This window comes from Schistocerca cancellata, chromosome 10 (genome assembly GCF_023864275.1).
Source record: "Schistocerca cancellata isolate TAMUIC-IGC-003103 chromosome 10, iqSchCanc2.1, whole genome shotgun sequence".
Taxonomy (NCBI): Eukaryota; Metazoa; Arthropoda; class Insecta; order Orthoptera; family Acrididae; genus Schistocerca; species Schistocerca cancellata.
The window spans coordinates 219,942,420-220,014,508 of record NC_064635.1 but is presented as its reverse complement, the minus strand read 5'-3'; positions in this window follow the sequence as shown (position 1 = coordinate 220,014,508).

Genomic DNA, 72,089 nt, shown 5'->3' with positions numbered 1-72,089 from the left:
CTTTCTCCTTTATTTATGGGGAACAGTTATAGAATTGTTACGCTGTAGCGCGCGATACATGCCAACGAGTTTCTTCAAATGCTACAGGATGCGATTAACAGAGCCAGAAATGATGGAACACAGTTAGTCGCCGAAATGAGAATTATTCGAGGAAGTAAATGATTTAGACAACTCTTGTTCTAGACGAGTTTAAGGATAGTCAATCTGTAATACTTTGTCTAAGCTAACAGTTGTTGTACAAAGGGCGTTCAAAAAGGTTTGCACAGTAGTCTCTAATTTTTTTTATTATTTGCAGGAGGAGAAAGAAATTTTTTGTGAACATACTTGGAATATTATGCTATAAGCTGGTGTATAAAAGTATTTTCTTTTATTTACAGCCAGCCCGAGTGGCCGTGCGGTTCTAGGCGCTTCAGTTTGGAACCACGTGGCCGCTACGGCCGCAGGTTCGAATCCTGCCTCGGGCATGGATGTGTGTGTTGTCCTTAGGTTCGTTAGGTTTAAGCAGCTCTACGTTCTAGGGGACTGATGACCTCAGAAGTTAAGTCCCATAGTGCTCAGAGCCATTTTAACATTTTTTTTTTATTTACAGGTGTGCCATAATGGACTATGAAGTAGATGTCAGGTTGCGACAATGGTTGGAGTTCCTCTTCAAAACCGGCGATGACTCTGCCGCATCGTTTCACAGGAAGTTGCTCCCTGTTCATGAGGAGGACACAGTCGATCACAGCAGTATCCAGCGGTGGTCACAGAGGTTTAAAGAGGGTGATTTGTCTCTACTGGACAATCCACAATGCGGTAGGCCATCGACAGCAGTGAGTGATGTGAATAAGGAGACCATTGATCAAATCGTCCAAAATGACAGACGTGTGACGACACAACAGCTTGCTGAAATGACTCGTTTGTCATTGGGTAGTGTGGTATCACTGGTACAGTCACTAGGGTACAGAAAAATCTGTGCACGTTGGGTGGCTAGATTGTTGACAAGAGAAATGAAAACGACGAGGAAGAATGTGTGCGAGGGTCTCCTGAAGACCTTTACTGAAGAGTGGAAACAGTGTTTCGACGGCGTCATTATCCGGGATGAAACACGGTTGTTTTTGTCCGGACATGAGAGCAAAACCCAATCCATAGAGTGGCGTCATCCGGGATCCCCTCGGAAGAAGAAACCAAGACTTTCGCGAACAGCAGGCCGAAAGGTGATGGCCTGCTTCTTGTGGGATCAGTGCGGTGTCATTTTCATTGAATGTTTGGACACTGGCTCCGCAATTAACCGGGATTGTAACTGTTTGTCATTGGACAAGCTGCGACTTGCCATCAAGACCGACAGACCACAGCTTCAGGATCAGCTCATCAGACTACACCATGACAATGCCAAACCCCATACAGCCCTTATGATGCAGGAGAAAATCAGGAGAATGGGCTGCAAAATTGTTCCTCATCCTCCCCTCAGTCCAGACTCGGCTCCGTCTGATTTTTACCTCTTTGGTCGTATGAAGGCCCACCTGCACGGTAAAACATTTTATAGTGAGAAAGACCTTACTTCCTGTGTCAGGCGATGGTATTAAAGTCAATCCCCATAATTTTACCAAAGTGCATTTACATCATGGAAAGAACGTTGGGCTAGATGCGTCGCAGCTGACGGAGGCTACATTGGGTAGGCTCAATGTGTAGCTAAATATTCCAAGTATGTTCGCAAAAAATTTCATTCTCCTCCTGCAAATAATTAAAAAATTATGGACGACTGTACAAAACTTTTTGAACGCCCTTTGTACGACGGTAACTGATTAGCGAAATTTAACTCCGTACGATCTACTTACCTTGGAAAATATGAGGGATGTTCATATGTACCGTAACACGCTAATTTCAATTGAGCTGAATTTGTTGACGGACATGGTGGAATATTTCCGCTTCAGCCCTCATACCTTCATGAAGTTGCGGCAGGTGACAGCGCTACAGGTAGCCTTCAAAGTGACGTTTGAAACGAAGGTGCGCCCCAGGCGGGGTTGCGATACTCGTGAGGAGACGCGGCTGAACAGGTAGTGGGCGGTCTACAGGGACACCGAACAGGTAGCGCACCGCAGTTCAGCACTGCTACGGACACCAAACAGGTAGCTCACCGCAGTTCAGTACTTGTGTTGTAAACACGTGGCAAACGCCAAAAAAGGCGTCAAAAGAAACGGACGCTTCAATTTCTTCTGTTTACACGGCAGAAGTAGGGCCGCTGTTCAATCAAGGATACGACATCGTCACATCACTGCCGTCACACAGGAGTGTAAAACGATCGCTGCAACGCATCAGGCAAAAAAGCATGTGATCTGCACAAGATCCGACCTTTGCTGCAGCAATATTTCTGCAAGAACATCATTTGCTAATGAATGATTGGAGCAAATTTTTTCTTGCAAGTGACTAAGAGGACCATATGATAGGATATTGGTGTTCGCCAGCGAAAGGGGAAAATTCTGTTTAACAGACTGCAGTTCGTTCTTTGTCGATGGAACGTTCAAAAGCTCCAGTAAGCAGTTTGGACAGTTATTTATTGTTCGGGCCGATATTTCTAGTTCTGAGAAGGAAACAATCAGACTTCCAACCGTGTACGCCTTCCTACCCAATAAAAAGCGAGAAACGTACGATCGCTTTTTCACAGCTGTTAAGAGCAACGTAGCTCCTGGATGGAATCCTACAGCTGTGATGATGGATTTTGAAGCTGCAATCATCCAATCAGTCACACATTTGTTTCCTGATGCAAGGATTAATGGCTGCAACTACCATTTCAATCAGTGGTTGTGGAGGCTAGTGCAGAATTGCGGGAATGTTGTTGCCTACAGGAAAACGAAGAAATTGGTTTTCACATAAGATTGTGTTCCGCTCTGGCTCACATTCCCCTGGTCATGTTAGATGATGGGTGGCTGGCTATGCATTCAGGAGAGCACGCCAGATAATGAAAAACGGCAGGATTTTTACGACTATTTTGTTGAACAATGGCTGGATAATGAAGACATGCCAAGGGATATATGGAACTGCGCAGGAAGGCGTCACCGCACCAACAATGTTTCAGAAGGATGGAATCGGAGGATTAATATATTAATTTCGAAGGTTCATCCAAATTTTCACTCCTTAGTAAAAATTCTTAGAGAAGACGCAGAATGTCATGGGCACCAATTTGTGCGTCTAGTTTTAAATGTACGTGGGAAAAGAAGAAAGAAGTCTGCAATTAAGACAGATGAGATAGTTTCTAAGGCCCTTACAAGACTCCAAGTTGACGGCAATATAAAATCATTTCTTACTTAATTGGCCTATGCATAGAAATTACAATGAAAAGGAAATGGCTGAAGCTACAGCAACACTTGTAAATATTGAAAAAGGGTTCAGTTCACGCCGATCGCCCTATTGTAAAAAATTTAAATAAATGTTCATCCTGTAAATATTGTAAATAAATATAATGGGGGACGAAGAGAGACTACCTGCACGTGGTGTTCCCTGGAAACGACACAAAGTCGGCTAAATGTCTCTTGCAAATTGTAGAAGATTCACTAATTAAGTCTGAAAAGTCATAGCTTTTCTAACAATCACAATCAGCATTTTTGTGTAGAGAATGTTAGAGTGGACGATGAATGCACCTTGTTTTAATACATAAATTGCGTTCTTTAACGCTAATTGCTGGCAGGACTCACATTAGACCTCAGTACACTTCCCTGCTTGGTATGGGAAAACTGAGGTTTATTTCGAAATAATTAAAGAAAAAAGTTTCTACCGAGAACCAAATTCTTTAGTTGGCTCCTCTTAATATATGATAAAAGGTTGCCACTTCTATCATATCAGATTTTGGGCGAGGGGTTGAAAGATGGAAAACATTTTCGGTTTCTATAGTTTCTGTAAAATACATCGTTAAGCATGAGGCTGAGCGAAAATTATGCCCCATGTAAGATTAATCAGAACAAAAATTCCAATGAAAAAGGTCTTAAGCATAACTGTGCTGCAACTAATGGTTGACATATCGTAGGGGGGCAGAATCAGCTCCGAAATCTAATTTGACTTAGGCCACTCTTCCTCGCCCAAAAAAATTCTGGAATAATGTAACCTGGCTGCACTGGAGGAGTGTGAGTGTCGCCCGGCAGCTGCCCGGGCCGGCACAAGCCGAGCGGTCAGTCACACCGAGCGGCAGCAGGCAGTGGCCGAGCAGGTAGTGGCGCAGCGTTTGCGACACACCCTGTGCCAGTCCCTCAGCATCCCGGATTTCTCACAAGTGTCGCCACATTCCAGTTTCTCACAAGTGTCGCTCCCCACAACTCGCTCCAGGCAGAGCGCTGCCTCGGTCTCTTTTGGCGGGAAACTCGCGTGCCGACCGGCCGCGCACAGCCGCGGCGCTTGGCAGAGTTGGAGCGTGCGGACACTCTCACTCGAGGCAGTGCGACACCTCGCCGCCCAAGCGGACGCCTCGTCCACCAGCTGGGGCACTCGGAGGTGTGTGCGAGCGCCTGCCACCTAACAGCAGACCACAAAGAGCGGCGGAGCACCGTCTGTGCCGAATTGCTCGCGCGTTACGGGGCTCCTCCAGAGAGTGTTTTATCGAACATCGCCACAGGCGATGAAACATTGGTTCGTCACTTCGAACCGTAAACAAATAAACAATGCACAGAGTGTCGCCACATCACGTCTCCTACTAAGAAAGGCGCACTCTCAGCAAATAAAGACACGACGGCGTCTTCTGGGACTCTGAAGGGGTTATTCTGCCCGAGGTCCCCCCTCATGTAGCAACGATCGATTCTAAAATGGATTGTGCTGCCCTCACGAAACTGAAGAAACGTCTTCAGCGTGTTCGTCGCCGCAGAAATATAGAAAAGGACTTGTCCTTCAGCATGACAACGCGAGATCCCACACAAGTCTGCGCCACCGAGAGGAGCCCACAAAACTTCGCTGGACTGCTCTGCCTCATCCAACCTACAGTCCGGATCTCGTACCTTCCGATTCCATCTCTTTAGTCCAATGAAGGGTGTATTCCGCGCAAAGCAGTACGACGACGGTGCGGAGGTCGTCGATGCAGCAAGAAGTTGGCTACAACGTCGACCAGTAGAGTGGTACCGTGCGAACGCGCAGGACCCCCCAGACAGGTGGCGTAAGGCCGTCGCTTTGGAGAGAGATTATGTTGTAAAATAGGATGTTGTAGCCAAAAGCGTGGGGAATAGTGTGGTGTATTCTAATCGTAATTGCTACACCAAGAAGAAATGCAGATGATAAACGGGTATTCATTGGACAAATATATTATACTAGAACTGACATGTGATTACATTTTCACGAAATTCGGGTGCATAGATCCTGAGAAATCAGTACCCAGAACAACCACCTCTGGCCGCAATAACGGCCTTGATACGCCTGGGCATTGAGTCAAGTAGAGCTTGGATGGTGTGTACAAGTACAGCTGCCCTTGCAGCTTCAACACGATACCACAGTTCGACAAGAGTAGTGGCTGGCACTGTGTGACGAGCCAGTTGCTCGGCCACCATTGACCAGACGTTTTCAGTTGGTGAGAGATCTGGAGAATGTGCTGGCCAGGGCAGCAGTCGAAGATTTTCTGTATCCAGAAACGCCCGTACAGCACCTGCAGCATGCGGTCGTGCATTACCCTGCTGAAATGTAGGGTTTCGTACGAGTCGAATGAAGAGTAGAGCCACGGGTCGTAACACATCTGAAATGTAACGTCCACTATTCAAAGTGCCGTCAATGCGAACAAGAGGTGACCGGCACTTGTAACCAATGGCACCCCATACCATCACACCGGGTGACACGCCAGTATGGCGATGACGAATACACGCTTCCAATGTGCGTTCACCGCGATGTCGCCAAACACAGATGCGACCCTCATGATGCTTTAAACAGAACCTGGATTCATCCGAAAGAATGATGATTTGCAATTCGTGCACCTAGGTTCGTCGTTGAGAACACCATCGCAGGCGCTCCTGTCTGTGATGCAGCTTCAAGGGTAACCGCAGCCACGGTCTCCGAGCTGATAGTCCATGCTGCTGCAATCTTCGTCGAACTGTACGTGCAGGTGGTTGTTGTCTTCCAAACGTCCCCATCTGTTGACTCAGGGATCGAGACGTGGCTGCACGATCCGTTACAGTCATGCGGATAAGATGCCTGTCATCTCGACTGCTAGTGATGCGAGGCCGTTGAGATCCAGCACGGCGTTCCGTATTACCCTCCTGAACCCTCCGATTCCATTTTCCGCTAGCAGACATTGGATCTCGAGCAACGTGAGCAGCAATGTCGCGATACCATAAACCGCAATCGCGATAAGCAACAATCCGACCTTTATCAAAGTCGGAAACTTGATGTTACGCAGTTCTCCTCCTTACGCGAGGCATCACAACGACGTTTCACCAGGCAACGCCGGTCAACTGCTGTTTGTGTATGAGAAATCGGTTGGAAACTTTCCTCTTGTCAGCACGTTTTAGGTGTCGCCAAAGGCGCCAACCTTGTGTGAATGGTCTGAAAAGCTAATCATTTGCATATCATAGCATCTTCTTCCTGTCGGTTAAATTTTGCATCTGTAGCACGTCATCTTCGTGGTGTAGCAATTTTAATGGCCAGTAGTGTATATGTTGCATTAATTATTGAACGCCTCTTGCGTATTGTATAAATTTCAAGATACGTTTCCCACTTTACATATTTAGTATTTGGCTACTTCGAAATTCTAAGGTCAGGGTAGCTTAGATGAGTAAACAGAACCTGCAATCTCATAACAGCCCTGTTTGGGAGACAATTTATTTTGTTGGAATTTTCACTTTTAATACTTGAGAGGTGGCATGCCTTTCCGATGTACACAGTGACCTGCCCCTCTCATAGTTACATCTTACTCTTAGTAATTGGATTTGGGGAAGTGTAGCAGAGAATGGTCATTACAACACTAGTATTGAGAACTCTGAAGATATGAATGTTTCACCTCTAATTGCATGTGGTGAAGAGTTTCTGTTTCTTCCCATGCTGCGTCTCTCGTCGCCTGTGTGGTCTGCAGTGTTCTGCTGGAGATGAAAGGGTTATGCCAGCTGGTGTGAGGGACTGGAGTGGAGGCTGCCCAGGTGCCGACGTTGTCAGAAGAGCGAGCCGACACGCCCACGGAGGGACTGAAGGAGCGCCTGGGGTGAGATGTACCGTTAGGTCGCACGAAAGTTGGTAAACACATCTTCTGGCGGGCTGCGAGCGAGGCGTGGGAACGACTTGAGCTCCCAGGCATTCTTGGCGGGCAAATTACCGCGTTTTCTGTAGAAGAATAACTACGATTGGCTTTCTAATGGAATAGCTCCGTAACGTAGCAAAATCGGCGCCAAGTATTTCCATTTGTGGAATAGTAGTGCTTCGGCGATAGAGTGGAATTCTTCAGCAGCGATCAAGTTGCCGACTGGCACGTTTAAGCACGGCCACTGTGGTAATGTTCTGTGTTCGTCTTGTACAGGTGCTCTTGGGAGAGTCGAGTCTCGCCTTTCTGTCTGAGTAGGTGACAACACTGAGCACTCGCTGCTCTGGACAGCCTGCCTTCCATTGTCTGTCTAGCATACTTTCGTTTAATAGAGCCTGTTTGACGAAGCTGCTCAAGTTTCGGCTTCAGTGTAACTTTCCGAGTACAGTTGACCATTCTGCATACAAACGGCCTTTCCTGTCCCTTACAGAATTACAATATCATCTCAATACCTCAAAGTTTTGGTGAAGTTCTACATGAACTTCAATTCCTTCTCTAAATTTATCTTCGGTTCCCTTTACTGCTTGCTCATTGTACAGGTTGAACAACATTGGAGATAGGCTACAGCCCTGTCTCACTTCCTTCTCAAGTACTGGTTTTTTTCATGATTCTCAACTTTTGTAACTGCTGTCTGGTTTCTGTACAAGCTGCAAAAACAGCCTTTCCCTCTTGGTATTTTACTCCTGCTACCTTCAAAATTTGTAAGAGGGCAATCCAGTCAACATCGTAGAAAGCTTTCTCCGAGTCTACAAATGTTATAAACATGTTATTGTTGTTGTGGTCTTCAGTCCTGAGACAGATTTGATTCAGCTCTCCATGCTACTCTATCCTGTGCAAGCTTCTTCATCACCCAGTACTTACTGCAACCTACATCCTTCTGAATCTGCTTAGTGTATTCATCTCTTGGTCTCCCTCTACGATTTTTACCCTCCACGCTGCCCTCCAGTACTAAATTGGTGATCCCTTGATGCCTCAGAACATGTTCTACCAACCGATCCCTTCTTCTAGTCAAGTTGTGCCACAAACTCCTCTTCTCCCCAATTCTATTCAATACCTCCTCATTAGTTATGTGATCTACCCATCTAATCTTCAGCATTCTTCTGTAGCACCAAATTTCGAAAGCTTCTATTCCCTTCTTGTCTAAACTATTTATCGTCCATGTTTCACTTCCATACGTGGCTACACTCCATACAAATACTTTCAGAAACGACTTCCTGACACTTAAATCTATACTCGATGTTAACAAATTTCTCTTCTTTAGAAACGCATTCCTTGTCATTGCCAGTCTATATTTTATATCCTCTCTACTTCGACCTTCATCAGTTATTTTACTCCCCAAATAGCAAAACTCATCTACTACTTTAAGTTTCCCATTTCCTAATCTAATTCCATCAGCATCACCCGACTTAATTCTACTACATTCCATTATCCTCGTTTTGCTTTTGTTGATGTTCATCTTATAGCCTCCTTTCAAGACACTGTCCATTCCGTTCAACTGCTCTTCCAAGTCCTTTGCTGTCTCTGAAAGAATTACAATGTCATTGGCGAACCTCAAACTTTTTATTACTTCTCCATGGATTTTAATACCTACTCCGATTTTTTTTTTGTTTCCTTTACTGCTTGATCAATATACAGACTGAATAACATCGGGGAGAGGCTACAACCCTGTCTCACTCCTTTCCCAACCACTGCTTCCCGTTCGTGCCCCTCGACTTTTATAACTGCCATCTGGTTTCTGTACGAATTGTAAATAGCCTTTCGCTCTCTGTATTTTACCCCTGCCTCCTGCAGAATTTGAAAGGGGGTATTCCAGTCAACATTGCCAAAAGCTTTCTGTAAGTCGACAAATGCTAGAAACGTAGGTTTGCCTTTGCTTTATCTAGCTTCTAAGATAAGTCTTAGGGTCAGTATTGCCTCACGTGTTCTAACATTCCTATGGAATCCAAATTGATCTTTCCCGTGGACGACTTCTACCAGTTTTCCCATTCGTCTGTAAAGAGTTCGCGTTAGTATTTTGCATCCGCGACTTTTTAAACTGATAGTTCGGTAATTTTAACATCTGTCAATACCTGCTTTCTTTGGGATTGGAATTATTATATTCTTCTTGAAGTCTGAGGGTATTCCGCCTGTCTCATACATCTTGCTCACCAGATGGTAGACTTTTGTCAGGGCTGGCTCTGCCAAGGCCGTCAGTAGTTCTAATGGAATGTTTTCTACTCCCAGAGCCTTGTTTCGACTCAGGTCTTTCAGTGCTCTGTCAAACTCTTCACGCAGTATCGTATCTCCCATTTCATCTTCATCTACATCCTCTTCCATTTCCATAATATTGTCCTCAAGTACATCGCCCTTGTATAGACCCTCTATATACTCCTTCCACCTTTCTGCTTTCCCTTCTTTGCTTAGAATTGGCTTTCCATCTGAGCTCTTGATAAACATAGGTGTGCCTTTCCTTAACCTATCCTCTAAGATAAGTCAAGTGGATAGGAACGGTGGAGAAATGCACATTGAATAAAAAAAAAAAAAAGAGATCTGAACGAATTAAACTGGCAAGAGATCTGCTGATGTAAAGATAGGAGGACACAAAATACTATTCCCTCGGAATTACTGCCTTAGATTCGTATTTTAGCGACCGTATAAATGGAATGTTTCAAGCGCGATAATGTAATTCGCACTGGGCAACCAGAATTACATTAAATTAAATTAAATTAAACGAATAGCAGGTTTTAAGCAGTTACGTCTCGGTGAGCTGTACTGGTGGCTGAGCAATCTTCGCCGAAGACAGATATTGTGGTTTATACAACACTTCTCCACTTGGTAATCTGTTAATAACACGAGAGAGCGATTAATGATACAAGATAATAAAAAAAGAGTCATTACTGGAACATAACAGATAATTACTCGCACTAATACATTGCCAACGATACATACATTTTAACACACAAACGCAAGGAGGAGGAAGGGGTATCAAGGGAAGTCACATAAGAAGAAAGAAAGAGAAATGATAAACAACACTTCAAAGAAATGAAGTCGACTTCCTCCCTTTGAGACAATATGGATTTATGATTTACAAGTAAGGCACGTTTCTTTGTCATTAATTACTCAGTGTTCAGTCAGTTCTGAATATTACTCGTACTTACATGCATACATATATATGTCGTTTTACTGCCCCCTTTGACTGAGGCAAGGAAATGATATTTACTTGAAGAAATTAGATTGAAAAGTCATTCATTGATTTAGTACCTTCAATAGCTCATAGAACTCAAATGGGTGTACATCTGTAGGCAGAAATAAAGTTTTCACTATTCTCGTTATCAAACCCACACATTGCAAATACATATAGATAACACGTAACATTATCTTTCATCATTTATAATTTATATAAAAAGCAGCTTCCAGCCACATGTATGGTTAAAAAGGTTTATTATCTTCAGACCATGACCGGTTTCGGATTTTTCTTTACAAATCCATCATCAGATGGCGGATTACAAGCATTCTTAGTTGGACCTAGTTTTGTTTATGTTATTCATTTGCTGCACTGGGAAAGAAAAGAAATATTTTTGTTGTCATATCGGTAATGGTCTTTTTACGAAAGATTTACATCTTTTACAAGATCTAATTGCTCAGAGATGGTTTTTATAAACATTAGTAAACTTGCAGGTTAGTGTACTTGCGAGCTGTGTAGTTCTGCCTGACGAAATATTCGTGCGTTTATGTTTTCGAACGCAAGCTTGATACATTTTTCAATATGCACTATGTGAGTGCTATTCCAGTCCAGTCCTGTCGACTTTGAAACACTTTATATCGGTTTACAACGTTAAGAATGTAGGCGTCGGAAGTAGCATACCGACAACAATTGAGTTTATGGCTAACTCGCCGGACGTGCAAGAGTTCTAAGTCGAGCCGTGCTGGCGAGCAGCCGGTGACCGCACATTGCGTGGATTCAGTGGATGTGTGTGCGTTGCCGGCAGTTTTACTGAACTGAGAAGAGATGATTCCTTTTGTGACTGGAATTGCTCTAAGTTCAACCCAGTTTCACGTAGGTTATTCAGCAGATGACACAGTTATTTCACTAACCACTTACCGCAGTCTTATGTTTTACTTACCACAAACATTTCTAAATGGACATTTAACGAATAGATTATTCCATGTCAAGTGTCCCAGTTTAGAAGATGATCCCAGTTCGACCATCTTCAATTTTGATGAAATTTGTGTAGGATGTACCTGAGGTCCTTGCATGAACTTATGTAAAGTTTCAGGCTCACCTGTAACTTGGTTGAGGTGCTAGAGCCATTTTCGTGAAGACCGCTTTTACAGAGACCGAAAAGTCGTGAAGAAATCGTCAAGTTTGGCATTCCACTGTTCCTAATGTAAAAGAGCTAGACTCTTGCTTACTTATAATTGCTTTGACTTGATAAAATAAGTTTTATTCCTCGCTCCTTGAGCCTTACTTACGGAATATTCTATAATTTTAGTCCTCACCACGAGAAGTTTAATTACCATTCACCTAAGAATCCACCTGATGCGTTTTATTTAATTATAACTTTCTTCATCTGTATGGGGAAATGATTCGATTAATGTAACTGATAATATTTTGGGTCTCTTTCCCATTCAAACGAGAACACAGTTTTGTACATGTAGTATTCTCGTTAATCACATTTAACAAGACAATCCCACCCATTCCTCTATTAAAAGACAAAAAGGGTAATGGATTTCTTATCTACGAAACAATTCATGATTAAGCATATGAAAACCCTAACTGCGGAGTTTACGCAAGGACTCAGCAGAAGTAAAATTTATTTATTTGAATTGTATAGTACTTCTCGTTCACTTACTTGGCCACGGATGCCATAGATGTATGCATTCCTTATTTATCTGGTTATCTCTACATGGCATTTTAAAGCTATAGCTTTGTTCCTTAATTTACTCATAGATTACATAATCTCTTAATAACCATTTTGGTGTGAAGCTACTCACTAATTGTAAATAGGTACGTACACATCTACAAAAATTCAGGGAAGTAAGAAAAATAGTCATTTATCATGTGCTGCTCAAAACTTCGCACTCTCTCTAAAATTCGAATCAGAGACACATGTGAAACATTTCAAACATATTACTATTATTTACTAAATTACACTAATTGATAATCTTCTTATCAGCAGCTTCATAGACTACAGCGCTGAAGGCTAGATTACCCAACCAATTGATCTTCATATATATTTTTCATCAGACCATATTGTAGTCAAGATTTTGACAAGCATGTGGTAATTTTGAATTCGCGATAAAGTATTCCGTAGTTATATCCTTCTCGGTTGAGCACAGATCGTTCTGAGTGACTAAAGTCTCTTGACGTTATATGTACACTACTAACACAAATAATTGAGGGTGAAATTTCTTTGAGATTGCTTTTACAGCTTCCATTCATCTACATGAAGTAATTATTTATATATATTAAAGAAATAAACCCCCAGATGACTAATCAGATTGTATTTCATGAGTTAAATGGTTTCTGTAGTACTTAGCACCTTACGCTGTCATGAGGTGAATATTTCCACAAAAACACTTCGAACAGTGCTTGAAAGTTTACAAACAAGACTTCAGGCTGGAGTATACACAATTATTCTACTACTCAGCACAGTTAAATTTCTATTTCCGTAGGTGTTCGCCATTGCATTACCCATTCATTCATTCAGATGTCTGAGAACACAGCTATTAAATCTTTAGTTAATATAGATAATAAAATTTTTCTTTCTTTGTGTCTTAGATAAGGTGGCATATGCTCTGTCTCATACATATCTTACAAAAATTCGTACATATTTGTTCACTTGCCCAGCAATTAAATCCCAGTCCTTTTGGAAGGTCGATTCTTTAGTCTTCTCTAAAAATTCCATACTCCCCGACCAATCTGCACTTACATTGTACGTATTTGGGCCGTGTCATTTACTACGATTCCCTTTTACAAACATATCCAAAAAAATCACATTGGTCGTATGCTTATCCTTACCAGCCACATTAATTGTGTACCTAATGGATAACAATGTATCCTTGTTACTTATGAAAACACATTATTAGTAACATAGTGAAATTCACTGTATAGCTGTTCGCTTCTACTTTACAGTAGTTCAGAGTTTTAATGCATTCAGTATTGACGAACTGGACAGTTAAAGTGCAATTCCAGAGTCTGTCGTTTACTTTTCACCTTTTATTGGTTTAGGTGTGCTGAGGGAAGATATTTCTTAAGCTCTCGGTGTGAATAAAGTCCTTTAATCTTGTTGGTAATGAGATATGCTAACAAATAACTGACTTGGAATTAAATTGCCCCCACACATTCTGTTTGTGTAATGCGTCATAGCACGTATAATATGACATGTTCAGTGTCTTGTGTCATAATCTGGAGGATGGTAACAGTTTGGATTTTTTCTTCAAACTCATTTTATTGATACAAGGAGCGTGGCGTGTCTAACGTATCCTTACTAAACATTTCCGTCTGGTGACGTAGCGCGTTAATCAACTTCTATATGCGGCTGCGAGAAATGACCCACGTCGCGGACTGTTATTGTAATTTTTGTCATTCTTATTATCATTATTATTATCGTTTGTCAAAAATTTGAACAGCTGAAACTGTTTGTATCTGCGTAGGTTCTTTCCGGCAGAACGACAAAAAGAGTTGGCTCTGCCCCAATACTCCTAGTTGTTTGGTTCTGTGGCTACAGATGACTATAACGCATTTCATCAACATAAGCATTTATCATTAGGGACTGGACTGTGACAGTCGTGTTGCCTGAGCTGCCTGAGATGTGTCATTCCTAACCTGTTGCCTACCGCGTTTAATTCTTATTCCAAGTAACCTGTATGATCATTAAGGGGATTTTGGACATTTTCTTGCTATTTAGTCAAATCTTGTATTAACGTTTCTTGCATTTGGTCTAAGTCGATTTTGAGCATCTGTATAGAAGCGTCTGTTCATTGCATTTTTTAGTAAACTGTTCAGATTGCTCTTCATTCAGTTCAGTAACGTGCATGATGGGACAAGTTAAATCATTGTATTCGTTAACAATATTGTCTCGCTTCTGAACTGCGGTAGTAAAGTCATCAGTTACACTGTCTTGATTTTCTATATTATCACAGTTTCGAATCAAGTTATTAGTTTGTTGTTTTATACTGGACATACTGTTTTTCATTTTGGACAAACTATTTTCCATCCTGTTCAAATTTTGTTTCATGGTAGTCATGTCATTAGCCATAGTCTCTAGTTTTTGTAATATTATTTTCCACCGTGGTTTTCCACACGTGAGTTTCTTGTCGCAGCTATCATGTTATTTCAGTTGTTATGGCAATTGCGCCCAGCGGTCCTGATAAGCTGCTTCTGTTTGTGGACAAGCCCTCATTCTAAACTGCTGACGGGTTATCATTATAATACCGTACAATGCAGTTCGACGAATCTATTACTTATCGTATACAGATGAGTTCTAAACACTTTACGTATTTTCTCTCTGCGCAGCTCAACATGATAAAATACTTATGTGTTAAACAAATGCTAATCGCTAATACAAGTTGCGTGCACCTAACTGCAAAAGTTTGTCATCTATTAGCTTTCTTTTCAAAGTATGCCATAATTACAAAGTAATTACAAATTTTAGCACTGACCAAATTTCCTGATTTTAAAGCCTCAGATAAAAAAAATTTACAGCTACAGAAACTATAACTAGGCAGAATGTTATCTTACTTCGTGATGTAGCTGTTAATAACGAAACTTTCCAAAAAATTTATCCATTATAATCCTTTCATGCCATTTCCTTATTTTAAACACCTTTGTCCAATTTCTTCGCTAATTTACAACAAATGTCGTTCCCTTTTAATTTTTAATAGCCTTCCAGTGTTAATACGTACGTCGCATTTTGTTAGATGAAAAAAAACAATCATAAAATATACATATTTTGAAATGAAATTACATGTTGTTGTTGTTGTCTTGAATACAGAGACTGGTTTGATTCAGCTCCCCATGTTACTCTATCCTGTGCAAGCCTCTTCATCTCCGAGTAAGTACTGCAACCTACATCCTTCTGAATCTGCTTAGTGTCTTCATCTCTTGGTGTCCCTCTGCGATTTTTACTCTCCACGCTTCCCTCCAATACTAAATTGGTGATCCCTTCATGCCTCAGAACGTGTCCTGCCAACCTATCCCGTCTTCTAGTCAAGTTGTGCCACAAATTCCTTTTACTCTCCAATTCTATTCAGTACCTCGTCATTAGTTACGTGATCTACCCATCTAATTTTCAGCATTCTTTTGTAGCACCACATTACGAAAGATTCTATTCGCTTCTTGTCTAAACTAGTTATCGTCCATGATTCACTTCCATACATGGCTACACTCCATACAAATGCTTTCAGAAAAGATGTCCCGACACTTAAATCTGTACTCGATGTTAACAAATTTCCCTTCTTCATTTTATATCCTCCATAATTCCTGAGTCATCAGTTATTTAGTTATTTAAGTGTCTCATTTCCTAATGTAATTCCCTCAGCATCACCTGATTTAATTCTACTACATTCGATTTTCCTCGTTTGGCTTTTGTTGATATTCATCTTATATCCTCCTTTCAAGACACTGTCCATTCCGTTCAGCTGCTCTTCCAGGTCCTTTGCTGTCTTTGGCAGAATTACAATGTCGTCGGTGAACCTGAAAGTTTTTATTTCTTCTCCATGCATTTTAATTCCTATTCCAAATTTTTCTTTTGTTTCCTTCACTGCTTGCTCAATATACAGATTGAATAACATCGGTGAGAGGCTACAATTATGTCTCAGTGCCTTCTCACCCTCTGGTTCCATTTCGTGTCCCTTGACTCTTATGACTGCCATCTGGCTTCTGTACAAACTGCAAATAGCCTTTCGATCGCTGTATTTCACCCCTGCCACGTTCACGTTCATAATTTGAAAGAGAGTATTCCAGTGAACATCGTCAAAAGCTTTCTCTAAGTCTACAAATGCTGTAAACGTAGGTTTGCCTTTCCTTAACCTTTCTACTAAAATAAGTCTTAGGGTCAGTATTGCCTCGCGTGTTCCAAGATCCAAACTGATCTTCCCAGAGGTCGGCTTCTACCAGTTTTTCCATTTGTCTGTAAAGAATTGCTGCCCGTATCTTGAAACTGTGACTTATTAAACTGATAGTTCGGTAATTTGGACACCTGTCAACACCTGCTTTCTTTGGGATTGGAATTATTATAATCTTCTTGAAGTCTGAAGGTATTTTACGTCTATCATACATCTGGCTCAAGAGATGGTAGAGTTTTGTCAGGACTGGCTCTTCCAAGGCTGTCAGTAGTTCTAATGGAATGTTGTCTATTCCCGGGACATTGTCTCGACTGAGGTGTTTCAGTGCTCTGTTAAATTCCTCACGCAGTATCATATCCCCCATTTCATCTCCATCTACATCCTCTTCCATTTCCATAATATTGCCCTCAAATACATCGCCCTTGCACAGACACTCTATATACTCCTTCCACTTTCCTGCTTTCCCTGCTTTGCTTAGGACTGGTTTTCCGTATGAGGTCTTGATATTCGTAGAGGTGGTTCTCTTTTCTACCCCTAGTGATACATGCTTTTACAACCTTACATTTGTCCTCTCGCCATCCCTGTTTAACCATTTTGCACTTCCCGTTTATATTCCCTTTCGCCTGCTTCATTAGTCCTGCTTCATTTGTTCAATTTTTATATTTTCTCCTTTAATCAATTAAATTCAATATCTCCTCTGTTAGCCATGGATTTCTACTAGCCCTCATCTTTTTACCTACCTTATCCTCTTCTGCCTTCACTATTTCATCTGTCAAAGCTACCCATTCTTCTTCTATTGCATCTCTTTCCCATGTTCTTGTCAATCGTTCCCTAATGCTCTCTCTGAAACAGTCTACAGCCTCTGGTTCTTTCAGTTCCGTATACAGCACATTAATGATCTATTTTAAATAGGCCTACGAAGGTCGCCAGTTTAACTCACCATAATATGAACTGGGCAAGGTGAATTGGCAACAGGTCTACAGATTTAAATTAATTACTAGGACCAAAATGTTATCTTCAAATAACCGGCATGGCTTCGTATTTTTGCGACCGTGTGAATTTGTAATGTTTCAATTGCGGTAGTTTAATTCGCACTGGGCAATCGGAATTACATTTAATGAAATAAAGAGCAGAATCAAACAAATAACTACAATTGCTAGCTATTTCGGTGAGATGACAGCAAATTTCGCGCAAGCTAGTTATTGTGGTTTATAAAGCAAGACTCTTCACTTTTACACTTGATTATCTGTCAGCTACGGAAGGGAGGGATTAATGGTCACAGATACTAAAACAAGGGTTATTAGAAGTACGTAATACTACAATTATTTGCAACAGTAAATTTACAGCGATTCATACAGTGTGTTTCCGTAAGAGCGTGCAAAAATTTAAGAGGACATAGAGGATGCTCCACTGAACAATTTGAGGTAGGGAACCTGGGGACGGAGAAGCCAGCTTAAGGAGACAATAGGAATAAAATCACATTACTGTGTACTTTTTTATTTACATTACTTATAGTTAACTGCAAATGCTATCATTGACACAATGAACGTACCATTTGTACTGTATCTTACAAAATGTGCTGAAACTGACGGCCATCAATCTCAGTGCAAGCATGACGTCGGCGTACAAGATTCTGACGCACCCTGACGAATGTCCCTGGTGAGTATCAGAGGCAGAGGCAGCGACAATTCTGACAACTACTTCCATCTCCGTATCCACAGGGATCTCGTACACAAGTGACTTTAGACATACCCGCAGGAAATAATCAGGGGGATTCAAGTCAGGTGACCTCGCAGGTCACGGAATAGGACCTCCACTTCCAATCCGACGACCAGGAAATACAGAATCGAGATGTTTGCGGACATACACACTGGAGTGAGGCGTTGCACCGTCATGTTCTGTCCACATCGTCTCACGGACAGCGGAGGCTACGTTCTCCAACTCAGGTAAAACTTTTTGCACGAAACTCAAGCACAGGTGGCCATTCAGACGGCCAGGCTAAAGATATGGCCCAGTGACATTGTCACCTACCAGGCCAGCCCAGGTATTTACTGCAAAACGTGACTCTACTGCAGCGTGTGGGTTTTCCTCATCCCGCACGTGGCTGTTCCTGCTGATGGCAATACTATCACGATCAAATGAGGTCTCGTCCGTAAACAGCGCCATTTGGAGGAAATCGGGTCGACGAATCCATTGTTGGAGCAGCCACTGACACAATGCGACCCTTGATTTTGATGTGATTTGATTTTAACAGGAGAGCTAAAACAGCTTAGGTCTAACCCGCCACTGCCCGCACTTAACTAGGTTTATTGTGCGGTATCGCTCCCTGCATATCTGGTAAAGCCAACCAGTGCCCTTAAATAGTGCAAGGAGTCCCTCTACCAGTTTTTTGTTAGACACAATTTCTTCAGGTCTAGTTGACCCGAAGAATCTGTATCTTTTACTCTCCAATGCCATGCATTCAAAGATTAGGTGTGATGCAGTTTCTTCACCCTCATCACAGATCCTACATTTAGGGTCCTCTCCCGTTATACCCATTGCGTGCAGGTGTTTTTTGAAGTTCCCATGGCCGGTCATCAGTCCAGTCATGAGTTTGATCGCTTTCCTGTTCAATCCCAGGATTACAGAGCTTCTTTTAAAACATGGCTTGGGCATCATTACCTTCCCATACTTTTGTTTATGGAGCTTGGTCCAATATCCTACGTGCTGTTTCCTAAGCCAGTTCCGAAGTTCTAATTTGATCATAGCCTTGGCGATTGTCAAGACAGGTTCCGGTCCAATAAATGGAGTTGTTGGCTCCATCCTCGCCAGTCTATCGGCTTGTTCATTGCCACAGATCCCTGAGTGGCCAGGGACTCACATTAGGTACACCCTACTGCTTCCCCCTAGCTCCCCCAGAGCCCTGTGGCATTCTGCAACAATCATAGATCTTGTTGGAGGAGTTGCCAATGATTTCAGGGCAGCCTGGCTGTCTGAATAGATGTAGATGCTACGGTCATTGTAGCACCTACTCATATTCTCCTCCACACAAGCCCTGATTGCAGTAATTTCGGCTTAGAATACAGAGGCCAGTTTCCCTAGAGAGATGCTGCTCTCCACTCTTGGCTGAACCCCGTACAACCCTGCCCCAACGCCTTGATCTGTTTTCGACCCATCGGTGAACCAAACGATGTCCCCCGTACGGTGTCGAACTGTTTTCTCCCACTGCTCCCTACTTGCAATTATTATATTGTAAGGCTTGTCGAAGCAGTTGGGAGTTATATAGTCAGCGGGCATTTCCCCAGCCGTACCTATATTTCCCTCCCTCACTATGTTAGTGTGTGATTCTGGATATCCAAATGGGGCCCAGTTTTGGCCAGTTTTAAGTCTGTATGCCTCAGCTGCTGCCTCCGTCTTAACCCAAAAGTGAAGTGAAGGCATGTCCAGCATGACTTCCATTCCAGCAATTGGTGTGCTGCTAATTCCGCCCGTTATGGCTAAGCAGGTCAATCTCTGCACCTTAGCAAGCTCTTTAGCAGCAACCCGCTGTTCTACTTCTTCCACCACACTACGGCCCCATAGGAAATCCTAGGTCTAACCACTGTGGTGTATATCCAGTGCATACCCCTGGGGCTTAACGCCCAGTTTTTGCCACAAGACCTCCTAGTACTCACTAAAGTGCTTTTTGCCTTGGAGCAGATACTCTTAATATGATGGTCCAAGTTAGCTTCTCATCCAAGGTTACCCCTAGATATTTCACTGCCCCCTTCGCAGGTAGAGTTTCATCGAAGAGCTTTAGATTCCAACTTGCATGCTGAATATGTCACATCGTAAATGGCACCACAACAGTCTTCTTAGGATTAACATGCGACCCTTAGTGCAATGTCAGTCACAAGCATTGCGTGGACGCGTGGGTGATATGCTTGTAATTGTTGTTCGTGGAGTACTCGCCACACGCTAGTACGTGCAGCGCCCACTCCACATGCAATACGACGAGTACTTGCTACGGGGTCGGCTGCAGCACCTCCTCTTCAAAATCTGGTTTGCTAGTGGTCCTCATGTTGCCAGGTACCTCGCTTCTTCTTTGCAATGAACCAGTCTCCCGCATTCGTCGATCGAGAGGAATAAACACACATCGTGACAGATGACGGCTGTTAGGAAATCGTTCCCTGTACAGCCTTTCAGCAGTTGAGAGCATCACAACGTACTTCGTTATAAATAAGGTACATGTCATTGAGTTCTGGGAATCTATACCGGTACTGTTCTAATGTAAATACGATGCAGCAGAGCCACCTTATGGACGAGTAACAAAAACCTGCTAACTTCCTAGTGATAAGGCTCGTCCTCCATGTTCCCTCGCAGGAAATAAAGAATGAACATGTAAATCAACAGCATAGTGTAAACTCGTACGCAAGTGAGTTGTAAGTCAGCTGGAAAACAGTGACGCTAAACGGCAGACCAGCTTACATCCACAACTCCTTCAGCAGTCTTCTCCGACCCCAGGTTCCCCACCTCAAATCGCTCAGTGGAGCTTCCTTGCACGCTCCTACGGAAGCGCTCTGTATATCTTGTAACACCTGTGTCATGAGGAAGAACGAGTATCGAGTGAGATGACACAAGAAGAAATACAGACAAATGATAAACCTCACTTCAAAGATACAAACTCGACTCCCTTCCACTGAAACACTATAGAATTACGTTTTGCAAATAACACTTCTTCCTTTGTCATTAATTACTCAGTGTACAATCAGTTCAGAATATTTATCAAAGCAATCTTATTAGCCCAGAGAAAGAAAGAAAAAAAATACCGATAGGTCTTTATAGGCGGGACCCCATGGTCCAGAATCGTCCCGTCCTAACTCAGACCACCGGGGTCATGCATACAGGTACATGACACGGACAACAGTAAAACAGCAGACCCGAAGCAAGCCTAACCGCCGCAAACAGGGGACCCGATAACTGTCGAAGCACTGAGCGAGGGAAACAGCAGTCTGGGTTATATTAACTGCTCTTTTAACTTCCATTACGTGTGTCTTCTGATTCCCGAGGATATTTCTAGAAATCAATACGTTACTTATGCAAATAAACTCTGGCTGCACACCAAATCCATGTCATCCCTACATCACAGTGTGTGTGAGGTGATAATGTGTGTGTGTGTGTGTGTGTGTGTGTGTGTGTGTGTGTGTGTGTGTGTGTATGTGTATGTGTGTTTTGAAATGGGTATCTCGTCCCATTAGCGCAAATACTATAATATAATGCTGCCATGGCGTTTTCTGTAAACACTCCAAAGTATGACCACAACCCAATGGTTCAGTGTTCCAAAAACACGCATCTGTAAATATCAGACACTCGAATCTTTTACAGTTTACAAAATGCATTGTTTAACAACAAATACGCTGTTGCTCCCCCTCCCCCTCCCCTCCCCCCGCATTATAAACCAAGGACCTTGCCGTTGGTGGGGAGGCTTGCGTGCCTCAGCGATACAGATGACCTGTACCGTAGGTGCAACCACAACGGAGGTTTATCTGTTGAGAGGCCAGACAAACGTGTGGTTCCTGAAGAGGGGCAGCGGCCTTTTCAGTACTTGCAAGGGCAACAGTCTGGATCATTGACTGATCTGGCCTTGTAACAATAACCAAAACGGCATTGCTGTGCTGGCACTGCGAACGGCTGAAAGCAAGGGGAAAATACAGCCGTAATTTTTCCCGAGGGCATGCAGCTTTACTGTACGGTTAAATGACGATGGCGTCCTCTTGGGTAAAATATTCCGGAGGTAAAATAGTCCCCCATTCGGATCTCCGGGCGGGGACTACTCAGGAGGACATTGTTATCAGGAGAAAGAAAACTGGCGTTCTACGGGTCGGAGCGTGGAATGCCAGATCCCTTAATAGGGCAGGTAGGTTACAAAATTTAAAAAGGGAAATGGATAGATTAAAGTTAGATATAGTGTCACTTAGTGAAGTTCAATGGCAGGAGGAACAAGACTTCTGGTCAGGTGATAACAGGGTTATAAATACAAAATAAGCCGGCCGAAGTGGACGTGCGGTTCTGGCGCTGCAGTCTGGAACCGCGAGACCGCTACGGTCGCAGGTTCGAATCCTGCCTCGGGCATGGATGTGTCTGATGTCCTTAGGTTAGTTAGGTTTAACTAGTTCTAAGTTCTAGGGGACTAATGACCTCAGAAGTTGAGTCCCATAGTGCTCAGAGCCATTTGAAACACAAAAAAATAGGGGTAATGCAGGAGTAGGTTTAATAATGAATAAAAAAATAGGAATGCGGGTAAGCTATTACAAACAGCATAGTGAACGCATCATTGTGGCCAAGATAGATAGATACGAAGCCCACGTCTACCACAGTATTACAAGTTTATTTGCTGACTATCTCCACAGATGACCAAGAGATTGATAAAATGTTGTTGTTGTTGTGGTCTTCAGTCTTGAGACAGGTTTGATTCAGCTCTCCATGCTACCCTACCCTGTGCAAGCTTCTTCATCTCCCAGTACCTACTGCAACCTACATCCTTCTGAATCTGCTTCGTGTATTCATCTCTTAGTCTCCCTCTACGATTTTTACCCTCCACGCTGCCCTCAAATACTAAATTGGTGATCCCTTGATGCCTCAGAACATGTCCTACCAACCGATCCCTTCTTCTAGTCAAGTTGTGCCACAAACTCCTCTTATCGCCAATTCTAATCAGTACTTCCTCATTAGTCATGTGATCTACCCATCTAATCTTCAGCATTCTTCTGTAGAACCACATTTCGAAAGCTTCTATTCTCTTCTTGTCCAAACTATTTATCGTCCATGTTTCACTTCCATACATGGCTACACTCCATACAAATACTTCCAGAAACGACTTCCTGACACTTAAATCAATACTCGATGTTAACAAATTTCTTTTCTTCAGAAACGCTTTCCTTGTCATTGCCAGTCTACATTTTATATCCTCTCTACTTCGACCATGATCAGTTATTTTGCCCCCAAATAGCAAAACTCCTTTACTACTTTAAGTGTCTTGATTTCCTAATCTAATTCCATCAGCATCACCAGAGTTAACTTGACTACATTCCAGTTTCCTCGTTTTGCTTTTATTGATGTTAATCTTATAGCCTCCTATGAAGACACTGTCCATTCCCTTCAACTGCTCTTCCAAGTCCTTTGCTGTCTCTGATAGAATTACAATGTCATCGGCGAACCTTAAGTTTTTATTTCTTCGCCATGGATTTTAATACCTACTCCAAATTTTCCTTTTGTTTCCTTTACTGCTTGATCAATATACAGATTGAATAACATCGTGGAGAGGCTACAACCCTGTCTCACTCCTTTCCCAAATACTGCTTCCCTTTCATGCCCCTCGATTCTTATAACTGCTGTCTGGTTTATTTACAAATTGTAAATAGCCTTTCGCTCCCTATATTTTACCCCTGCCACCTTCAAAATTTGAAAGAGAGTATTCCAGTCAACATTGTCAAAAACTTTCTCTAAGTCTACAAATGCTAGAAACGTAGGTTTGCCTTTCCTTGATCTAGGTTCTAAGATAAGCCGTACGGTCAGTATTGCCTCACGTGTTCCAACATTTCTACGGAATCCAAACTGATCTTCCCCAAGGTCGGCTTCTACCAATTTTTGCATTCGTCTGTAAAGAATTCGCGTTAGTATTTTGCAGCCGTGACTTTTCACATCTGTCAACACCTGATTTCTTTGGGATTGGAATTATTATATTCTTCTTGAAGTCTGAGGGTATTTCGTCTGTCTCATACATTTTGCTCACCATATGGTATAGTTTTGTCAGAACTGGCTCTCCCAAGGCTGTCAGTAGTTCTAATGGAATGTTGTCTACTCCCGTGGCCTTCTTTCGACTTAGGTCTTTCAATGCTCTGTCAAATTCTTCACACAGTATCATATCTCCCATTTCATCTTCACCTACATCTTGTTCAATTTCCATAATACTGCCCTCAAGTACATCGCCCTTTTATAGTCCCTCTATATACTCCTTCCACCTTTCTGCTTTCCCCTCTTTGCTTAGAACTGGGTTTCCATCTGAGCTTTTGATATTCATACAAGTGGCTCTCTTTTCTCCAAAGGTCTCTTTAATTTTCCTGTAGGCAGTATCTATCTTACCCCTAGTGAGATAAGCCTCTACATCCTTACATTTGTCCTCTAGCCATCCCTGCTTAGCCATTTTGCACTTCCTGTCGATCTCATTTTTGAGACGTTTGTATTCCTTTTTGCCTGCTTCATTTACTGCATTTTTATATTTTCTCCTTTCATCAATTAAATTCAGTATTTCTTCTGTTACCCAAGGATTTCTACTAGCCCTCGCCTTTTAACCTACTGATAATGTATGATGAGATAAAAGAAATTATTCAGATAGTGATGGTAGACGAAAATTTAATAGTCATGGGTGACTGGTATTCGATAGTAGGAAAAGGAAGAGAAGGAAGCGTTGTAGGTGAATATGGATTTGGCGTAGGGAATGAAAGAGGAAGGCGCTTGGTACAATTTTGCACGGAGCATAACTTAATCATAGCTAACACTTGGTTCAAGAATCATAAATGAAGGTTGTATACATGGAAAAATCCTGGAGATACTGAAAGGTTTCAAATAGATTATATAATGGTAAAACAGAGATTTAGGAACCAGGTATTAAATTTTAAGACATTTCCAGGGGTAGATGTGGACTCTGACCACGATCTATTGGTTATTAACTGTAGATTAAAACTACGGAAATTGCAAAAAGGTGAGAATTTAAGGAGATGCGACCTGGATAAACTGACAGAACCAGAGGTTACAGAGAGTTTCAGAGAGAGCATTAGGGATGATTGACAAGAATGGGGCAAAGAAATACAGTAGAAGACGAATGGGTAGATTTGAGAAATAAAATAGTGATGGCAGCAGAGGATCAAGTAGGTAAAAAGATGAGGGCTAATAGAAATCCTTGGGTAACAGAAGAGGTACTGCATTTAATTGATGAAAGGAGAAAACATAAAAATGCAGTAAATGAAGCAGGTAAAAAAGGAATACAAACGTCTCAAAAATGAGATCGACAGGAAGTACAAAATAGCTAAGCAGCGATGGTTAGAGAACAAATGTAAGGATGTAGAGGCGTATATCACGAGGGGTAAGATAGATACTGCCTACAGGAAAATTAAAGCGACCTTTGGAGAAAACAGAACCACTTGCATGAATATCAAAAGCTCAGATGGAAACCCAGTTCTAAGCAAAGAAAGGAAGGCAGAAAGGTGGAAGGATTATATAAAGAATCTATACAAGGGCGATATTCTTGAGGACAATATTATGGAATTGGAAGAGGATGTAGATGAAGATGAAATGGAAGATACGATAGTGTGTGAAGAGTTTGACAGAGCTCTGAAAGACCTGAGTCGAAACAAGGCCCCGGGAGTAGACAACATTCCATTAGAACCACTGATAGGCTTGGGAGAGCCAGCTCTGACAAAACTCTACCATCTCGTGGGCAAGATGTACGAGACAGGCGAAATACCCTCATACTTCAAGACGAATACAATAATTCCAATCCCAAACAAAGCAGGTGTTGCCAGATACGAAAATTACCGAACTATCAGTTTAATTAGCCACGGCTGCAAAATACTAACACGAATTATTTACAGACGAAAGGAAAAAAATGGTAGAAGCCGACCTCGGGGAAGATCAATTTGGATGCAGTAGAAGTGTTGGAACACGTGAGGCTATACTGACCCTACGACTTATCTTACAAGCTAGATTAAGGAAAGGCAAACTTACGTTTCTAGCATTTGTAGACTTAGAGAAAGCTGAAGGTGGCAGGGGTAAAATACAGGGAGCGAAAGGCTATTTACAATTTGTACAGAAACTAGGTGGCAGTTACAAGAGTCGACGGGCATGGAAGGGAAGCAGTGGTTGAGAAGGGAGTGAGACTGGGTTGTAGCCTCCCCCAGATGTTATTCAATCTGTATATTGAGCAAGAGTGAAGGAAACAAAAGAAAAATTCGGAGTAGGAATTAAAATCCTTGGAGAAAAAATAAAAACCTTGAGGTTCACCGATAACATTGTAATTATGTCAGAGACAGCAAAATACTTGGAAGAGCAGTTGAACGGAATGGACAGTGTCTTGAAAGGAGGATATAAGATGAACATCAACAACAGCAAAACGAGGATAAGGGGATGTAGTCGTTAACTCGGGTGATGCTGATGGAATTAGATTAGGAAATGAGACACTTAAAATAGTAAAGAAGGTTTGCTATTTGGGGAGAAAAATAACTGATGATGGTCGAAGTAAAGAGGATATAAAATGTTGACTGGCAATGGCAAGGAAAGCGTTGCTGAAGAAGAGATATTTGCTAACATCCAGTATAGATTTAAGTGTCAGGAAGTTCTTTCCGTAAGTATTTGTATGGAGTGTAGCCATGTATGGAAGTGAAACATGGACGATAAACAGTTTAGACAAGAAGAGAACAGAAGCTTTCGCAATGTGGTGCCCCATTTCTTCGCAGGCATAGGATGTGAATGGGGTAGGCAAGCATCTTTAAAAAAAAAAAAATAAAAATAAAAACCAAAAATTGCGAAGTGGAGGCCCACGCCTAATTGTTCATTCGCGACGTATCTTGAATCTTGTACGGCTGAGGAGACATTTCCACGTTCTGAAATACTGCATCAGGGCCGTTCTGCTGATGAGAATCCCTAGCAGGTAATTCACATATACACTGTTGCAACGTCCACAACAGAGGGGGAGACTGAAGTACACAGAAAGCTAGCTCTGTCACCGTTAAACGTAGCAGCGACTGGGGAAGGCCCAGTACAGCCAGGTGTCAGCAGCGTCTGTGCTCCCACATCAGACACTCACCGCCAGAAGCAGACGCCTGAGCACGCACGAATCAAGTGCAGTTGTGACGTAGCAACTACGTTACGTAGTTCAAATGGTTCTGATCACTACGGGACTTAACAGCTGTGGTCATCAGTCCCCTAGAACTTAGAACTACTTAAGCCTAACTACTTAAACCTAAAGACATCACACACACCCATGCCCGAGGCAGGAATCGAACCTGCGACCGTAGCAGTCGCGCGGTTCCGGACTGAGCGCCTAGAACCGCTCGACCACCACGGCCGGCGTTACATAGTACTGTATGAATATACCCACTCTATTTTGCAATTTTATTTAAAGGCTTCAATAGTAATTTAATAATAATGATAACGTAAGGGCTGCACCCAAATTTAAAACAACGTAATTCATGCTACCTATAAGGCGACGTGAAGTAATACACTTTCGTTATTAAACGTAAATGGGAGTACGCAGAAGACAGCGTACCGCGATCAAGACGCGGTCTCAGAGTCGTGGGCAAGTGTGATGTCTCGCGTGGCCCGGCGCTGGTGCGAATTGCCGCAGGATGGCGGTAGAGTTGAGTGCAGTTAAATGAATCTAAATTAACTGTCTGATGTACTTACGTTCGGGCGACCGTTTGTTGTTGTTGCATCATTATAAGTCCCGCCTGGCAGTGCAAAATTAATTGTTTGAGTCTGAGTGAAACCGGTATCTGAACTCTATGTACGCAAAGAGAAGATAGATAGTTCTAGAAGGTGCTAACGTATATTGCATTGTTGTAAAGGATAGAGCCTGATTCACTGGGAAAATAATTCACACACATCAAAAAAAGTTTTGCATCACTCCGGTTCCCAGAACTGCTGAAGATAAGCGCTGAATGTCGATATTGTATCACAGGCTTCAGAGATGCCACTAACCCCGCCCAAAGATCTAAACAACCACGAATGAGCAGCGCCTATTAGACGGAGGGGGTCCGACTCTCGATCAGTTCCAGTCATTTCACGAGGAAGGAGGTTCACGGCTCGTGTTGTCTGTAGTTCAACCTTGCCTAGACGGTCACTACCGCGGTTGCATCCCGTCCGCATTTTTACTTTGTGCCAGGAAGAGCTCTCAACAAGGGAAGTGTCCAGACGTCTCGGAGTGAACCAAAGCGATGTTGTTCGGACATGGAGGAGATACAGAGAGACAGGAACTGTCGATGACATGCCTCACTCAGGCCGCCCGAGGGCTACTACTGCAGTGGATGACCGCTCTCAACGGATTATGGCTCGGAGGAACCCTGACAGCAACGCCACCGTGTTGAATAATACATTTCATGCGACCACGGGATGTCGTGTTACGACTCAAACTGTGCGCAGTAGGCTGCACGATGTGCAACTTCACTCCCAACGTCCATAGCAAGGTCCATCTTTGCAACCGAGACACAATGCAGCGTGGTACAGATGGGCCCAACAACATGCCGAATGGACAGCTCAGGATTGGTATCACGTTCTCTTCACCGATGAGTGTCGCATTTGCCTTCAACCAGACAATCGGCGTAGACGTGTTTGGAGGCAACCCGGTCAGGCTAAACGCCTCAGGCACACTGTACAGGGAGTGCAGCAAGATGGAAGTTCCCTGATGTTTAGGGGTGGCATTATGTGGGGCGGACGTACAACGTTGGTGGTCACGGAAGGCATTGTAACGGCTGTACGATACGTGAATGCCATCGTACGACCGATAGCGCAACCATATCGGCAGCTTATTGGCGTGGCATTCGTCCTCATGGACAACAACTCGCGGCCCCATCGTGCACATTGCAGCGTCCCTGTGAAGTCGGTTCGTAAGACGCTTGTCGAATTCGGTACAACTTATTCACTTTAATACCTGATTTTTGCTTAATTCATGAACTCTTCCAGAAAGACACAGCAGTCAAATAAGGCCTATTGAAGATTATATGTGTGTTTTCCCCCCATGAACCACGGACCTTGCCGTTGGTGGGGAGGCTTGCGTGCCTCAGCGATACAGATGGCCGTACCGTAGCTGCAACCACAACGGAGGGGTATCTGTTGAGAGGCCAGACAAACATGTGGTTCCTGAAGAGGGGCAGCAGCCTTTTCAGTAGTTGCAGGGGCAACAGTCTGGATGATTGACTCATCTGGCCCTGTAACATTAACCAAAACGGCCTTGCTGTGCTGGTACTGCGAACGGCTGAAAGCAAGGGGAAACTAGGGCCGTAATTTTTTCCCGAGGACATGCAGCTCTACTGTATGATTAAATGATGATGGCGTCCTCTTGGGTAAAATATTCCGGAGGTAAAATAGTCCCCCATTCGGATCTCCGGGAGGGGACTACTCAGGAGGACGTCGTTATCAGGAGAAAGAAAACTGGCGTTCTACGGATCGGAGCGTGGAATGTCAGATCCCTTAATCGGGTAGGTAGGTTAGAAAATTTAAAAAGGGAAATGGATAGGTTAAAGTTAGATATAGTGGGAATTAGTGAAGTTCGGTGGCAGGAGGAACAAGACTTTTGGTCAGGTGATTACAGGGTTATAAATACAAAATCAAATAGGAGTAATGCAGGAGTAGGTATAATAATGAATAAAAAAATAGGAGTGCGGGTTAGCTACTACAAACAGCATAGTGAACGCATTATTGTGGCCAAGATAGACACAAAGCCCATGCCTACTACAGTAGTACAAGTTTATATGCCAACTACCTCTGCAGATGATGAAGAAATAGATGAAATGTATGACGAGAGAAAAGAAATTATTCAGATAGTGAAGGGAGACAAAAATTTAATAGTCATGGGTGACTGGAATTCGTCAGTAGGAAAAGGGAGAGAAGGAAACATAGTAGGTGAATATGGATTGGGGGGAAGGAATGAAAGAGGAAGCCGCCTTGTAGAATTTTGCGCAGAGCATAACTTAATCATAGCCAACACTTGGTTCAAGAATCATAAAAGAAGGTTGTATACCTGGAAGAATCCTGGAAATACTAAAAGGTATCAGATAGATTATATAATGGTAAGACAGAGATTTAGGAACCAGGTTTTAAATTGTAAGACATTTCCTGGGGCAGATGTGGATTCTGACCACAATCTATTGGTTATGAACTGCAGATTGAAACTGAAGAAACTGCAAAAAGGTGGGAATTTAAGGAGATGGGACCTGGATAAACTGAAAGAACCAGAGGTTGTAGAGAGTTTCATGGAGAGCATAAGGGAACAATTGACAGGAATGGGGGAAAGAAACACAGTAGAAGAAGAATGGGTAGCTCTGAGGGATGAAGTAGTGAAGGCAGCAGAGGATCAAGTAGGTAAAAAGACGAGGGCTAATAGAAATCCTTGGGTAACAGAAGAAATATTGAATTTAATTGATGAAAGGAGAAAATATAAAAATGCAGTAAATGAAGCAGGCAAAAAGGAATACAAACGTCTCAAAAATGAGATCGACAGGAAGTGCAAAATGGCTAAGCAGGGATGGCTAGAGGACAAATGTAAGGATGTAGAGGCTTGTCTCACTAGGGGTAAGATAGATACTGCCTACAGGAAAATTAAAGAGACCTTTGGAGAGAAGAGAACCACTTGTATGAATATCAAGAGCTCAGATGGCAACCCAGATCTAAGCAAAGAAGGGAAGGCAGAAAGGTGGAAGGAGTATATAGAGGGTTTATACAAGGGCGATGTACTTGAGGACAATATTATGTAAATGGAAGAGGATGTAGATGAAGACGAAATGGGAGATAAGATACTGCGTGAAGAGTTTGATAGAGCACTGAAAGACCTGAGTCGAAACAAGGCCCCGGGAGTAGACAACATTCCATTTGAACTACTGATGGCCTCGGGAGAGCCAGTCATGAAAAAACTCTACCATCTGGTAAGCACGATAATTCCAATCCCAAAGAAAGCAGGTGATGACAGATGTGAAAATTACCGAACTATCAGTTTAATAAGTCACAGCTGCAAAATACTAACGCGAATTCTTTACAGACGAATGGAAAAACTGGTAGAAGCCGACCTCGGGGAAGATCAGTTTGGATTCCGTAGAAATGTTGGAACACGTGAGGCAATACTGACCTTACGACTTATCTTAGAAGAAAGATTAAGAAAAGGCAAACCTACGTTTCTAGCATTTGTAGACTTAGAGAAAGCTTTTGACAATGTTGACTGGAATACTCTCTTTCAAATTCTGAAGGTGGCAGGGGTAAAATACAGGGAGCGAAAGGCTATTTACAGTTTGTACAGAAACCAGATGGCAGTTATAAGAGTCGAGGGGCATGAAAGGGAAGCAGTGGTTGGGAAAGGAGTAAGACAGGGTTGTAGCCTATCCCCGATGTTATTCAATCTGTATATTGAGCAAGCAGTAAAGGAAACAAAAGAAAAATTCGGAGTAGGTATTAAAATTCATGGAGAAGAAGTAAAAACTTTGAGGTTCGCCGATGACATTGTAATTCTGTCAGAGACAGCAAAGGACTTGGAAGAGCAGTTGAACGGAATGGACATTGGCTTGAAAGGAGGATATACGATGAACATCAACAAAAGCAAAACGAGGATAATGGAATGTAGTCAAATTAAGTCGGGTGATGCTGAGGGAATTAGACTAGGAAATGAGACACTTAAAGTAGTAAAGGAGTTTTGCTATTTAGGGAGTAAAATAACCGATGATGGTCGAAGTAGAGAGGATATAAAATGTAGACTGGCAGTGACAAGGAAAGCGTTTCTCAAGAAGAGGAATTTGTTAACATCGAGTATAGATTTAAGTGTCAGAAAGTCGTTTCTGAAAGTATTTGTATGGAGTGTAGCCATGTATGGAAGTGAAACATGGACGTTAACTAGTTTGGACAAGAAGAGAATAGAAGCTTTCGAAATGTGGTTCTACAGAAGAATGCTGAAGATAAGGTGGGTAGATCACGTAACTAATGAGGAGGTATTGAATAGGATTGGGGAGAAGAGAAGTTTGTGGCACAACTTGACTAGAAGAAGGGATCGGTTGGTAGGACATGTTTTGAGGCATCAAGGGATCACAAATTTAGCATTGGAGGGCAGTGTGGAGGGTAAAAATCGTAGAGGGAGACCAAGAGATGAATACACTAAGCAGATTCAGAAGGATGTAGGTTGCAGTAGGTACTGGGAGATGAAGAAGCTTGCACAGGATAGAGTAGCATGGAGAGCTGCATCAAACCAGTCTCAGGACTGAAGACCACAACAACAATGTGTGTTTTAATGCGGGGTTTCGGTTTTGTTTTGTGGGAAACGCTGAGTTGGTCATCTTCTGCTTCTCGTTCGAAGGAGAGCACAGGATGACCAACTTATGTTTCCAATACCTGAACGGAGAGGTTTACCCATCTTAGTCGAGGGCTGTGTCAAGGCTGTTTTTGTGTGTGAGGTTGGGGACGGAGGGCTACCCCTCTGGTAGCTTCCGCTGCACGGGAGCTGGGTAATCTCGAAAGAGAAGAGCACTCTACAGTGGTAGAGTGGTGAGTCCGGATCGTAGCTCTTAAGGGGAGTTTTCAGGTGATAGGAAGCAGGTTGAGTGAGGGCTTCGTTATGTTCAAGTGTTGAAATACTTAAGAACTTCAACTTAACTGAAGCGTGTGAAGCGAGTATGATTTTTAATCTTATATTATGTGGACGTTGCTTTTGTTTTTGTGTGTCGATTTTGTGCCACGTCTTTGGCAGTCAATGACCCTTCTGGTTCACCACGGCACCGCAATAGGCTTTATGTTAATAGTTTGATTGTTTAATGAGCTATAATTTCTGTAAGAATATCTGTTCTTTCGTGCGTTTTCTACAACGCAGCACAAGAGTTTGATTCGGAATGCACCACGTGCTCTAGTTCGGCCGTTTGCAAGCAGCAGACGCAGTTAGTATGTTAAATAATTATCGCGCAGCCTCGTGTATTGGTTAAACCTCTGTCCAGAATAGAGCATGCGTAGAATCGTAATGCAAATCTGACTGAGATATTTTTATGGTATTAATGCAAAGGAGATGATAGTGTAATTGTCTCCCACCCCTGTTTTCTGTGTTTCTTCTTGCTGTAGTTGGTTAGGAAGGGCTTGGGCTGGTGGCGACCCTGAATTTCTGAATTTTCATCATTATTTGTGTGAGAGAAGCAGCTAGAAATGCGAGATAACGTATATGGCTCGATGAGCTCCGTTGTAAAGATAGTAGTACGTTACACATGGCGACCCTGCCAGGATGCGCTAGACTTGTGAACTTCTGGGAGATTAAGTTTGATTTAACAGAGTATTAATATATGCAGAAAAAATTTTCACAGCGCTCAAACAACTTTGTTGCTTGAGAGAGAATATTTATTTCGACGTTGTAAACGGCGTTGTTTGTTGTTTATTATATTTATGTATTTTTTTTTTTTTTTTGGAAATTGTGGGACGTGTTAATATGTAATTTGTTTGCGTGTGACGAAATTAAGTGCAGGTCACGCCAATTTGTGTTCTTATTCAGCCACATAATCGTGTGCTCTCGTGATTAGAGGACGCATATGTTATTTTTGTATTGTGTGAATTTTTTGTTCTTGAACTATAAAACTATGGATATGCGCAGTCGTGTAAAACATAGTAGTCGGGATAATCAGGACGACAGTAGCAACAGGATGAATGGGAATGATGATCCCGTAGAACACGTGGAAAACACAATGCATAACTCAGTTGAACAAACGGAAGAAGTAAAAAGTTGTGTCGATCCAGATTGTCACCAAGTACAAGACATGGAGGATCTAAATAGCAAGCAGAATAAATCCATTGTAGGGAAGGAAGTTAATGAACCCACCAATAATCAGTTTAATAGTATGCGTGTAGACATGGGGGCGCTGTTACAAAATGTGATGGGGCAATTAGGCAAGATCGACGAGATTCATAAATCTACGATAGAGTCTAGTCAACAGACACAAAAGCGATTGGAGGCGAATGAGAAACGATTTAAGAAACTTGAAAATAATGTTGTGAATAATCTAAAGGAATTTCAGACTACATCGCGTGAAGAAATAGCCACAGAGGTAGGGAAAGCAGTCAGTGTTGTGGAGCAACGTATCGGGCACGTGGAAAATGAACAGCTAGAGACTGAATGACGTGGTCGAACAGCAGGCGCGAATCCTTACGGAGAAATTCCAGGCTTTGGACATTCAGACGGAAAGGGACCGCGCGGAGCTATTGTCTAAGATGCAGGTAGCGCGGCGCAGTGTCCGGAGGCCATGAAGACCCGAGTGGACCTCAATATCAGCGCCATTAGTGCTCTGCAAGACGAGTTGGAGCGAAGGAAACAGGGAAACGCTTCTGAAACCGAGGATATAAGAAATGAGCTCGCGAAGGTCGCAGAAATGGTAGGAAACTGTTGGGCGGCAGGTAGCAGCGAAAACACGCAAGAGGTACGATTCTCGCTGAAGTTCCAGAATGGGCAATATTTAATAAATCAACTGCAAGAGGGAGTAACCCGTGATTTAGTTGAACGTATAGGGAACCTTGGAACACCCGTTGAACGTATTCGAAAGGTGCCCGGACGTAATAAAACACACGAAATTGCGGAGAAAGACTCTGGGCACGAGGACGGATAGAACAGAAGCGAAAACGAGGGCGCAGGAAACTCATGGGGGCGATCAATGAATTTACGCGGGCGTTCTCCGCGAAGGGAAAGGGAGCATGTGGATTTCAAACACTTTCTTTCGCTGAGAAAGTTCGATGTGTTCAGCAACGCAAGTGATGGGATCCACCCCGTTGCTCGGATGCAGCAATTTGAGTTTGCACTACCTCCGTCGCGGCCCAGCACGCACAAAACGGAATTTACGTGCAGTTTTCTAGCAGGGGAACCCGCCACAAGAATGAGAACCGTGGCGCGTAGTTGTGGCACGTACGCGAATTCGCGGCAGCTTTCCTTTCGGCCTACTGGTCAGAAGCCACACAGGACAGGATAAAACACAAAATATTCATGATACCTATCCTAAGAAACTCAGGTTTCACGAGCGCAGCTCGGCTTTTTGATCATATGGTACAGGCGAATCACTATCTGTACGAATCGTTCGGACCAGCAGAGCTGATCCGAATTTGCTTAACTAAACTGCCGGCACATATGCGCCACATCGTCCTTGCTGCGAGATGCAAAGATGGTGTGGAGGCCTTCAAAGGAGCTCTACAGGAAGTTGAGGACGACTCGGAAGCGTATACGTCTAATTACGCGGGCGAACCCCGTAGTGCGCAAGTATAAGAGCCGAATAGGGGGCGCGAACGGAACCGATGACGGATTGACTATCGACAGTATAGAAACAATAATAACGGGTGGCAAAACCGTGGGGATAACAGGAACAATGGGTTCAATGGGAACCGAGAATTTGGTAATGAAAGAGTATACGGAAATCATGTTATGAACCCCGGACACGATGGAAATCGTGACCAAGAATCCAGAAATCAAACCAGGCAGAGAAGGCGATGCGAATAGGAACGGGGATTCGCGAGTACCACCAGGGGTGGAAATTAGGCCCTTCGAATCCCGCACACAATCAACGAATTGAAAATGAGAGGCAAGAACTTTGACACCAGACCGGCGCGGAACGGAGCGAAACTACAAATAGGACGGACACAAGCATTTTGTACTTGGGGAACGAAGACATACGGGAGGATTTATTACGGGAGGCTCCGGGCAGACAAGTGGCGGTAATTACGCCCGTTGTAACGATTTCAATTGGTGAATTGAAATTAAGATGCATTCTCGGCACAGGGAGCCCATATTCAGTTATTGGCGAAGACACGTGCAGGCAGTGCGAGGAGAGGGGAAATTGGCCTATTCTTCCGGTGCGAGGGACGAGAGTAAGGGGAGCGATTCACGGCAAAAGCGTGGAAATCAAACGGCAACCTTGCATTAACTTCACATGCCAAGTTACGAGTTTGAATATAATTTTTATATTGTATCCCTGATGCGGGTGGCGGTCATTGTGGGGACCGATTGTATGTGTGCACATGATGCAAGAGTTAACGTTAGTGGTGGATTTATGACGGTGGGGGTTCATGGTGACCCCGTCAGTTTAAATTTTGACGAGCGCGTGCTGCGCAATGAGAGTGAAACCAGCTGCCTGGCATTTTCCGTCTGTACCGAACCGTAACCCAAACCCAAGTTCAAGGTAAACGTGCTGGATGGACCGGTTTCGATGTTCTCTGAGCAGTGTCAGGATGACAGTTTTGCCAATATTCTGAACGAAAGAATCTCCTGTTCCGAAAATGCGGATGGGGACCGTGAAGCGTTGCGTCGGATTATATCGAACCACGCAAGTGTAATGTTGTGGAAGTAGGACTGCGAAACAAAAAAACCAAAAGGGTTACATCACATATCCAATGTGAAAGCATTTGTGGAATAAAGGTCGACGATAGTGAATCATTGTGAGGTAAAGAAGAAGTGTTGTATGTAAAAATGTTACTGTATGTGTAATTGTTGTGTCTATCTAAAACTTACGTTAACGGTAGCTTTATTGCAAGAAGGCTGTCAAGGCAGCAAGTAATATGGCAAGTAATGAGAAGAGAGAACAGGAGACTGCTAACCATGGTGACAGAGAGTAACAAATTTAAACTTATTTTGTTTTATTAGTATGCCAATCAACAGTTCATTGCAAATAAGTAAATGAATGTAGTAGGTTTAGGGAATATATTAATGAGTTAAAATAATGATATGTGGAAATGACAATTTTTTTGAACAGGAAGTTTTTATGTAGGATTTACCAGTGACATAATGTAAGACTTATATGTATGTTTAAAGGAGCGCAAATCAACAATGTCATTCGATACCAGGAACCAGTGTCACCACGCCCACAGAGAAAGGGCACACCACGAGCCTGGATAGTGGTGGTATTCAGTGTCATGCATGTAGCGCAAATGGAGTAGATTAGCAGAAGTGTTCTGTGTAATAACAAGTAGATTTTGATTATGATTTGATGTAGATGGTAGTTAAAAGTGATGTGGTTAGCAGTTAAAAGTAGCTAGTAGGTGTTGGAATATCACTAATCAATTTCCTTGTGTTGTCTGTATCCCTACAGAAAAGGGGATCACAACCATATTGACAGAGCTCAACTATTACTCTTTTAGTTTGATGTTTTTTCGTGAATTATGTATATTTACTGAGTTAGTTAAGTAAGTTTCAGTTGATGTGTGAGCACAAGCTCATGTGTAATTCACATTGTATAATTCACCTTATCTCTGATGAGGTACTTGTGTTTAAACAAATCAGTGCATTACACACTTGACAAAATTTCTTTAGTGGGACCACGGAATAATTGCTTAAAAAATGTTTTAACGTGATAAATTGTAGACCTGTTATAAGATTTTTTTGCGCTTGGTGCAAGTAAACATTAAATTTCTATTACATTAGAATCCTATATCACTTTATTTGTATTTCCAGCAAAATTGACAATCAGGGGTCAAGACCTTATTGGAATAGTAACTTGATAAACGTTATAATCAGGTGTACCGGTATGGAATGAGCGTTAACATACAAATGTGTCGATAGGGAACATTTGTTGTGAACGAGCCTTAATTTTTTTTGTTTGGTTGGTATGACATCTGTCAAATATATTTAGTATACATCAAGTCATGGAACAAACAACATCACATGTTTTCATCGTGTCGAATTTTGTACCAGAAATGATGATTTGAGGAAAGCATTTATTTTTTGTTTTCATTTGAAAAAAAGTGCTGCAGAGTCGCATCGAATGCTTGACGAGGCATATGGTAATCATGCTCTATCAGAAGCAACATGCAAAACGGTTCAGAAATAATGATTTTGATGTAAGAAATGAAGAACGTGGAAGACCACCAAAAAAGTTCAAAGACGCCGAATTACAAGCAATATTGGATGAAGATGATACTTTGAGTCAGAAGCAAATGGCAACAATGCTAAATGTTGCACAACGAACAATTTCCGACCGTTTGAAAGCTATGGGAAAGATCCAAAAGTGTGGAAAATGGGTGCCACATGAATTGAACGAAAGCCGGATGGATAACCGAAAAACCATTTGTCAAATTTTGCTTCAAAGACATGAAAGAAAATCAATTTTGCATCGAATTATTACTGGCGATGAAAAATGGATTTATTTTAAGAATCCTAAACGGGAAAAATCATGGGTTAATCCGGGACAACCATCAACATCGACTGCAAAGCAGTTCGATTGGGCAAGAAGACAACCCTCTGTGTTTGGTGGGATCAGAAAGGTGTAGTGTATCATGAGCTTCTAAAACCCGGTGAAACTGTGAATACTAATCGCTACAGACAACAAATGATCAATTTGAACTATGCATTGATCGAAAAAAGACCAGAATGGGCCAGAAGACATGGCAAAGCAATTTTTTTTACACGACAATGCACCTGCACACAAAGCAAAACTGGTTCAGGATACAATCAAAACACTTGGCAGGGAGCTGCTACCCCACCCGCCGTATTCACCAGACTTGGCTGCTTCCGAATACCATTTGTTTTCATCAATGGGACACGCATTGGCTGAGGAACACTTCAATTCCTACGAAGAAGTCGAAAATTGGGTGTCTGATTGGTTTGCTTCAAAAGACGAACATTTCTATTGGCGTGGTGTCCATTAATTGCCAGAAAGGTGGTCAAAATGTTTAGAAAGCAATGGTCAGTACTTTGAATAAAATGTTTTTACTTTTCAATTCAAAATTAGTGTTTCATTTTCACAAAAAAACGCTCATGTCATACCGGTACACCTGGTATATGAAGTCTTACTGGACCAGTCAAGTTTCATATTTTAATGATGTTCGTAAGGAACGATGTGAAATGATCGAGTTTCGAGACGGAAGTTATTGTATAAAAACATTTTACTGTTTGCCCAAATTTTTGTCAGTGCAGAATTGTGTGGGTGGAACACCCGGACGAGTGGCGCGTAAAGTGACAGCGGGAGCCCGACAACGGAAGACAGCGCCCCCCCCCCCCCCCCCCCCTTGGAGAATACTTTCACTCGACTCCGGCCAGCTGGTGGGTCAGCGTGGCTGAAGGGTGAGGGGCAGCTACCCCTACCCTTCCCCTCCTGCCGCACACCCCAGCCGGTGAATCAACCAGACGCAGTCCGTGCGTGCGCCTGCTGCATAGCGGGACCAATGCAGCCGGTCCGGCGGCGTACACACAAATAGTGGATGACAGGCGCCGTGGAAAGACGCGGAAGGTACAAAGTAGCCGATGTCCTCTGCTGCCTAGGGTGGCGTGCAGAAGGGCCATTCAGCGCCATCCTTGCGCGAGGACATCTTACCCACCACAATTGACAGTTCGGCAGTAGCCGCTCCTAGACTCTTGTGACACAACATACTGGTCGATGCTCTGTGCTGCAGAGGGTGGTACAGACAAGAGCCAATCAGTGTCGCTCTCGTGCCAGAGCATCCACATGACCAAAACCAGCTGTAGCCACAAGAAAATTATCTAACATTGCCAATACTGAGGACGATACGATCGTCACAGGTGGAAGCTGCGACAACAAATTACCACTTGACGTTTCTCGGACACGATAGAAGCTGGGCGAATTCTCACGAATGTTGCTGAGTAAGGAGAACACTTAAAGTCGTCGGAATAACAGAAAGTTGGACACACCACTGTGAGTTAGTTAAACAAGTTGCCTCCATCTCTACGTAAAGACAAAGAAATGTTATTGTGCAGTGCAAATTTCCGTATGACAAGTGATTTTTGTAAACAAGTGTGCAATTTTTTTAGCATTTTCTATCTCATTCTTCGTTCTAATGAAAGAAACGCAGAGTACTTTCACAAATTATTACTTGAACATTTTTACAAGGTTTCCTTTTTAAGGAACCAAGGTTTCAAATAACGTATTTCACAAAGACACATGTTCCTTAAATTTTATGACACACTCGCGCGTTAGTAACACATTAGAACCTTGTTTTCATGGTCTACTGTTTCCACTATTTGTGTACTATGTAATATTATATCAAAATATTGTCTAAGTTTTTTTCTATTATGATTCTCATATGTTATACAGGATTACGTCCATCTGTCACGTACTGTGTTTTCATGAACTATTTTTCTTTATTGTTACTTTCTATATTGTATAACATTGTACCTATGTAGAGAGTTTGTCTAGTACTGTAGTTGTTTTACTTCGAATGCTAGATAACATTATGTATATAATTCATATTTTGATGTCGTGTATTATCAATTGTTGTAGTACTTTGCCTATAACTGCTTGTTTCATTGCCGACTGAACGACGTCAACAGTAAATTCAGTTAACTGGTACCACGAGTAACCTTCAGTATAAATTTTAAAACTTATTATTAAGTAAAAATGGTAGTTGACAAGATGTCCTGTTGTGTACACTGTCTTGGGTCACACCCACACACCATTTTACCTGCGCTACTTTGTCTATAATTGCTTGTTCAATTCCCCACCGAATGAGGTCAATAGTTAATTCAGTAAATTAGTACCACAAGTTAACTCACAATATAATGATTTTAGCATAAACTTGTGATTTTACTTATGTTTCCGAATTACTGGTTGCCTGAACTCATACGTTTTTGTTTATGAAATTTAAGAGATGAAAAGCCTGTTGGGTGACGTCATAGCATGACAACGTTCCCGGCACAGTCTTTTTGGGAGGGTTCGGTGTGATGAAACGTCTCTGTGAAGTAGTTTCATAAGACACTTGTCGAATTAGGTGCAACTTATTCACTTTACTACCTGGTTTTAGCTTAATTCATGAACTCTTCCAGAAAGACTGATCCCTCAAATAAGGCCTATTGAAGATTATATGTGTGTTTTGATGTGGGGTTTCGGGTTTGTTTTGTGAGAAACGCTGAGTTGGTCATCGTCTGCTGGGAGGAGATGATGTTGCTTCTCGTTCGAAGGAGAGCACAGGATGACCAACTTAGGTCTCCAGTACCTGAACAGAGAGGTTTACCCGTCTTAGTCGAAGGCTGTTTTTGTGTGTGAGGCTGGTGACGGAGGGCTACCCCTCTGGTAGCTTCCGCTGTACGGGGAGCTGGGGAAGAGAAAGGCGCACTCTTCGGAGAACGCTTGGTGAGTACGGATCGTAGCTCTTAAGGGGGGTTTCACGTGTTAGGAAGCAGGTTGAGTGAGGACTTCGTTATGTTTAAGTGTTGAAATACTTAAGAACGTGTGTGAAGCGAGTATGATTTTTAATCTTATATTTTGTGGACTTTGCTTTTGTCTTTGTGTGTCGATTTTGTGCCACATGTGTGGTAATCTATGACCCTTCTGCGCCACCACGGCACCGCAATAGGTTTTATGTTAACAGCTTGATTGTTTAATGAGCTATAATTTCTGCAAGAATATCTGTTCTTTCGTGCGCTTTTTACAACGCAGCGCAACAGTTTGATTCGGAATGCACCACGTGCTCTAGTTCGGCCGTTTGCAAGCAGCAGACGCAGTTAGTATGTTAAATAATTATCGCCCAGCCTCGTGCATTGGTCAAACCTCTGTCGAGAATAGTGCATGCGTAGAATCGTAATGCAAACCTCACTGAGATATTTTATGGTATTAATGCAAAGGAGATGATGGTATAATTGTCTCCCACTCCCGTTTTTTGTGTTTCTTCTTGCTGTAGTTAAATTGTGCTCTGTTACATTCTCACGTAATTCTTACTAAAAATATTTCGAGTCAGGCACCAGTTATGAGTAGTTAGGATGTGCAACCAAATACTTAAATAAAATAAATAATCTACGTGAAAGATAAATTCTGTGATCTTACCTACTTACTCCGATTTCCAATCCTGAATTAATCAAGTTGCTTCATGCACGACATGGAGTGCTATTTATCTGACTAATTAAAGAAATTTTCATGCTTGTAATTAAATTATTAAAGTAATTAAACTAATAATTTTCCAGCTCCGTCCTTTTCTAAATGGTTAGGAAGGGCTTGGGCTGATGGCGACCCTGAATTTCTGAATTTTATCATTATTTGTGTGAGAGAAGCAGCTAGAAATGCGAGATAACGTATAGGGCTCGATGAGCAACGTCTTAGAGATAGTAATACGATGTGAATGACTTCCTTCAGATAATGACATCGCTCGACTTGTGGGCAGCTCGTTCTCCAGACATGAACCCCATCAAACATGCCTGGAATAGACTGAGGACGTGACCCACCAACCACTCTCAGATGTACGCCGAATCGCCGTTGAGGAGTGGGACAATCTGGACCAACAGTGCCTTGATGGACTTGTGGATAGTATGCCACGAGGCATACAGACATGCATCAGTGCAAGAGGACGGGATACTGGGTATTAGAGGTACCGGTGTGTACAGCAATGGGGACCACCATCTCTGAAGGTCTCGCACACATGCAATGTGTGGTCCTCATGAGCAATAAATAGGGCGGAAACGATGTTTATGTTGATGTATATTCCAGTTTTCTGTACAGGTTCCGGAACTATCGGAACCGAGGTGATGCAAAACTTTTTTGTACGTGTGTATGAACATAAATGAGAGAAGTCTTATCCTAAGGTGCGTAAGCGGAAACGTTAGCTTGACACTATGTCATCTGTATGCTCCAAACATTACTGTAACAGCAATCCCTTGCAGCTGCAACATGTGGCTTATTTGAGGACAATGCGCCTCCGAAGTATACTTTGTTTATCATGGTAGGTCTGTGTTCTTATTTAGTGCAACACCCTTTTTCATTACAATATTACTTGGTTGATTTCTTGCTTCCCAAGACTCCTTACTGTGAGTTGCATCGAGAGTGGGAGAGCAGGACTATCTCTGTGAGCCAAACATCTTCGAGAAATGTTAAGGCCGTGGGCTGTGCTGCTTACGACACGTAACAAACATTAGGTGGACTTTGGCCCCCAGCGCACCCGATTTAATACAATCTTTGTGGCACCGAGGATCTTAAGTTATTAATAACAGTATGTAACTCATGTTGTATCACATTCCAGAATTCGGTTTAATCATAATGGTAGTCAGGCAGAATATATCTCAGAGTAATAAACTACTCCTCCGACTCTTTTATCTCCCACAGTGGAGAAAAATGGTACAAATGGCTCTGAGCACTATGAGACTTAACTTCTGAGGTCATCAGTCCCCTAGAACTTAGAACTACTTAAACCTAACTAACCTAAGGACATCACACACATCCATGCCCGAGGCAGGATTCGAACCTGCGACCGTAGCGGCCCCGATGTTCCGGACTGAAGCGCGTAGAGCCGCTCGGCCACAGCGGCTGGCGCGAATGATTCGGCAACCCAGATCGCTAGACGTGAATCCCACCGAACATTTATGGGACGTTATCGAGAGGTCGTTTCGTGCGTTACATCCTGCACCGTGAACAGTTCCATAATTATGGACGGTTAAGGATGCAACATGGCTCAATATTTCTGCAGTGGACTTCCAAAGACTGTTTGAGTCCGTGTCGCGTCGAGTAGATGCACTGCGCCAGGTGAAGGAAGGTCAGACACTCTATTAGGAGGTACCTTACAACTTTCGTGAACTCAGTGTAAACTACGATTGTGCGAGGAGCGTTCCCTCCCCGTTCGTTATAAATAATAAAGCTTTTGTTAGTTCTTCAATAATAGTGCGCAGTCAGACTATTGCATCCTTTTTTCGGTTTTGATTTCCTATGCACGTGGATACGATGATATGTAATGAAATTACCTCGTTCTCGATGATTTATCATTTACCGACCATCTTGAGTGTACGTATCTCTTACTAAAGCCTCGTAACCAGAAAATTAATTTTCGTGCAGAATACTCGAACAGTACGTAAGAAATACATCTATAAATTAATGTAATATTATAAAGGACTTTCGCATACGGTGGAGACAGCGATTCACACTTCGAAAAAATATGGTTGAAAATCTAAATCATACCCCGGAACATACGACCCACGTACTAAAAAATTATAGTTTAGTTATTTTACGCTTGTTACTGTTTCCAGCACGTTATTACCAACAGTGTAATGAGACGGCAACGAATATTTTTGTGTGTTTTTGTACAGGTAGGCAATTTGTATGGACGGGTGAACTTTCTTGATTAGTAATCGTGCTTGTCTTCACGTTCCTCGTGTTTTCCCCCCTAACAGAATCATCCGGTTTAAAGTGCTGGACGTCAAGATTTACTTCGAAACATCGTTTCCAGTTTCGCATGTCTCATGTTTATTTAGACAATGCAGGAGGAGCTCCGATGTACGGCTGAAGGTGGCACCACGGACCAGCTAACAACCTGACGCGGTTTCATGAGTATTGAAAATACGTGCTCTAATTTTACGAGTCATAACCTGATATGACTTCATCATAACGTGACCAACCTACAAGCATAAAGCAATCCAGCTTTGCAGGTGTAAATGACTCCTCATGTGAAATACAATAAACTACTAGCTTCAGTACCAAGTTACCGAAATGTAAAATTATTCTGACATATTGGTGTATGCAATGAATTATAACTGTTATGTTACGGATGGATTGTACAGTAGCGGTGTCAGAGATTTGTGTCTCTGTTCTATACATCCAGACACAGCCCCGAGTCGTTACTAGGTTAATGAGTCGTGTAAGTTGCCTCTGACATTCTGCTCTCTCTCTCATCACAAAATACCTCTTAACTGCTACAGTGGTATACAAATTTGATAATACTTGATTTTTAATTGATCGCAGCCACAGCAGCGGAGACATTTGTGCTAGACTATGGACTGGAATATGCTGGTTTGCATACCGCTTCTGTCAGTCTAAGTGTTTGTATCTGTCGCTCCTATCCCTTCCCCGGCACCTACTTTCGTTTGCAGTTCACAAGTTAGAAGGTTGTAATATTCCACGTTTTCTCTCCAATCGTCATTTAGCCGGAAGTCTGCATTTTTTTTTTTTACATAGTTTCTGGACACTATGTTCCGCGATGTCTTCCCAGAAGTCGTCTGCGTCATGAAAATAAACGTTTCCTGTTGTCCCATAACTGGTAAGTTTACCCATGCTATTTGGAGTATGTTACAATTTAATTTCCAGCATCCTCTATGTCAATCATGTCTGAAGCACCGTGTTTGTGTTTGAGAGGAAGTAACATACTGCACGCGGCATACTGCCTCCAATTTTTGCACCGGTAAATGTCTCCATTATACACAATGCTTTTGTGGTGTCACCGCCAGACACCACACTTGCTAGGTGGTAGCCTTTAAATCGGCCGCGGTCCGTTAGTATACGTCGGACCCGGGTGTCGCCACTGTCAGTGATTGCAGACCGAGCGCCGCCACACGGCAGGTCTAGAGAGACTTCCTAGCACTCGCCCCAGTTGTACAGCCGACTTTGCTAGAGATGGAACTGATAAATTACGCTCTCGTTTGCCGAGACGATAGTTAGCATAGCCTTCAGCTACGTCATTTGCTACGACCTAGCAAGGCGCTGTTACCAGTTTATATTGAGATTGTAATTATGTATCATCAAGAGCGATGTTCTCCAATTATGGATTAAAGTTAAGTATTCCAGAAGCTATGTACTATTTTTGGCTACTATAATTCCTTGTCATTTTCCAGACCTCACGCCAGCCTGCGTGAGCTTAAACGCGTGCCTTTCGGCTTCCTCCAAACTCCGTGAATTGGCACCTGCCAATTCACAACAGCTTTTAATGCAGGAGCCGTCACCTATGGATGAAATTTTGAGGTAATAAACTGACATAGCTCGACAGGCACAATACATTCTTGCACCGTAATGCGAAATATGCTGCAAATGCAACGTTCCCTCAACGGTTGTGACCCCACGCAGGGAAATATTGAGTACTGGCAAAGTGTTCGGATGGCAGCCACATAATCCACGCTTCAGGTATTTCACCATTAGTCCGTACATCTTCTCTGCTTTTTTTGTTAATGTTCAGTTCCACACCAGCGGCAACAACCTCTGAGAAGATGGAGCTGTTGCTAACGCATCAACAGAAATAAACGTGTCAGCCAGTCTCGGTTGAGTCAGGCACCCGCCCCTGTAAGCTAGCTGGTGAATCGACTTACGCGTGGTTTGCCGCTGCACCCAATCAAGTGCTCGTTAAATGTAATCACTCCACAGGTTTAAGAAGACTGGCCACGAATCAGAGTGCGTGTGTCCTGTTACGAGATGTATACAGACGCATTGCTTCTGTCCACTGTCCGTACTTAGGCAATGTCAAAGAACAAAACTGAATTTTTTATTTTATTTACCTTCCAATGACTCGTTTCACCTTATACAAGACACCTTCAGATTGGCCTACGAGAAAAAAATAGAACCTTTCACATAAATGGCATCACTCCGATTTAGCAAAATTGGGCTAGCAAGGAAAGAATAAAACAACTTCTTCACAGAATATGGTATTAAGCTCACAGGATGCCACGCATACAAGTGGAAAAGCAGAAAACCGCCGTGGTCAGAATTTGAAAAGAACATTTTATGCTGTCCTTTAAGATAAGAGTAAAATATACCAGAATATGGCCAATAAAATGTTCAGAAGCCGATAAACGGTCTATTGCATTAAAAGCCCAAAACACACTCAAACAACATGTAAAATACATATAAAAAGCAACATAATGACATAGAAGTCTTTAAATACTCGGGAAACCGCACCTAAACCAAATGAAAGACCTAGCGGTTAGTTCCGTCGTCAAATTTTTTTTAAAAGAAGGTCTCTTGCAACGTCCTATGAAATACATCACCTCGCCAGTAATTGGTTGGGTGGTTTAAAGGAGGAAACCAAACAGTGACGTCATCGTTCTCATCAGCTCAGGGAAGCATGGGGAAGAAAGTCGGTCGTGCCCTTTCCGGGGAACCATCCCGGTATTTGCTCGAAGCTATTTAGGGAAACCACGGAAAACCCAAATCAGGATGGCCGGATGCGGGTTTGAACTGTCGTCCTTCCGAATGCGAGTCCAGTGTGCTAACCACTGCGCCACCTCGCTCGGTTCGAGAATAGTCAACATGTGTTCAAACACAAGCAACTGGCTTAGTCTTGCAAGAAGTCTTATAATGACCCTAGTGTTTTTAAAACCTTCCGAACCTAGGGTGAAAGGTATGCGTAGGTGATTGTCAAATTAGTAAAATTGGGCTAGCAAGGAAAGAATAAAACAACTTCTTCACAGCATATGGTATTAAGCTCACAGGATGCCACGCATACAAGTGGAAAAGCAGAAAACCGCCGTGGTCAGAATTTGAAAAGAACACCCACACTATCAGCTCATTTTTTTATAATTTTATTATTATTTTAAATAAACAGTGCAGGTAGCCTTGCTCTGGATCTTACCGCAGCCACTGGAACAGTTGTCTCCAGACACACAGTCTACAGGCGACTGAGCAGACATGGTTTATTCGCCCAGAGACCTGCAAGGTTCATTCCACTGACTCCTGGTCACACGAGAGCCTGTAAAGCCTGGTGTCCAGAACACAGTACATGGTCATTGGAACAGTGGTCCCAGGTTATGTTCACGGACGAGTCCAGGTATAGTGTGAACAGTGATTCTCGCCTGGTTTTCATCAGGCGTGAACCAGGAACCAGATACCAACCCCTTAATGTCCTTGTATGGAGGTCGTCGTTTGATGGTGTGGTGTGGGATTATGATTGGTGCACGTACACCCCTGCATGTCTTTGACAGAAGAACTGAAACAGGTCAGATGTGTCGGGACGTCATTTTGCACCAGTATGTCCGCCTTTTCAGGGGTGCAATGGGTCCCACCTTCTGATAACGCACGGCCCCACCGAGCTGTCATCGTGGAGGAGTACCTTGAAACAGAAGATATCAGGCGAATGGAGTGGCCTGCCTGTTCTCCAGACCTAAACCCCATCGAGCACGTCTGGGATGCCCTCGGTCGACGTATCGCTGCACGTCTTCAAACCGCTAGGACACTTCAGGAGCTCCGACAGGCAGTGGTTCAGGAATGGGAGGCTATACCCCAGCAGCTGCTCGACCACCTGATCCAGAACATGCCAACCCGTTGTGCGGCCTGTGTACGTGTGCATGGTGATCATATCCCATATTGATGTCGGGGTACATGCCCAGGAAACAGTGGCGTTTTGTAGCACATGTGTTTTGGGATGGTTTTCTCAACTTATCACCAATACCGTGGACTTACAGATCTGTGTCGTGTGTGTTCCCTATGTGCCTATGCTATTAGCGCCAGTTTTGTGTAGTGCCACGTTGTGTGGCAAAACATTCTGCAATTATCCTAAATTTATGGGCATGATGCAAAAGAGTATCTGAGGATTAGTTTTGACACTACAGCACATGTTCCACATGCACAGGTACATTTACAGAAAATGTGTAGTTCCACAACGATTTTAATGACGAAATCAAATCCAAACACATTAGTTACAAAAGAAACTTCCGAACTGCGTTAATAATGGCATAGTATTGACCTGATGGCTCAAACAATTTTACGAGCACGTGGTACTGTTACTACAAAGCACACACCACGTGGGTTGAACACACAGAGAAATTATTAATTTGAAGAATTTCAAAGAGAGAACACTTATACGCACATTCAAACTAAAGAGCGATTATTTTAGTCATAATCACGCCTCATGACAACGTGCTCCCACTTTCCTTTATTGAATTGGAAGCAAAGCAACTATCGAAATACGGCGGAGGTTCGAGTCCTCCCTCGGGCATGAGTGTGTGTGTTTGTCCTTAGGATAAGTAGTGTGTAAGCTTAGGGACTGATGACCATAGCAGTTAAGTCCCATAAGATTAAAAAAAAAATACCGCAATACACTCCGAAACAAACACTGAAATCACACTGCATCGCGATTTAAAATAAAATAAAAACATTTTCGATGTAGATCTGTAAGGAAAATAAATAATATTTCAGTTAGGCTGAAAACTTAAGAACTTCATTGTTCTTCGGACTGACCAAACACTCGCTTACCCGGAGATGTTACCGCTTGAGAAACTGCCCGCCGACTGGCTAGCGTGCTCATGTCCGAGTGTGTCCCACAGATACAACAGGAAGTGGCCAGAGGGGTAGCTTCCTTTACCAACCTGACAAGGGACGGACAGAAACACACCAAGGAGACAAATCTCTTCGCCTTAGAAATCGTATCTACCTACTCAGACGTTGGTCCTACAGTTCTCTAGCAGACAGAACTTCTCTGCTACCCATGAGCTTGCAACTACAAATTCACTCATTCATCCTTTCATACCAGTAGGGAAGGAGATGACAGCATCTTAAGACATCATATACACTACGTAAACGAGGCGGATGTGTGTCTCATAGGAAACTGTATGATAAGAATTACATATAGAAATGTGTTTGAAAGTGTTGTATGACAAGTTGTTCTTGTTTATACGTGAATATAACAGATTCCATTGCTCAGTCTCCTCCCAGATAAATATAGAAATACCACAGTAAATTTAGAGGTGCAGATGTATGACGTAAACAACAATAAATGGAGGACAACAGCATGAAAGGAATCTAACAGAGACCTTTGAATAAGTAGGCAGCAGATTACCTTGTGAGATATGCGGCGCCGCCCACATCCACTAAAACGGGATCGAGCCTACGCAGATGCATTACACGGTAAATACGTGCGCGATGCAGTCGCTCGTGTTCCCGACTCGGCATGCAAGCGTACAAGTATACGGCTGGTTATACGCAGTCCACAACAGATGGCGCAAGTGGGCGATGGCTTGCGATAGCCACTTCCAGATATAATCACGAAGAGAAACATGACAAACAGTAAAGCCACATAAAAGATCTTGCATAAAATTGCAGGTAAAATGTTACAACAAATGGGTCATAAAAAATAAGACTAAATAAAATTAAAAAAAAAACAAATATACTGCTTGTGACTGCTGTGATGCAACCTGTACGACGGAACCAGTAAGTTCTCAGTGGGCCTGGCAGTACTGTGGCTAAAAAGACAAAATTAGGTCACAGACGCTCTAAGTAGCGTCATACTATAGTCGGTAACCTCAGGAAGTAAGACAGAATAAACGATATCATATCTGGATGCTACTAACTGAGTCATAATATAGAGCATTAGAATAATGACTCATAAAAATCTAACGTAAAACAAATTTTTAAAGCAAAAAAAGTAAAATAGCACGAAATGATTGATGAATCAAAAGAACCGTAAACTCACCAAATTTGCAATTTGCTGTCTACAAATGATCTGTGGGTGGTCGTCAGGCAACACGACACAATCTTGTAAAAAGCAGGAGTCACGTCCGTACCGTACACCACTGTTATTGCCAGTGGGGGTTCGTTAACACCGCCCTTAATGTCGCATCGTAGCTGAATATCAGCCTGGAGGCGAAATCTTCAGCCTCAAGTGCTACTGCAGAACTGAAGACGCCGATCACAAGCTACCGGTTTCAATTGTTGCACTAGCTACAGACGACCCGGTTTGACATGTAACCACGTCGCAAAACCTTCCACACAGTTGGGTGCGGACCGTCGATGTTTTTGGACTGGGTACGAAAATTTCCACCTCTGCGTGTGGCACACTCAATCGACCAGTTCATTTCTGTTTACACACACAACCACTTTACCTAAACTGTCGATACCAACGCACTATGCTCTGACTACATGGCTGTTCTTTGCCATAATTCTGTCTGAATGCACGCCGGACTGGTGTAACAGATAAACATACCTCATATTGCAACTCACAAAACACCTTGTCCCGATTTACGACACTCGTAACGCCAATTGGTGGGCACTAAGCAAACTTCACAGTTCTATTAGTGCACCTTGGAAAATATAGATTTTTCAAAAGTTACCAATCATTTATACACCGAAGCGCTAAAGATACTAGTATAGACGTGCGTATTTAAATACAGAGATACGTAATCAGGCGGAATAGGGCATTGCGGTCCAACGCCTATATAAGACAAAAAGTGTCTGGTGTTAGATCGATTACTGCTGCTAAAATGACAGCTTATCAAGATTTAAGTGAGTTTGAACGCAGTGCTATAGTCGGCGCACGAGCGATTGTACAAAACATCTACGACGTAGCGCTGAAGTGGGGATTTTCCCGTACAACCATTTCACGAATGTACCGTGAATATCAGGAATCCGGTAAAGCATCAAATCTCCGACATCGTTGCCACCGGGAAAAGGTCCTGCAAGAACGGGAACAACGACGGCTGAAAAGAATCGTTCAACGTGACAGAAATGCGGCTCTTTCACAATTTCCTGTAGATTTCAATGCTCGGCCATCAACAAGTGTCAGCGTGCGAACCATTCAACGAAACATCATCGATATGGGCTTTCGGAGCCGAAGGCCCACTCGTGTACCCTTGATGACTGCACGACACAAAGCTTTACGCCTCGCCTGGCATCGACATTGGACTGTTGATGACTGGAAACATGTTCCGTGGTCGGACAAGTCTCGTTTCAAATTGTATCGCACACATGGACGTGAACGGATATGGAGGCAAGCTTATGAATCCAACGACTTTGCACATCAGCAAGAGACTGTTCAAGCTGGTGGGGTGGGGTGTGTGCAGTTGGAGTGATGTGGGACCCCTGATACGCCTAGATACGACTCTGACAAGTGACACGTACCTAAGCACCCTGTCTGTTCACCTGTCTCTATTCTGTGCATTCCGATGGACTTGGGCAATTGCAGCAGGACAATGCGAAGCCAGAATAGCTACAGGAACACTCTTCTGAGTTTAAACACTTCCGCTGGCCGACGAACTCCCCAGACATGAACATGATTGAGCATATCTGGAATACCTTCAACGTGCTGTTCAGAAGAGATATCCACTTCCTCGTACTCTTGTGGATTTACGGACAGCTCAGGAGGATTCATGGTGTGAATTCCCTCCAGCATTCCTTCAGACATTTGTCGAGTCCATGCCACGTCGTTTTGCGGCACTTTTGCGTGCTCGACGGAGAGGGGGAGGGGTAGGGCTGGGGGTCATACACGATATTACCAGGTATATCAGTTTCTGTTTCTCTTAGGTGTAGTAGTCCTGTATAAACTCACACGCTCTTGTTCTTGCTTCAGCATGGGACAAATAGGGAGAAACTTGGCAACGCACAACAAAGAACTCTGATTCAAATATTTGCCTTGCGGCTCTCATTGCCTCATCGTCAACACTCTGTAGGTGATATCAATGGCAACTTTTCTTTGTTCTTCACTGCTGACAGAGGCTTACAGATGGTTTTTATATGTTATCCTTCTGATCGGAGGTTTCAGATGGGTCTCCTCGAACACTGAGAGACTACTTTCACCTCAGAAAACTCTTAAAAAACTGAATAAACATAGAAATTTTTCTTCCAGATTTTCCAAATCTATTCGACACGCATTTGGTCAATTAGGGATTCCTAGGAACACAGTGCAATAATTCTGCACGGTAAATTGCTCCTGTATGCATGTAAGGTCCTGATAAGACGCCATTGCAACTGGGTTATGGAACTTATCGAACAGCTTTAGCGACTGAGATATTGGCGCAAATCGACACCAGCAACGAGAATCTTCAACGACTTTTGTTTTTCAGATGAGGCTTTTTCCCAAACCAGGTAAAATAACACGCACAATGCGAGGACATGTGGTTCGGAAAGTTCACATGTTGCCTTAGATCGGCTTAGGCTCGGGCTCTGAGCACTATGGGACTTAACGTCTGAGGTCATCAGTCCCGTAGAACTTGAAACTACTTAAACATAACTAACCTAAGGACACCACACACATCCGTGCCCGAGGCAGGATTCGAACCTGCGACCGTAGCAGTCGCGCGGTTTCGGACTGAAGCGCCTAGAACCGCTTGGCCACCCCGGCCGGCAAATCGCCTTAGGGACTTCCCTAAAATAAATGTCTGGTGCTGTTTAATCCACAACAGAGTCACTGGCCCTTTGGTTTTTGACGAGAAACAGCAACAGCTAACATGGATCTGGATATGCTATAACAGTTTGCGGAACCACAACTGAGAGACTTGCAATCTGACGTGATGTTTCAGCATTGCGAATCACACACTAGAAAGTTCCTTAATGAAACTTTTCACAATAGGTGTACTGGATCGTGATGGTCCTAGTGCCTAGCCTACAAAATCACCAGACTTAACGCCTTTAGGTTTTGTTTGTGGGTTTACACCACACAAGTATCTGATCTGGATACATTAAGAATAAGGATAACAGATGTTGTTGCTGGTGCTACTCCAGGAATGTTGTCAGACGTATGGCGTGAAATCGAATGTCGATTAGACATTTCTCTAGCAACAAACGGCGCATGTCACAAAACCACAAATTTCTAAGTTCTACAGTTTTTGTGACATATTGATTACATATTGACAAAGTATTAAAACACCTGTAGCTCGCAATGTTCGCTTTCATCCATTATCTAATCTGTGCTTTTGAAAACTAATTTTTTGATGCATTACATCCTAATTCGAAGATCGTAGCGTGGCGAAGTTTGATATCTACCATATTTACATTCTTTGTACTTACGTTCCAAGTTTACTATCTGTGGATGAGTGCAAAATATGAAGGTTGGACTGTGTTAAACTAAGAGCAGCAAAATGCTATGTATCTGTGTGTGTATAAACTGCAATATTTACATTATCAGAATAGGTTTGCCTTGGGTACTACGAGGGAGTACAATCTAAGTTTCGTAAACTTCTCGTTGCTGGTACTGAAACTAAATCTCCGTCATTCCCTTCAGCAGCACGATCTCAACGTTTAGCTGCACATGGTCCAGATAATGTCGCTGTAAAACCTACGTCTGGTTATCAGCTGAAAACTGGGTGATGCTGAAATGAATGAATCATATCAGTTTTTTTTCTTTTTTTGTAAGGCGACTGGTTGTATATGATACCCACATACATCGAACTTATAAATCACCGTCGCAATAGCTATAGTTTAGACTAACTGCAGCGCACAGAAAAATGTGCCAATGCCATGCACTTCACTGCCGTTTGGAAAATATGACCGTGGATGTAAAGTTGTGCAGAGCCAATTTAACCTATTAGTGGCCAGCACTACGTTAACGGGACACGTGGTAGGACTGAACTTTTATTACTGATTTTTGCGCAACAGTCAACTTAATATTGTTATGCCTAATAAAGGATTGCTGAACATCTGTTCTTTCAGTCTTGTTTTAACAGGCAGTTCGCTACAGGGAGCAATTGGCAATAAAATTTAATCGTTCTTTCTAGTCAGAACCTCATTACTCCCTAGATTTAGAGTAAGCACAACAACTAAAATATTCTTTCACGTTGAAAAATTGTAAATAGTTTTTTAATAGACCAACAATCACATGCCATTTATTGAAAGTTATGCAACATTATTTGCGTCACCCGAACTCATGCTACATTTTCAGGCGTTACATAAAAGTAGCCTTGCTGTGCTGGTACTGCGAACGGCTGAAAGCAAGGGGAAACTACGGCCGTAATTTTTCCCGAGGGCATGCAGCTTTACTGTAAGTCGGGTGATGTTGAGGGTATTAGATTAGGAAATGAGACACTTAAAGTAGTACAGGAGTTTTGCTATTTGGGGAGCAAAATAACTGATGATGGTCGAAGTAGAGAGGATATAAAATGTAGACTGGCAATGGCAAGCAAAGCGTTTCTGAAGAAGAGAAATTTGTTAACATCAAGTATAAATTTAAGTGTCAGGAAGTCATTTCTGAAAGTATTTGTATGGAGTGTAGCCATGTATGGAAGTGAAACATGGACGATAAATAGTTTGGACAAGAAGAGAGTAAAATCTTTCGAAATGTGGTGCTACAGAAGAATTCTGAACATTAAATGGGTAGATCACATAACTAATGAGGAGCTATTGAATATGATTGGGGAGAAGAGAAGTTTGTGGCACAACTTGACCAGAAGAAGGGATCGGTTGGTAGGACATATTCTGAGGCATCAAGGGATCTCCAATTTAGTATTGGAGGGCAGCGTGGAGGGTAAAAATCGTAGGGGGAGACCAAGAGATGAATACACTAAGCAGATTCAGAAGGATGTAGGTTGCAGTAGGTACTGGGAGATGAAGAAGCTTGCACAGGATAGAGTAGCATGGAGAGCTGCATCAAACCAGTCTCAGGACTGAAGACCACAACAACAACAACAACAACATAAAAGTAACGAGAAGTACTAATAAGGGCATTTTAATAATTTTTACTTTTTTTGACAACATGTTTACAAGTTTTAATTTGCTAATTATTCTTAGTGAGCAAGTTTTTTGGGGGCTTGGGTCTGTCAGAGAAAATTGCCTCCTTGCAAAAAAGAGGTACCGTACTATTCATTCTGCCATGCGACACAAAAATGGTCAATTTCTGTGCGAAAGGCATGACAACTGCGTTGTTTCTGCGGCATGAACTACAACTAAATGTGAACCCAGTAACTAATGGTAAAAGCTCAAGGCAACACAACGAAGTTCCTCGACCCTCCATACTGACAAAATAAAACAAGAACATGGGAGGGGCGAGAGTGATAGTATGGATCAAAATGTGAATCAGTGCAGGACAAATATCCATAACAGGAAATAGTACTGTACCCTTTTCAGTTGTTTATTGCAAATACAGTCTCGCGTGTAAATTTTTGGATACAAATTGTGCAGCAGTACTTAGGGAGGTATACGACGCCACTGAAAGGACTTGAGCGAATCATTCATCCCAGTACCGTAGCAGATCAGCTCCGATTTGACGCACCTGTTTGCGAAAATACAGGAGCTCGAAACAGTGGACTATGTGTTGTAATAAACTGTGAAACGTCAGCCTGCCGCAAGCGAAAGAAATGTAAGGTGCGACTGTGCGCTGAGCACTTTGCTACTCATACTACGAAGGACTTTCTTGCCTTTGTTTTTGGTTTCTAATTTGTACTCGTGTTCAGTTTATTTCATTTAGTTCAAAACTGTGTACCCTTTTCGCGTAAATGTGCATTGCTCTCAATACTGCTTAGCGTTACATACGAGGGTTGGAACTTCAATAGTGGTAACTATTTATTTACTGCTCGTAAAAAATAGATATATGTTTCAAGGCTTTACTGACCTTCAAAGTGGTCACCAGCATTGTGTATAACACGTTGTCAGCGACGTGGAAGTCGTAGGATACTCTTAGCAGTGCCAGTTGTGTTGACAGTTCGAGTGGCGCGGTCTATTGCCCGACGAATTTGTAGCAGTTCTGAAGCGAATGCGTTACGAGGGCGCAACTCGATTCGCTTCAGAAGTGCTACCAATTCGTCGGGCAATAGACCCCGCCGTTTGAACTGTCAACACAACTCGCACTGCTGAGGGTATCCTAAGACTTCCACATCGCTGACAACGGGCTATACACAATGCTGGTGACTACTTTGAAGGTCAGTAAAACTTTGAAACACGTATCTATTTTGTACGAACTGTAAATAAGTATTAAAGTTCCAACCCTCGCATACAGTGCGGTTTATTATTTTAAAACTAGAAAGCTAATAACTGCTTTTTCACATAAAATGCTTCTTTTTACAATCTAACAAAAAGGTGAAGATGTTCCTGTTGTTGTGGTCTCCAGTCCAAAGACTGGTTTGATGCAGCTCTCCATGCTACTCTATCCTGTGCAAGCCCCTTCATCTCCGATTAACTACTGCAGCCTACATCTTTCTGAATCTGCTTACTGTATTCATTTCTTGGTGTCCCTCTACCATTTTTCCACCCACACTGACCTCCACTATTAAATTGGTGATCCCTCGATGCCAGATGTCTCAGGATGTGCCCTACCAACCGACCCCTTCCTCTGGTCAGGTTGTACCACAAATTTCTCTTCTCCCCAATTCTATTCATACTGTCTCATTGTTGTTGTTGTTGTTGTTGTCTTCAGTCCTGAGACTGGTTTGATGCAGCTCTCCATGCTACTCTATCCTCTGCAAGCTGCTTCATCTCCCAGTACTTACTGCAACCTACATCCTTCTGAATCTGCTTAGTGTATTCATCTCTTGGTCTCCCCCAACGATTTTTACCCACCACGCTGCCTTCCAACGCTAAATTTGTGATCCCTTGAAGCCTCAGAACATGTCCTACCAACCGTTCCCTTCTTCTAGTCAAGTTGTGCCACAAACTCCTCTTCTCCCCAATTCTATTCAATACCTCTTCATTAGTTATGTCATCTACCCATCTAATCGTCAGCATTCTTCTGTAGCACCACATTTCAAAAGCTTCTATTCTCTTCTTGTCTAAACTATTTATCGTCCATGTTTCACTTCCATACATGGCTACACTCCATACAAATACTTTCAGAAACCTACCCCCATGAACCATGGACCTTGCCGTTGGTGGGGAGACTTGCGTGCCTCAGCGATACAGATGGACGTACCGTAGGCGCAACCACAACGGAGGGGTATCTGTTGAGAGGCCAGACAAACCTGTGGTTCCTGAAGAGGGGCAGCAGCCTTTTCAGTAGTTGCAGGGCAACAGTCTGGATGATTGACTGATCTGGCCTTGTAACAATAACCAAAACGGCCTTGCTGTGCTGGTACTGCGAACGGCTGAAAGCAAGGGGAAACTACAGCCGTAATTTTTCCCGAGGGCATGCAGCATTACTGTATGGTTAAACGATGATGGCGTCCTCTTGGGTTAAATATTCCGGAGGTAAAATAGTCCCCCATTCGGATCTCCGGGAGGGGACTACACAAGAGGACGTCGTTATCAGGAGAAAGAACACTGGCGTTCTACGGATCGGAGTGTGGAATGACAGATCACTTAATCGGGCAGGTAGATTCGAAAATTTAAAAAGGGAAATGGACAGGTTAAAGTTAGATATAGTGAGAAGTAGCGAAGTTCGGTGGCAGGAGGAACAAGACTTTTGGTCGGGTGAATACAGGGTTATAAATACAAAATCAAATAGGGGTAATGCAGGAGTAGGTTCAATAATGAATAAAAAAATAGGAGTTCGGGTAAGCTACTACAAACAGCATAGTGAACGCATTATTGTGCCCAAGATAAACACGAAGCCGACGCCTACGACAGTAGTACAAGTTTATATGCCAACTAGCTCTCCAGATGACGAAGAACTTGAAGATATGTATGATGAGATAAAAGAAATTATTCAGATAGTTAAGGGAGACGAAAATGTAATAGTCATGGGTGACTGGAATTCAACAGTAGGAAAAGGAAGAGAAGGAAACGTAGTAGGTGAATATGGATTGGGGGTAAGAAATGAAAGAGGAAGCCGCCCGGTAGAATTTTGCACAGAGAACAACTTAATCATAGCTAACACTTGGTTCAAGAATCATAAAAGAAGATTGTAGACATGCAAGAAGCCTGGAGACACTGACAGGTTTCAGATAGATTATACAGTATAATGGTAAGACAGAGATTTAGGAACCAGGTTTTAAATTGGAAGACATATCCAGGGGCAGATGTGGACTCTGACCACAATCTATTGGTTATGAACTGTAAACTGAAGAAACTGCAAAGAGGTGGAAATTTAAGGAGATGGGACCTGGATAAACTGACTAAACCAGAGGTTGTACAGAGTGCCAGGGTCAGCATAAGGGAACAATTGACAGGAATGGGGGAAAGAAATACAGTAGAAGAAGAATGGGTAGCTCTGAGGGATGAAGTAGTGAAGGCGGCAGGGGATCAAGTAGGTAAAAAGACAAGGGCTAGTAGAAATCCTTGGGTAACAGAAGAAATACTGAATTTAATTGCTGGAAGGAGAAAATATAAAAGCGCAGTAAATGAAGCAGGCAAAAAGGAATACAAACGTTGCGAGGTGCCGGGGCTAGCAGTGTATTTAACACTCAATTCTTCTAGAATCTACATATGTACATGATGCTCTAAGCCCCCCCTATTCTAACTCCAACTTTTGCTGTTGCACAAGGATAAAAAAAATACGCGAACTGACTCTAATCAACCCTGCCAGTGGAGTAGAAGAGAGTTTGGCACCTGCAATAATTTAATTTGATAAATAAGTTAAATAAACGAAGGTTTCATTAACATAGTGAGGAATGATGGGGTTGCTCTACCGATGAACAGAATGAAAGTTCTGTCCAAAATAACAATATGATTTATTAAGACTAAACACAAAATAATAAACAAAAACACATGAAACATTTACAATACATCAAATTGGCTCAAATTGGATACTCAAACAAACGCTGTGAATGTGAAGTTGTCCCTAAACTAGATTGTGAGGATTATGACGAAGTGGTATGTGCAGCCAATTCCTTGCAACGCAAATCTTAGAGAAAACACATAGCCAACCCAACATTAATTGCTGCTACCCAAGACAGAACAAAGGTAGAAAAAAAGACGAACAGGCGCGCTCTGCTGAGCTCTGATTATCACCTAGGAAAATCCCTATCTGCCGGTGCTGCGGACATACATTACCAAACTGTCTTCTTGACTGCCAGGACACGATCTGGCATACCGGAGCCATTGGCTGGTTGCTTCGACGTCCTCGACCGAAAGGCGAGAGCCGACTACCCACAAGAGCACCCGTACAAAACCGAACACAGAACATTCCCGCCCCCACGACAGTGGCCGTGGTTAAACGTTCCAATCAGCAACTCGAAAACCGGCGGAAAATTCCACTCCATTGCCGGAACGCTACCATTCCACCAATGGAGATTCTTGGCGCCAATTTCTGCGCCGATCTTGCTACGTCACGGAGCTATGCCCTGAGCAAGCCAATCACAGTTACTATTTTGCAGAAAGTGCGGGAATTTTCCCGCCACAGCTGCCTGGGTACACAAGTCATTCCCACGCCTCGCTGGTAGCCCGCCAGAAAGTGTTTTCGCTAAGTTTCTGCGAAGTAACGGAACCTCTAGCCCAGTCGCTACTTCAGGCCCTGCGGGCGTGCCTCTTGACAATGTCGGCGTCTGCAAAGCATTCACTCGACTTCCTCACACTCGTCGACTTAACGCTTTCCAGATCAGCAGAGTCCGCCTGTCACCGTACCACCCGGGTGACGAGAGACGCTGCGTGGGAAGTCCGCGTGTGAATGAATAGCGACTTTTCACTGCATGCAATTAGAGAGGAAAATCGTAAGATAGAAATATGAGAGGGGGCTCATGCCATCTCTCAACGTCTCAAAAATGAGATTGACAGGAAGTGCAAAATGGCTAAGCAGGGATGGCTAGAGGACAAATGTAAGGATGTAGAGGCTTATCTCACTAGGGGTAAGATAGATACTGCCTACAGGAAAATTAAAGAGACCTTTGGAGAAAAGAGAGCTACTTGTACGAATATCAAGAGCTCAGATGGAAACCCAGTTCTAAGCAACGAAGGGAATGCAGAAAGCTGGAAGGAGTATATAGAGGGTCTATACAATGGTGATGTACTTGAGGACAATATTATGGAAATGGAAGAGGATGTAGATGAAGATGAAATGGGAGATACGATACTCCGTGAAGAGTTTGACAGAGCACTGAAAGACCTGAGTCGAAACAAGGCCCCGGGAGTAGACAACATTCCATTGGAACTACTGACGGCCTTGGGAGAGCCAGTCCTGGCAAAACTCTACCATCTGGTAAGCAAGATGTATGAGACAGGCGAAATACCCTCAGACGTCAAGAAGAATATAATAATTCCAATCCCAAAGAAAGCAGGTGTTGACAGATGTGAAAATTACCGAACTATCAGTTTAATAAGTCACAGCTGCAAAATACTAACGTGAATTCCTTACAGACAAATGGAAAAACTGGTTGACGCCGACCTCGGGTAAGATCAGTTTGGATTCCGCAGAAATGTTGGAACACGTGAGGCAATACTGACCTTACGACTTACCTTAGAAAATAGATTAAGGAAAGGCAAACCTAAGTTTCTAACATTTGTAGACTTAGAGAAAGCTTTTGACAATGTTGACTGGAATACTCTCTTTCAAATTCGAAAAATGGCAGGGGTAAAATACAGGAAGTGAAAGGCTATTTACAATTTGTACAGAAACCAGATGGCAGTTATAAGAGTCGAGGGGCATGAAAGGGAAGCAGTGGTTGGGAAGGGAGTCAGACAGGGTTGTAGCCTCTCTCCGATGTTATTCAATCTGTATATTGAGCAAGCAGTAGAGGAAACAAAAAAAAATTCGTAGTAGGTATTAAAATCCATGGAGAAGAATAAAAATGTTGAGGTTCGCCGATGACATTGTAATTCTGTCAGAGACAGCAAAGGACTTCGAAGAGCAGTTGAACGGAATGGACAGTGTCTTGAAAGGAGGATATAAGATGAACATCAACAAAAGCAAAACGAGGATAATGGAATGTAGTCGAATTAAGTCGGGTGATGCTGAGGGGATTAAATTAGAAAATGAGACACTTAAAGTAGTAAAGGAGTTTTGCTGTTTGGGGAGCAAAATAACTGATGATGGTCGAAGTAGAGAGGATATAAAATGTAGATTGGCAATGGAAAGAAAGCGTTTCTGAAAAAGAGAAATTTGTTAACATCGAGTATAGATTTCATTAGTTATGTGAATTACCCATCTAATCTTCAGGATACTTCTGCAGCAACATATTTCGAATGCTTCTATTCTCTTCTTGTCTAAACTGTTTATCTTCCATATTACACTTGCATACATGGCTACCATACAAATAATTTCAGGAAGGACTACCTGAAGCTTAATTGTACACTTGATGTTAACAAATTTCCTTGCCATCACTAGTGTACAATTTATATCCTCTCTACTTCGACCATCATCACTGATTTTCAGCGTCTGATTTCCTAATCAGGGTCTATACGATCCGGGACAACCGGCAGATCCGGGAAAAACCCGGGAATTTTTTCATCCGGGAAATAACCGGGAAAAACTCGTGGAATTTTTTAGAATTCCATGAATTTTTCGTTGTTATAGTTTTCAGTTAAATTTTTGTAATTTTGATTGCTAAGAATCGATACTCTAACAAAGGATATTACTGTATCCTGCAACAATAAAACGAGAACGAGAAAAAAATATGAAAATGAAACATAAATTGCAAAGGAAATGTGCCCTGTACAACAACAAAACACAGTGCTCATACAAGCTGTTTGGCAACAGCAAAATGTGTCAGTAGCTTTAGGAAGACTATGCAGTGGCTGTGTAAGCAGTCGCAGCAAGCAGCAACTGGGGAAAATTTTACTGCCGCGCCCAAGCTGCCACATGACGGTGGGGGGGGGGGGGGGGGTGGCAAACCGCGGTATCTGACCCGGGTGACAATTGCGGGGTGGGGTTCGCCAAATTCATATTCTTCAGGAGAAAAAAAACCTTCTTTCACAAAGCGTCTAGTATCCAGCGCACGTTGGTCTATCGATTACTCAAATGAGTTTGAAATGCATCCCTGTTGGTGTTTGAACACACGCTGTAAGTTCATTTCTGAATGAATCGTAAGTTGCTTTTTGAATGTGTGCATACTGTACATGATGTCTGTCAGGGGAATCCTCGTCGCATCTAGAAATAGCTTTGCCGCAGGCAAAGGGGGACCGGGCTAACAGAAATAACAGGAAAGAAAGATACGTATTATCTTCTCAGTGTATCCAAGAATATGAAATATTGTCAGAAAATTTTTGGCCAGATCTCTGTACCAGTAAGGGCCAGTTGTACAGACCTCGTCTAGCAACGGTTTAAGTTCTATTCTGGTTGTTGCGCAGTAAATGGTTTGTACGAAAGTATCAACGCTTAACCGGGGATCAATCAGGGATAACTAAACCGGTGATTCTGGAAGGGTGAGTGGAGTTAATCGGAGTATAAGTTTCGACAAAGGCAGGAATAGTTCCAGAATTAGTCATGACAAAATTGTTTATTAGAACGAGGGAGGAGAAGAAACGGGGACATCACACCAATTAGGGAAGAATATGACGATTCCAAATTTATATAAAAATCTCGTACTACTACTTTTCGATCTCATGCTCGAGAAACTGGAGCGTATGAATGAAATGCGAAACTATTTTCTAACATAAAGCTTTTTGCTTGTAGTAGACGTAATAGGCATTTTATTTTGGTCTTCGCGAATTATATTCTGTCGTGTTATAAAAATGACCATTTCTACCAAAACAGTTTCATTTATTTGGCGTGTGTTACAATTTCTGTAGTGTTAGAAAGGCCTATTTTGTTTTATCAAGCAGGCAGTGACAAAATAGACGTAATCAGATCGAGAAACCACACCAGTCTTGGGTACTATTTATATTAACAAATGGTTCAAATGGCTCTGAGCACTATAGGACTTAACTTCTGAGCTCATCAGTCCCCTAGAACTTCGAACTACTTAAACCTAACTAACCTAAGGACATCACACACATCCGTGCCCGAGGCAGGATTCGAACCTGCGACCGTAGCGGTCGCGCGGTTCCAGACTGTAGCGCCTAGAACCGCTCGGCCACTCTGGCCGGCTTATATTAACAGCTTACGCAGTGTTATACAACGATATTTCGGTTTTTCATGTAGCAAAACGTTTGACGAACTTTCGCAGAAAGGAAAGCACGCCATGTAAAGCTGTAGCAAGATTAGAGAGAAAAGAATGCTATGAGCTAAGGATTGAAGAAATGTGTACTGTCTTGCTTGTCTCTTGTTTTTACTGGTTTTGTGTATCCTATATTTAATTTTATTCACCCAAAACAAAGTTTTTAGCTAACAGGCACTAAAAACTGCAAATTTTCTGAAGAGTTCTTGTTCTCCCGATTACAAATAATCCCATCCAGTATTAATCGCGAGGTTCTTTTTTTTTAAAAAAAAAAAAAGAAAAAAAAAGAGGGGCAGGATGTCAAACCGGGCGACTGGGAGCAAGAGAGGCACCACAGGACATTTTAATTTACATTGTCCTGATTATAGTTTGATGACATCCAGTACAAAATACACACGTTTCAATTCCACGGAGCGAAATACAGTGACGTGCGATAGAAGAACGCTGTGTGAAGAGGGGTGGCACCGCGCTCTGGCACACTTAAGACCAAATAACGTGTGCTACATTTCCTCGAAAATATATGTTCTATGTATGAGACTCTTCAGAGAGATGTGTGCTGCAAAAAGAATATTTTTTGAAATTTCGATTTTTTTTTAAATTTTTGACGCCATATCTGAAACGCTCGAGGGAGGGGGCCGGGGCACTTTCTTAGTATTCCCCTGGTTCGGAAATATCGTAGATCCGGGGCTGATGTGCAGAGCAGTCTGAGTTATAGTGGGGAAGTGTGTAGTCTCCACGTGACCCGTGTTTATATTTACTGGTTTTGCTGTTATCTCTTCGTTTACTGCTCTTACGTCAAATGAAAATAAAACGGATTTCTGTGGCCGGGAGCTGTCAAGTGAATTAAAATACATTCACATAATTATGAAAGGCTAATATATGTTATTAGTTTCAGATTTTTATTTTATTTCCACTGTTCTGACAGTCTTGCACTAATCGTCTTCTAGAACAAGGCAGTCCATGTGTTTGAAACGAAGTGTTTAACTCCAGACTATTGGCTAATATCAACTGCTCGCTGCATTTCAAGTGCACGTTTTCATCTTCTAGCACGTATGGCATTATGCCATCATAAAGAATCAAAAATGAGTTAATACAGTACTGGTACTTCAAGAAAATTTACATCCCGAAACCCATACTGAAAAGCTTAATACCAGGTCGAGGCCTACTTCAGTGGGAATCTGGATATACGAATGTGCTCTTTAAGTATGCACTTTAAATGTGCCATTTTAGTATGGTTCACGAAATTCCGATGCTCTTGGAGTATCCTCTGATGTCTTGTTTCTTTTATGACATAATGTAAGATCTTTTAATGTTTTACACCTACTGGCTTCCTGCGTCTTAGCAGCTGCCAAAGCGCGGTGGCGCCTGTTATCTGGCGCTCTCTGACGACTGCTGAAACGAAGCTATTTCTAACAGGTCGCGGCAGAATATTGCGAATGGTGGTTTGAAAAGCGTTACTTTCAAAGTAGATTTCCTTTTACGCAAGTTGAACTATGTGCGAGAATGTACGATGAATTTCTTAAATCACAGAGCGTTTAATGACGAGCCATTTAGAAGTATTTCGAGCCCAGAACATCAGACATTCATGTCGTTATTATGAGGAAATTCACGTAGTGTTACTGAAAGCTCCCTCTCCTCTGCGGTGGCTAATTTATTTGTGGACACTTTGAGGACAAGTCACTGGACTCGGCTACAAATTTTCCTGGCACATTTGTGTGATCTATCTTAAAGCGTAACACGCGCAAAAAAGATCAACATTATATGTGAAAGCTTTGCTTTTCTTGTAACAACACTATGTTTATTAATTTAAAACATTAACTTTTCCTGTTTGTGTATCCGCGCTACTTAACAGTGATGTCGCAATTAGCGGACGACATCACATGTCCTGGGATCTGAACATCGCCCGTCATCGGCTGGCGAGATCACGTGACATGACCTGTACAAAAGCGCATCGCAATCTCGATTACAATGGTTCGGAAAGTAACATGCACTGTTTGGTGGAATTCGAATTTATACTTTCGTAATACGAAAATATGCAGCGTACATGTTGCTGCACATCAAAAATCTTTCCAAAAGGGGTTTTCTTCCCTGAGTTTCGTTTTATAAAGTGTCGGGAAATTCTACGCCCTTATATAAAAACATAACCATTTAAAAGGATTGATAAGTTTTACAGTTCCGAGGGGAAATATACTGTCACTTAATAACACGGCCGCGCGGAATTAGCCGAGCGGTCTCAGGCGCTGCAGTCATGGACTGTGCGGCTGAGCCCGGCGGAGGTTCGAGTCCTCCCTCGGGCATAGGTGTGTGTGTTCGTCCTTAGGATAATTTAGGTTAAGTAGTGTGTAAGCTTAGGGACTGATGACCTTAGTAGTTAAATCCCATAAGATTTCCCACATACATTTTAATAACATGGAAAAAGTGTGTTTTCATCCGGGAGAAAGTGTATTTTTAACCGGGAAATCCGGGAAAAATTCGGGAATTTATTTCCTTATCCGCGTATAGACCCTTCTAATGTAATTCCCTTAGCAACCCTCGATTTAGTTCGACTGCATTCCATTATCCTCGTTTTGTTTTTGTTGATGTTCATCTTATATCCTCCTTTCAAGACACTTTCATTTTTTTCTCCCTGGACTTTAATTTCCGCTTCAGACTTTTCTTTTGCGAAGATAATGAATGTAAAAATATTTATCGGGGCACTAATGGTTTAAGGTGTGTATACACTAGGGCACAAAATGTCTCTCAACGTTCCAAGCAACAATCAATCTACGTGACGCTCCTACGTTGCCAAGCGCCCCGGAACCCGCTCGCACCCACTAGTCTATCGCTGTTAAGTTGCTCGTATCTGTCCACTTCCACTCGCCCTTTCTCACCCACTCATTTCACCCAGCTCATTATCATTGTATCTCCCTGTCCCTGCTTGCTGTCTCACAGCCACAGTCTCCTTCGTTCCTCTCACTGTGTTTGTCTACCTCCTGCTCTCTCTTACTGCTACTATCTCATCCATTCCTTCCCACTTCGCGTTGCCATCCGTCCCGATATATTGGGATCGCCGTTATGGACTTTCTAGTCCCGACACCCCGACAATATCCAATTTTGTTCCGATTTTGCAAAATACTGTTACATGTTTGGCTCAGGTACTGAAGTAACGCCATTTCCTAGCCGCCATCTCTTAGCGCAACATCTAAAAGCTGCCTCGAAAATTGAAATAAGAAATATGTTAATCAACACTCAAAGATGTCTGCATGGAAGGAAGACTCCCGATTTTGTTGACATGCAACCTAGATGAATTTGAACATATTAAAGAATGATAACCCTAATCAAGAAGCCGGCGGCGGTGGCCGTGTGATTCTAGGCGCTGCAGTCCAGAACCGCGCTGCTGCTACGGTCGCAGGTTCGAATCCTGCCTCGGGCATGGGTGTGTGTGATGTCCTTAGGTTAGTTAGGTTTAAGTAGTTCTAACTTCTAGGGGATTGATGACCTCAGATGTTAAGTCCCATAGTGCTCAGAGCCATTTTTGAACCTAATCAAGAAATAATAAATTTGATTTCGAAATCTGAGGAGAGACAATGACTTTCTATACCATAATATTTGGTTACTTAGATAAATGGGCTATTTCTTTTAATAAATATCAAGTATTTGATTGGGTGGCGCTCTCTGAAACCCCACATTGGATGATGATTGAAGACACTATTACATACCTGACTAAAAATAGTGGGAAGACTTCAGGCGACAATTGTTTTCAGCAATATACATACCGGAAGAGCTTTTTAGTAAGCGTGACTCGTAAGAATGGAAGTCTAAACACTGAATGGAAGAAAGGTGGATTTACTTTCTTAAGGAAACCGAAAATCCTGAGCGCAAATGCCCACCGCTAAAATATCGGAGTATCAACTGCTGCCAGGGACTGTGTAATCAATGGTACAGTGCCCGTTTAACTACAAGCAGACTTGCATGGAATTTTATAAATATGTAAAACAGGAAAAAACTTCTGAAAAAGGTGAAATCTTCTCCCGCAATAAGTTCCATGTAATTGTCTTCTAAATGAAAAGTAAAGATATTTAAAAAAAATTCATTTCGTTTCTACACGACCACCCAGCTACATATGCCAAGAGAGATGGCTACCCCGTCCCACTGCTGCTGCTCCCACTTCCACTTTCTCCTTCTCTTTATTCCTCTCCCATTGTCACTGTCTCCTTCACACTTTTCCTAGCACTGTTCTGTCACTGTCAGCTACGAGGGTGGTTTGAAAAGGTCTTGGAATCACCACGAGAGGTCAGCGCTAGGGCAACGAGTTGTTCACGTGATATTCATTAGACTGTTTCAGCCGGTATTACAATATCAAATTTCTTTGTCAAATACTTTTGTCGAAAATCTTTGTCAAAGACATTTGATGGTGTAATAGGGAACTATGTCAAATGTCGTCCAATATTTGATCAAATCTAGGGCCTCTATGTAAATTTTTTTAAAGAAGTCGCTTGTCTTCTGTTCACTGCAATGTGACATGTTACCACATGGAGCGCTAGCATCGCTGCAGCGTTCTGTCGTCTGTAGTGTTTCTATAAACATTGACGGTAAATACAATTGGTGTGTGCCGACAACTACAAAATTAATAGAGATGTATGAAGCTGATGATGCGCTTTACAACGCGAGACACCCTGACTACAAAAATAGATTAAGAAGATCGGAGACCTAGCCTAACCTAACCTAACACTCTCCTGTAGCAAGGAATGGGAGTGTTACAGTGAGCCCGTCTTCTGCAGATGTAGCAGTTCTTAAGTGAATATTGTGCTTTGTGATATGAGGATACACTTCACTGAGCACATACAGAAATGTATGCTCATCCATTCTTAAGTAATTGATGTACGATTTGACATCCTCCACTATAAGCTCATGTAACAAGTTTTGTTGAAAGCTTTTATCGTGTCATCGTAAAACCCTCGGCTTCACCCAGCTATGTTTCCTTTTTTTTCCCGCTTCCCTTCCGCATGTGCACACAGTGCAATTGTGGTAAATGCAGCTGCTGCGGTTAATAACAAGTTGTTGTTGTTATCCATCTTGAACTTTGACGAAAAATATGATGACAGTGTAATACCCCTTCTAGCGCTACGTCAAGGATGTACGTCAAAAATATATTTGACGCAATGTTTGATCACATCTTTGAAATCTGATAGTGTAATACCGGCCAAACACGTGCCAAGCCAGTGCTCTTGGAAGAGAGCTGTTCCAATGACATGGTTCTGTTGTTGTTCCGGTATAGTGATTTGCGAAGATGGAAAAAATCGAGATTCGAGCAGCGATTAAGTACTTCGTAAAGAAACGTATGAAAGCAAAAGACATTCATGACGATTTCCAGAATACACTGGGGGCTCTGCTCCTTCATATTCAACTGTTGCCAAGTGGACAAATGAATTTAAATTTGGTCGGGAGAGCTTAGATGATGATCCGCGCAGTGGTCGGCCAAGATGTGTCACTACTCCAGAAATCATTGCAAAAGTGCACAAAATGGTCACGGAGGATCGCCGATTGAAAGTGCGTGAAATTTCTCATTCTTGCCAGATGTCATCTGAAAGAGTATATCACATTTTAACTCAATAATTAGGAATGAAAAAATTATCTGCAAGATGGGTGCCGCGACTCTTGACCCTGGATCAATAATGCACGAGAATGGACATATCGGAACAATGTTTGGCTCGTTTTAGGACAAACGAACAACATTTTTTGTCGGTTTCTGACCAGAGATGAAACTTTGGTGCACTACTATACCCCAGAGAGAAAACAACATTCAAAGCAGTGGAAAGAAGCTGATCGTCCGCCACCAACGAAAGGAAAGACAATTCCTCCGGTGGGGAAGGTCATGGCAACAGTGTTCTGGGGTGCGAAGGGGATTACATTTGTAGATAATCTCCCCACTGGGCAAACAGTTACTGGAGAATACTATGCTAACCTCCTGGATAAATTGCAACAAAACATACACGGAAAAAGGCCAGGTTTAGCAAGAAAGAGAGTCCTCTTCCATCAAGACAGTGCGCACTCGCACACATGTGTCGTCGCCATGACAAAATTACACGAACTAAGGTATGGATTGTTGCCACACCCGCCTTACTCACCTGATATGGCTCCATCAGACTTCCATCTCTTCCCAAAACTGAAAATTTCTCTTGGTGGGCGAAGCTTCACTTCAAACGAAGAACTGATTGCCGGAGTTGACAACTATTTTGCAGGCCTGGAGGAAACTCATTTTCTAGATGGGATCAAGTCACTGGAACACCGTTGGAGCAAGAGCATTAATCTACAATGAGACTACATTGAAAAGTAAAAATTTTCAGTGATGTAGGTACTTTTTTTCTCTTCCGTACCGAGAACTTTTCAAACCACCCTCGTATGATTTTCTGCCACTGTACCTTTCTCTTCCCCTCACGCTGCCGTTGTCTTCTTCACCCTTTCGATACCACAATCTCTGCCTACTATCTTCCTCTCTTTTCCCCTGCCACTGCCTGCAACTCTCTCAGCCTAAAAAAGCGCGAATATGTTCGCACGCCAATTTTTTTTGGAAAATTTTTAAAGTGCTGAGGAAGATGGAATGAGTCTGGTGGCATGCCACTTTCCAGTCAGGCAATGTCACTCGTATGGGAAGAGCTGTATGGGTCAGGAATGTATTGATAGTTTACGTACATGAAATTGGAATAATGGAAAACTAATTTTACACCTCGTACCGGATTTTACTTGCGCAAAAATTTGCATGTGCTTCAGTACACCTACATCTGCATGTAATGTGGTATCTACCTAGTCGACGAATATGGGGTGTCTAAGAAACCTACTGACTAGCGTTCCGGCGCTTGACTTTACGCCGTAGCATCTGTACTCCGCAAACCATCGTGATGTGCATGGCAGAGGGGACGACCCATTGTACCAGTTATTAAGGTTTCTTCCTGTTTCATTCAGGTATGGAACGCGGGAATAATGATTGTTTGAATGCCACTTTGTGTGCAGTAATTATTCTAATCCTACCCTCAATATCCCTACGTGAGCGGTACATATTGTAGTATCTACCTAGAGTGATCATTTCAAGCCGGTTCTTGAAACTTTCGTAATAGACTTTCTCGGAATAGTTTACGTCTGTCTTCAAGAGTCTCCGACTACAGTTCCTTCAGTATCTCTGTGACGCCACCCCAAGGTTCGCAGAACTTTTTTGATGACAACGGAGACGCTTTACAGCATATTTCTCTGTGCTATGCCACTTTACAAAGTACGTTTCAACCTCACACCGGATTTTAAGTGTCTATGTTACCCGTAAAAGCAGGTTAACTTTGAATCTCTCTGTGTTGGAAACATATAAAGATATCAAGAAGATTTTCAAAGCTATTCGAGATCGGGATCTTGGGAATATATCCTAACAATTTCAGACATTATCTGTGCGCAGGTGTCTTGGAATCTGCGGCTACGGTTTCGTACTCAAAAGCCAGATTTTAGGGGTGTTTCTTCATAACGAATATATATTTTGAAAACGGGAAGATGACAATTCTTGTTAAATACCTGGAGAATATACCGTTAAAATTGTTGCAACTTGCTGCGATCAAGATATTTAATTATCCGCTACTGGTCGTTATTTCCCAGATTTGCTCAGGAACCATCCGTGAGGTAAATGGTGCCCGCATAAGCCCCGTAGGCTAATTCAAAAAGATGCAACAGATTTGTGCATAGTGCTCGCACTGTAGGATAGTTACAGTAAGATGGTCCTTCTGTTGGGTATAAAATTTGTCCCTAGCCCAACCGCTATCTAAAATACTTGAACCTACCTTCCTATCACCAATTGCACCCGACGTATGAGCTCCGCAACAACCCCGTTTTTATGCGCGGCTTTTTGGAACATATAGAAAGCGCATGCTGAGCATGCGTACCGATTCCGCGAGACATTTCCACCGATTCCGCGAGACATATCCTAGTTCTGTCAGATGTAGTGACACGATTTTTTTGGAAGTGTGGATTATGTTGTGTTTAGGGGTGGACGCTGGAAACCTGATTAGGCAGGAGAGAGTGAGAGCAAAGTGAAGACATTAAACATCAAATCGCGCATGAAAACTTTACAGATATGCGTACCTCGTACACAAACATACTTTAAAGACACACTATGCTGGAACTCAGAATTAGCGAAAGGATCATAAAACAGTGTTGCGTATGCAGCTTTAGGTGAGATAGGTCAGCGAATATCTGTCAGACTCCCCATAATATTACACGGCAGACATTATGTAACGGTACAAGTAACTAAAATCTCATGTGCCAATTTACAACAAGAAAAATGTGATTTAATAAAGTAGAATTAAGTCGAATGTTTGATTAACATTTGAAATCGAAACACATGGTCCTATCTCCCTCTCTCTCTATTCGTTTAGTCGGTTCCGACTCTTCGTGACCCCATGAACCAAATCACGCCACTTTTTCCTGTCTTGGACTTTCTCCCGCACACCTTCCAGGTTGGAACACATTGCTTCTGTGATGCCATCGATCCATCTCATCCTCTGACGTCCTCTTCTTCTAGTTCCTTCAATCTTCCCCAGCATTAATGTTTTTTTCCAGCGAGGCATGCCTTCGCATTGTGTGTCCAAAGTAGGTCAGCTTTTGTTTTAACATTAGACCTTCCAGGGAGAAATCTGGTTTTATTTGCTCCAATATTGATCTGTTGGTTCTCTTTCCAGTCCACGGAACTCTAAGAAGTTTCCTCCAACACCACAATTCGAAGAAGTCGATTCTTCGCCGTTCAGCCTTTCTAATGGTCCAGGTCTCACATCCATACATCACAACTGGAAA